The sequence below is a fragment of the Genypterus blacodes genome, unplaced genomic scaffold (assembly GCF_046128005.1).
Source record: "Genypterus blacodes isolate CSIRO-AG114 ecotype Tasmania unplaced genomic scaffold, CSIRO-AGI_Gbla_v1 ptg000020l_1, whole genome shotgun sequence".
In the NCBI taxonomy this organism is placed as follows: Eukaryota; Metazoa; Chordata; class Actinopteri; order Ophidiiformes; family Ophidiidae; genus Genypterus; species Genypterus blacodes.
The window spans coordinates 611,234-682,734 of NW_027466833.1; the positions used below are offsets into that span (position 1 = coordinate 611,234).

The 71,501-nt window shown below is 46.2% G+C and overlaps 2 protein-coding genes across 4 annotated transcripts; both read left to right on the forward strand.

Annotated features, from left to right (window-relative positions):
• Positions 1-24,221: 24,221 nt before the first annotated feature.
• Positions 24,222-44,504, forward strand: LOC142991669 (receptor-type tyrosine-protein phosphatase epsilon-like). 3 transcript variants are annotated; one of them, XM_076141764.1, is made up of 22 exons: positions 24,222-24,436; positions 25,775-25,867; positions 30,198-30,451; positions 33,382-33,453; positions 33,573-33,669; positions 34,399-34,472; positions 34,916-35,052; positions 35,224-35,314; positions 35,458-35,534; positions 35,621-35,657; positions 35,903-36,000; positions 36,449-36,568; positions 37,070-37,233; positions 38,146-38,281; positions 38,502-38,651; positions 39,003-39,096; positions 39,454-39,530; positions 39,696-39,830; positions 40,045-40,170; positions 40,394-40,545; positions 41,988-42,123; positions 42,609-44,504. In XM_076141764.1, exons 4-22 carry the CDS (start codon positions 33,387-33,389, stop codon positions 42,681-42,683), a joined length of 2,043 nt encoding a protein of 680 aa, XP_075997879.1. In that variant the 5' UTR covers positions 24,222-24,436; positions 25,775-25,867; positions 30,198-30,451; positions 33,382-33,386; the 3' UTR covers positions 42,684-44,504. The 3 variants fall into 3 exon arrangements, with proteins under 3 accessions (XP_075997879.1, XP_075997880.1, XP_075997878.1); XM_076141765.1 differs by lacking the exon at positions 25,775-25,867; XM_076141763.1 differs by lacking the exon at positions 24,222-24,436 and having other exon boundaries at positions 25,680-25,867.
• A 48-nt stretch (positions 44,505-44,552) lies between these two features.
• On the forward strand, positions 44,553-46,523 carry gnrh3 (gonadotropin-releasing hormone 3). Its single transcript, XM_076141735.1, has 3 exons — positions 44,553-45,190; positions 46,025-46,105; positions 46,406-46,523. The coding sequence occupies exons 1-3, from the start codon at positions 44,996-44,998 to the stop codon at positions 46,457-46,459; spliced, it is 330 nt and encodes a 109-aa protein (XP_075997850.1). The 5' UTR covers positions 44,553-44,995; the 3' UTR covers positions 46,460-46,523.
• The last annotated feature ends 24,978 nt before the right edge of the window (positions 46,524-71,501 follow it).

Sequence of the window (71,501 nt, forward strand, 5' to 3'; positions counted from 1 at the left end):
ATAGCTGCAGGCACCGGTCGACAGGGAAGAAGCACTTTGCTCCATGCTAATCTACCAACATCTGCCAACAAGTGTCCCATCAATACTAGAATTAACAATGTTGTTTATTTTTCTCTTTGAAATATGTCCTGCGTTCCTCCTAATGAAGTGGAAGAACTGTGGACCAGAATAATGCAATGTCTTCTGACCAGGATTTCCATTTCTTCCAGTTTATTTCATTCAATTGCTGAGGAGTTTATTTCTAGGTTCCTGAGTCACCCAAGGCTCTGTGAGTCAGAGTGAACGTGCAGTGATCCATGTGCATGTACTTTCTGGCTACTAACCAATGGCGACTTGGAGCACTCACCCCGCTCGCCGAGCATGTTCGCCTCTTTCCAAGCATGACAGAAGGTTTTGGCTGGAACTTGTTTTGTCTAAAGAGGAGGAAGATATCATTTCAAAATGCAAAAGATTGTTGGGCGGCGGAGAAACAGGACTTTGTTTGAAACTGGGATAAATCCCCACGGTGCTGCTGGCAGAAGTGTGGAGTTGGAAGGAGTTGTTTCGTCGTGTTTGGTAGAGGGCCATGGAACAAGTGTGATAATATGCTCGGAGGTGCTCCAGTGCAGAAAATAATGGAATTGGCAGCAGAACATTGCCCACATTTCTTCCTCCACTGCAAAAGTAAAATAACATCTACATCTTGACAGATTTAGCCAATAATTGGATCCTAAAACCCTTATTTCCGATACAAATGTGTTCAGGATTTGCTGGTCTAGAATTAGAATTAGACAGAAGTAGACGTTTTCTACAAAATACTCTTGATTCATTTAAAGACAAATAACGTGAGTCATTATGCCACCTGGAAATGGATTTTCTCCATCTTTGAGAAGCTCCAAAAGCTCTTATTTCAGCTCTAAAGGAACAAAAAATCACGTGACTGTCCTACAAGTCTCTGACTGGACGGACTCACCACTTTACTGAAGCAACATGAGATCGATCAAACGTCTGATCAAACAAACAAGAGCAACAACTCAAAAACTGAAACCTAAATGTTCAAGGAACCATAAAAACAATTAACTGTCCTTCAATCGCCACAACCCACAAGCTATTGATCTGTTTAATAAAACATCCTGAGTGGAAAAGCTCACTGATGAATGCCTGTAATAGGCAATAAACATTATAGATTAAGTGCTGGCTACTAATGAAATACACCCCAACTGAAGCACAGGTGGCGCCGTGATGTGTCGGACTGCACAGTCACACCCTGCGTCCTGCGTGGACTTTGACAAGCATTTTCATCATTTGGGAAATAAAAACAACCCCAGAGCCGCGGTGGCAAACACTCCTGACAGCTGATCCAGCCGTAAGCGATGTCGCCTCAGATGACGCTTGAGGAGCGAGGATGTAATTTCTCAAATTGTTGTTCCCTCCGCTCCTCTATCCTTTGCGTCTTTTCCTTCCATGTTGGGACATGACAAAAATTGAAAAGACCAAAGTCCGGCAAAGGGATGAAGAGCTCGGGGACACGTCAACAGTTGGGGAACCGGGTCACTTCGACCTAAAGATGCACTCAGATGAGAGGAAGTGGCGCTAACTGCAGTCTGGAGATAAAAAATACTTCTCTGTGCACTTCTTCATCCAAAATCCATTACATCCCTCTTAAACAGCTGCTTCCTCTGTCTGCTCTCCCCTCAGCAGACGTCTGCCTCCGAGTCACCGACAAGTGCAGCTCTTATCGCAACTTTCATCGATCCTGCACAGAGTCACAAACTTCCAACGTGGGAGTATCGGTGCCAGAGCTGTCACGGAGAGGCATAGCGAGAGACGTATAGTCGCTCTTTTGTCAGGTTTCCTTTCGCCAGAGAGGCTGAAATGGGTTTGTAGCAGCTGGTGACTTCAGAGGAATATCATTGAAGGTAGAATAACGCTGATCCTGCCACACACTGAGATTCACTCAACATGAAGGAAGCAGTCTTTGTTATAAAGCTCCTCAGCGCTCATGGCTTCCCTCAAGGGGGGATTGTAACGTTTGTTGATGTCATTGGTAATATTCTTATACCCAAACAAGTCCTGCAGGTCAGTATTCATCTTGCATTAGCAAAGATTCTGACCAGCAGGGTGTAAATAAGCTGCTGCAGCAATTCCAGTGAACTTGCTAAATGTCTTGTCAATAATAGGAATAGCCAAGCAGTGATGTGACATTTATTCACCTGCAGAACTGACAGACGGTGATTTATCTGAGCAGGCAAAGTGGTTGTTAATACACCAGCTTCCACCCATCACCGCTGTGTATAGAGAGGGAATCTGTCTCCCAGCATTGCCTGAAGTTAGCTAAACTGTTGTTTGCTGAGGGAGTTTGGGGGTTTTACATGTATTTGCTGGCCTGGCGTTCTCTCTCCGTCCAGTCACAAACAAACCTCTTAGAACCGTTTGTAGAGGCCATCAGAGTGAAGTGGGGCGGGAATGGAAGACGCTTTTGAAGAAATTGCTTGAAAAATGGTGCTGTTGTAACCGTTCAAGGGTCAAACAAGATGCAGTGTTTCCATGTCAGCATATGTGGAAGGAATGAGTGAGGGATCTGATTAGATGTTGTTTCTGTGATTTGGCTGCAGCCTTAAGGACCAAACGTAGGGGAGAAGAGTGAGCCTCATACACTCCTGAGTGTATTCAGAGTCGATACAAAGCGCCGTCCCAGCGGAGCTCCACAGGACCACAGATCTCAGCAGCTCACACTCGGCCCTTATTAAAAACCAAGGCCGGGCCGGTTGCAGCTAAATATCATAACCCTTTATCTTTTAATGCGCTGCCTGAGCATTATACCACATTTCAGCCAATTCAGCCGTCCTGTGTTTAGCAATGCAGTCATTTGCAGCGTAATTTGAAAATGTTAATTTATTTATTCATTCTTTTGGTAGCAACCTTATCACCCTGGAACACAGGACCGCTGAAGTCCCCTCCCCCACCCACACTATAAGCTATTTCATTCTTTATTCATTTCAGAAACAGAGCTCATGATGGGAATTGCCGCACTGAATTGCTAAACACAACATTCATATTCACATTCCATCTGTGTGTGAAATTAAGAGCACCTCGTCTGTCGGGGAAGGAGTCGATTCCTCCTGCGTCGTGATAATGAATGACCTTCTCTCTGTGTCCACATACAGGTATACAAGATTAAGCTATTGTGAAATTCGGAACATTTGTCAATTTACAGCGGTGATGTTGTAAACTGCAGGTATGTAAATTTCTTAGCCGTTGCTCAGTTGTAAGCACTCACATTAGTGTCCCAGCTGGAATGGCTTCCATCGTCATTTCAAAGGCTTAATTATGTTTTTTATTGGCTAGACTAAGGCTAACGAACAACACCTGTAAATGAGACTGCTGACTTTTTCTTTTTCTGTAAACTTCCCCTCCGAGTAACTTAACACACAAATAATGACTCATGCTTTCTGCCACAGTCGTAGATGGTAGTTTACACCTCGATGTTCATTTAAAATACATATCTATATATATAATCACAATGATCTCAGGTCCAGCACACGTGTAATTGCTGTAGTAGTTTTCCATATTATTAGCCAGTCATCAGAGTGATATTACTACCAGCAAGGTGATCTGAAGTACTCAACTCAATAGCTATTCAAAGGCTTCTCTTATAAAGCCAATGTAGTGACTCCCTCAGAGTTTCAAAGGGACCATTTGAGAAGCAGCCAGGCGTGACAAACACCCTGCGAACCTCTAGATGGAAGCAAATCTCAAAGTCCTTTGAATGTCGTTGATATGGCCACTCTGTTCAGCCACATGAAGACATACAACAGTGATATCTGCTCTAAACAGCAGATTTCTTTGATTTCTGCGCTCCACAAACAATGGTACTTCTTAAACCATCTCCCCCTTGCAGATCTCGTCAGGTTCACTCATATTTCATGTGTGTCTTCCATGATCAGCCTCCTTAGGTTAGGGCTGAAGCATTTTTCCTCAATTACATGGAGACTCTGACTCCTGCGTCAGGCCATGAAGTGAAATGTCTACAAACTATGAAACTGTAATTTCTTTGATATGATTTGTAATAGATTTCCTCCTCAGTGATGTTTCTCTAGGCAGCCCACGCCCCCTCCAAGGCAGCAAAGCAGCCATGAATCACAACGCTTCACAGCTCGCAGGTTTTGGTTTCGGTCTTGTGCACTTGTCCAGAATCTTTTTGTCCTTTGTCTCATCTGTCCACAATATTTCAGGGAGAGACTCAACCGTCCTCCATTTCTAAAAACAGGATTTAACGATAGGAGTGTCTCCCTCTCATCCAACCTCAATCATCTGATCTGAATGATTACATATCTTACCAGTGTGTATAAAGCCTAATGTCCTCAGCATTACAGGCTCATCGCTGTAACGCTGAAACTGAAAAGTCCCGTCAACCCAGTTCGAATTGAGAGATGCCAAATTGTCTCAAATCCTAATCCCTGTCACGACTTGCTAATGGAGAATAATCCCTCCAAATTTACCTGTAAATCAAAAGATCCGGGGAGGTTTTTCTTCATCATCTGAGACGTGTACTTACATTAATGACTGTCGCGCTGCTTGAGGATGAAAAATGTGCTCATTGTACGGGGAAATGACACAGAGCATCATAATCCATTCCAATTTGTACTTTTTGCTCAGATCTTCTCTGTCTCTGTCTGGATTTGTTTTTTATTCGCTGTTGCTTTTTCTGGGATGAAAAATCAAATCAAAAGCTCTTTGTTTGGCAAAGATGCAAAAAACTTGAGTGACTCCCATGCTAACAGAAAGGGACCCCCCCTCCACACACACACACTCACACACACACACACACACACACAGAGCCAGAGTATTTACGCAGTGGCCCAGCAAGCAGCCCTGTAGGAATCCATCTTCTTTCTACTTGGCTAAGTCCCATAATCAGGCTGATGTGACTCGGCTCTTGAATCATCTCGGCTGTTTTGCATGAAGACTGAAAGGGTCCGACACAATCCTGAATCTGAGAAGGGGTACCGTCACGCCATCAGACCCGCCGCCGCCGCTGACCCATGTTCAGTCTCTACCCAAAGGGGGGAAGTGCATGGCTCTGACAGGAAGAGCAGGGAAGTGGTTGATTGCTTTTTGTTTTGTTTTTAAAAAACACTTTACCTGTTTTTCCCCGATTCTCTGCTTCGGCCCGCAGACACACCAGGCACTCAGGATTTAAACGTAGATGTACAGTTCATTCCATCACCATCGGACTCTCAGCGGAGCAGAATTTTCATTTTTAAGAGTAATGGAAATAGTGTTGGACCAAGCATCAATCACTCGTCTCTCTGTGTCAGGCTGTCTCTCTCTCTCTCTCTCTCTCTCTCTCCCTCGCTCCCCCCCCCCTCTCTTTCTTGCTGCTTATGATGAAGACTGAGACAGTGTAATGGTGTTCTCCACTATCAAACGCCATCATTCACAGAGAGTCTATTAACCAGAGGGTCGTGGGCTCCTTTCAAACCCTTATTTGCTTTCACTCGCCGTGTTTGCTGAACTCTCATGCATAATAATAATAATGACTTCAGCTTGTGTTATTTGATTTTAATATGATGTTTGGTTTCATTCTCTTATTTCTCTCTCGAGTGCTTCTCAATTAAATACTGAATTGTAGCGTCTCATCTGATTATACAGATTTTTAGGTCAGCACAGAACTGGTTCAGTGTGTGTGTGTTATTTTAGGCCACAAAACAACACTGAGATCCTTGAGTGACTGGTTTATGATAAGTAATGTAGTAAATGTTCACTGTATGTATTTAATGTATGAATGTATGTATGAGACATGATCCATCCTTACAACCTATGCTTTCTCATGTGTGTGTGAGAGAGAGAGAGAGGGAGAGAGAGAGAGAGATTTCTGTTCCTCTCCTCCCCTAAAATCAGGTAGAGCCGCTCGCTCTCCTGGGATTGATGACTTTCATCTCATATCGCTGCTGCACGAATAAACACTGTTAGGAAACATGCCACCGGACTGAGCCGCAGTGTTAGTGATGTTCCTCTTTCACTGATGCACTCTCTCCTGTGTATTACTCATCCAAAGAATCTATAGAGGGATCTATACGCTGTGTATCCCCCTGCACACACACACACGCACACGCACACGCACACACAGACACACACAGACACACACACAGAGAGAGAGAGACAACACTGCCTTCCTTTGTGAGCTGTCGGCTTATGGGCATTAATCTTTAACCACTTGATTCTTCCCAGTATTGATATTATGGTAATAGTGGCAGTATTGTTGCTGAAGAATGCATGTTACAGGTGAAACGTGTGAATTAAAGAGGGAAATAGGCAACAGATGTTTACATTCATCTTAACAGTGTAGTATCATTAACATTGTTGTTCAAAGTAACAACTACACCTATGATTTTGTAATTGTCATCATGTCCTCTCCTCCACCCTTCTTCTTCTCTCTCTGGCTAAAGTACAGCAGCGTTTACAGAGCCTACGTGAGTCCTGAACGGCTGAGTAAATATGATCCATGAGCAATGCGGCTGAGTGTAAGCAGAGGCGGTTGCAGGTGGCGAGGCTGCAGAATCGATAGGCGTTTGCCCGCTTAAGCTGTGTGTGTGTGGGGCCCATAATGAACACGTTCAGCGCTGCGGGGGGGGGGGGCAGGCCACTGGGAGAGAAGGTCTAGATTGCCTCTGTCAGTCATCGTTTGGACGCCGCCGTCGGCCTCAACACGCTGGAGCAATCCACTAAACCTGCTGCTCCACGCTCAGGAGCTGCAACTGGTGTCAAACGTCACATTAGTATGTTTTCAGCACAGTTGTGTGATGTTTCTGTCCTAAAGAGATCCTAAACATGGACTTACTTAGAATCTACCCTGAGGCTCTGAGATTATTTGCACTTTAACTGTAGGTGTGTATGGAAGACTAAGTCCAGGGTCAAAGTATGTTGTGTTCAATGTCTGTAGAGCATAGGGAGGAGAGAAACGCAAGTAAACATAACAACAACATCGCTTCATCAACAGCCAGCACCTCAAGTAAATGCATCAGTGGTTTGGCTCTCTGAGATGATGATGATGTCATTGTTGGCGAATACTGACTGAGTGTGTGTGTGTGTGTGTGTGAGAGCAGTGTTTGTATTTGCAAAATGAGCCTCACATGTTGCCTCTCCTCTCCCACGGTGAAGGTGGAGGCGCCGCTTTTATCCAGACTCCAAAATGTTCTGCATAAAGTGATTACTGTCTCAGCAGAGATGGAATTGGAAACACATCTCGTCCCATTATTAGACTCTCCGCTCGCTACACCGGGGCAGAATTGTTTGTTCGCTGAATTGCAGAGTGTTTATTGTTTTCTTCTTCCTCAGCGTTTCACCGTGGCTGAAAAGCTCTCGAGGAAGTTACCGGGACCGCGTCTTGATCCCGCCTCTGCTCCGGCTGTTCCTTGCTGTCCCGCCTGTCAGAATGACACCTACCTCTGCTCCTCGCTGTCTCCTTTTCCTCCCACGGTGGTCTGTTTACCCAACAGCCACTTTAATAAAGCCTTGGCCGTACCTTTACACCTGCTGTGTAACTCAGAAATGCCCCTGCTGTCTTTCTTCATCATAGATCTGCAGTAGTTTGAGTAAGATGCCCTTCGGAGAGACGCATAAATCAGAACCGCAATTATACATTCAGAGCTGTTTTGAATAAATTGATGTATTTTAAGTGCAGAGCGGCCCAACAAATGAAACTCGCCTGCAGGAGAGTTATGTAAATGACGTTGTAGTAAGCAGTATTTACAGAAATCAAACTCTTTTATTGTCTTGTTGACAGACTTCATCATCATCGGCCTTAAATCTGCAAACACACAGCTCATCTGCAGGTTTTTGCTTCTTTGATTGCACGGATAGAATACGACAAAGTTCCCATATGTGAACGCTCAGAGTACACATGTACACACACACACACACTGTACTTCCATCCAGTCAGTGTGTAGGCAATCAGTGTGTGAACAGTCAGTGTGTCTGCTGTGTGACTGACACAATGACATCTATCCAGCAATCCCAGTAACAGCCCTGTGATCAATAAATCAGTGTGCAGCTGAGAGGGGAGGGAGGAACGCTTTACTTCCTCTTTCACACCGGCACATTCCAGGACACCTCAGGCCGTTATTACACAGAGAAGAGAAACGAGACTGTGCAGCTTTTAGTCCAAACCTGACAGTATTATTTTCCTCATTAGAGGACCGGAGACTTGGGCGGCGTTCCCATTTCCGTCGTTCCGTTGGAACCTTCTGACCTCCAGACCTCACACTTGTTCAGCTGACACACACTCACACACTGCTTGACGCTTGCCCTTGCGTTTTTTTATTCCCCGGCTCGGGCGCTCTGTCATGAAGCAGCAGAGGAGGAGGATGTTACTGTATCACATTTCCTTTTTAAGATAAACCGTCGCTTGCAAATGACTTAAGGAGCATTCACCCTGCAGGGACGCTGCATGGAAAGATATAATTGAAAAGTCTTTCTAGAAATCACCGTATTGTTAGATAATGCCTGCGGAATTTATTAAACCTCGTAAATGGAAGGAAGCCTTTTATTTTCACCAGCTGATACGTGACACCTGCAACACGCACAAATGCTTTTCTTCCTCTTCTGCTTTCTAAGCGTCTGAAGTCTCGTCTCGGCAGGAGGAATGCCACACTGGGGATCCTTTGCTATGCTGATGAGGGCTTAAAATGGAATAGCTCATATAATGCGGCGATCTTGGGTGACTTACCCAAATCCCTCACTCATCTTCCTTTATTGCTGTTCACTTCATCCCCTGTGGCCTACGCAACACACACACACACACGCACACACACACAGAGAGAAGCCCTGTGTGTGTGCTACCCGTTAATTTGATCTGCTTTATGTCTCGCCGGAGTGATGGAGACAACGAATTTGAGTTCTCTCTCGGTCTGAACTGAAGACGCCCCTCCCCCCCACTGATCATTATCTCTGATCAATCCCATTACGGATCGTTACATAATCAACAGGATATGATCACAGATGCTGCTGTCATTAATCCGTTAAGCTGTTGTTATTAATGCGTCCGTCCATCTATATCTCCACACAGTAAGTGTAAGCTGGACTGCTTTACCAGTGCTTGTGTGTGATGTCACATGGTGCAGATGTGTGCTTATGCAAGATTTCAGACCATATGGAATATTTTAACGAGACAGTGTTGTTGTGTGGTATGATAATTCCACCCGCACTCTGGCGTCCCCATTACTTCTGTGGATTGAGATCTGCATGGCAGGAAACATCAGCACAATGATCCCACGCTGACATGTCGGCTCACGGTTGCAGTAGATTGTCAGCGAGCCTTCAGCGTGCAAATGTCAACCCCGGCCATCGCAACACGGCCGCAATTATGCTGCATTCCACTCAAAGTCGGATGTCGCGGTGTCGCCAGTTGGAAATTCCTGCCTTCGATTGTCCGCAACGCAAAATGTAAATAAAGGGGGGCCCAGTTCAGAGCTCTGAGATCCACCAAAGTTTCCGCCAAAGTTTCCACAAAGGTTTCCACGTGTCGGAAACTTTTGTCGACTTGGAAAGCGGCGTTTACTTCCTGCCCGCTTGAGCCAATAAGCATCCACATCCTGGTCGATGCAGCTCAAACACAAGTGCCTCAGACGATCAAAGCCTCCGCAGTGAAGACGAAGGATTGGACGGAATCATTTTCTGTCATCTGTGAAAGAGGAGTTTGCCTGCTTGGAGAGAGGATAAGATACCAGATGAGAACTTTGGGAAAGTATTTTTATTTCTAGAAATTCCCTGGGCTCCTCTGCAGTGTGTGTGTGTGTGCTGTACAGTGTGTGTACTTTTTATAGTGACTTTTGGATCCTATTATAATATTTCACAAGTAAATCACACAGAGATGATGGACACACACACACACACACACACACACACACACACACACACACACACACACACAGTTAATATTTGGGCTTGATTGTTCGCTGGTGTAATTAGATTTTTTGTTTTGTGTGTGTGTGTGTTTCTTTGTTTCTCATTATAAGCAGTAATTTCATGAATTAATCATATTTTTGCAACATGTCTTGCCTGATCCAATTACACTGTTCTTCTCCGCATGACCAGCGTTCAATTTTTTATCGGGGCGTCTCGCTCTGCTCTTAAGTCCATCGCCTGCTCTTTAATGAGGACTCCGCCACCAAACTGAGGATAATTAGAACAGCGGCGTCATATTAATCAGAATGTGACGGCTTCTTACTCACTTTCACCGCAAATGATGAAGTGCAAACGCGTTTAATTAATGTAAACATTTAATTTGTAAGAGGAGGAAAGAGGCAGAGATGGAAGGGAAGGGAAGCGGCGAGGCGGTGAGCCGACCCTGAGAAACACAAGGAGACTTCCTGTTCACTCCTTTTCCCTCAGAGGAACATATTGACTTGACACAGAGGCTGTATTAATTATAGATTAGTGTTGGTCAGATATAAACTGTAGATTAGAACGCATCTGTTCTTTAGTTATCCATTATTTAAACTCAATTGTTTAGAGAGGTACAAATTATCTCATTTCCTTGAATAATGGAATGTCATCAATGGTCTTTACATATTTATTAACACACTCCTACTCCATATTCTACTCTTCTAGTATATATGATATCATTTGCATTGTGATATCTGTAGAAACATGCTGCTGTGGTATCTGTAATCTCATTCTCACACCAAACACATATGTGGCTGAAAGGAGTTTCCTCCCTATGGTCTCTGGACGAGGACATCAGGTCTTCATACATAAAGGCTGCATTGAGATGATCCCCAGGGAGGCACAGAGCCAGAGTATGGCTTCAGAAACTATACGTACACCCACCATCTTTCCTGGGAACGCGTTAGGATCCTGAGAAGGTGGCCCTGGGAGAGGAACACCCCCAGCTTCTGTTCTTAAAGGATTCTGGCTCTGCACCCTGGACCAGGATAAGTGATGGAGAGCGGATGGCTGCTTGGCATCCAGGTTGGGACTGATTACTGGGCGGTCCAGTCGATGGCGGCCGCTAATCCATCAAGTAATCTGATAATGTCGGTGGCTGCTGAGGTTAACACTTCTAAATTACAGCAAAGAACAAGAGCAAGAAGAAGTGGAATGCAGCCTGACAGGACAGAAGTCAAAATAAATGGTTTTATCTCCACGTATTGATATTTTAAAGGTTCAATATCTTTTAATTATTGCTTTATTAATGCTTATGCTGCTTAAGTTGTGTTATGCTTTCTTTCTTTCCTCTTGTTCTTCCTGCTTGTGATCGTTTAGGACACAGCCCCGATACACACACACACACACACACACACACACACACACACACACACACATACAAGAATACAAGAAGGATTAGATCTGATTTACTCGGGTGACCGATTCACAACCTTGAACATCCGCAGTGAAGCTCCAGCGTGGAACAATGTTATCTTCATCCCTGGAAACGTTCAAATATTATTACAGTCCCTTAGAAACAGAAAACCTCCGAGGAAGATTGTAAAGTAACCCCGAACTAGTTTAATTAAGTCGTCTTAACTTGCTCTGTGTATGTGTGTGTGTGTGTGTGTGTGTGTGTGTGTGTGTGTGTGTGTGAGAGCTGCACAGGTGTGTGGGGGCTTGAGGGGATTCTTCCCCGGCGCAGTGATGGAGACATTTGTGTGTAAATAAACCGGTAAAGGTCAAACCTCCTCCTCTCCAGAAGCACAATTAAAGCTCGCCGTGAACTGTTGGGGTCTTCCCAGCAAGCAGCGCTGTGCCTCTGACCTCGCCGGCCCGCCCCCGTGTTTCCCACCGGCCCCGGCGGAGACGTAAGAGCAGAGATACTGAGGAGGGAAGCAGCATCCTTCACCCGGCGGAGACTGACAGAGTGCCATGCAGACGTGTGTGTGTGTGTGTGTGTGTGTGTGTGTGTGTGGAGGGATTCTCCGGCTGACACACACTGGGAGTAATGGGAGTCGTGCTTGGAAGAAGTTGTGTTTTTGCACTCGGGCGTTATTTGATGTGAAATGTGTTTAATATTTCAGAAGCCCTCGACAGCGTAACCAGGATGTGGCTGACAAAATCTGTGGATGCCGACGACGTTGGCCATGAATAATTTAGCGAAAACAATTTAGAAAAACCTGGCTACAGCAGAGGTTATAACGCTGTGTGTTTGTGTTCCTCTGTGGGGCTCCTGTGATATGAGAGAGACGGGGGAGAGAGGGAGAGAGAAGAGGGAGAGAGAGGGGGGGAGAGAAAGAGAGGGAGAGAGAGAGAGAGAGAGAGAGAGAGAGAGGGGGGAGAGGGAGAGGGGGGAGGGAGGGAGAGAGGGGTAGAGGGTGGGGAGAGGGGGAGAGAGAGAGGGGGGCTGAGAGAGAGAGAGTGGGGGAGAGAGAGAGGGGGGAGAGAGGAAGAGAGAGAGAGTGGGGGAGAGAGAGAGTGGGGGAGAGAGAGAGAGAGAGAGAGGGGGGTAGAGAGAGAGGGGGGAGAGGGGGGTAGAGGGTGGGGAGAGGGGGAGAGAAAGAGGGAGAGAGAGAGAGTGGGGGAGAGAAAGGGGGAGAGAGGAAGAGAGAGAGAGTGGGGGAGAGAGGGGGGTAGAGGGTGGGGAGAGGGGGAGAGAAAGAGGGAGAGAGAGAGTGGGAGAGAGAGGGAGGGGGGGGAGAGGAAGAGAGAGAGAGTGGGGGAGAGAGGGGGTAGAGGGTGGGGAGAGGGGGAGAGAAAGAGGGAGAGAGAGAGTGGGGGAGAGAGAGAGGGGGGAGAGAGGAAGAGAGAGAGAGTGGGGGAGAGAGAGAGTGGGGAAGAGAGAGAGGGGGGGGAGGAAGAGAGAGAGAGTGGGGGAGAGAGGGGGGTAGAGGGTGGGGAGAGGGGGAGAGAAAGAGGGAGAGAGAGAGAGTGGGGGAGAGAGGAAGAGAGAGAGAGGGGAGAGGGAGGGAAAGGGGGGCAGAGAGAGAGATAGGGAGCGAGGGGGTGCTGTGCTCATGATGTGATTGTGTGAACATGCTAATATAATGCAGCACACGCCTCCATATGCATGTGTGTGTGTGTGTGTGTGTATGTGTTTGTGTGTGTGTGTGTGTGTGTGTGTGTGTGTGTGTGTGTGTGTGTGTGTGTGTGTATGTGTATGTGTATGTGTGCGTGCAGATAAATGGAGGGTCTAAAGGCTCAGAGGTGTGTGTGTGTGTGTGTGTGTGTGTGTGTGTGTGTGTGTGTGTTACTTTGCTGTAAAGGCAATTTCATAATGTGCCTGTAGAACACAGCAGTCAATGATTCAGTATTTTGTCTGTGGATAAATATTGATGAAGTTGAAAGCTACATGATTTATGAAGAACAACCTTTTGCTCCGTAGATCATTTATTATATTCCAGGTTTAGTTATGCAGAATGAGGAGACGGCTCCTTTAAATGTTGATAAACTCATATTGACTTTATTCAATATGAGAGTGAGGAAATCTCTGTGCTCGTTTGAGACAAGGAGACAAGGAGACAAGGAGGCATGGAGACGTTCCTTTATCCTTTATCTCTTTTTGTCATTGATTAGTTGAAGCCTGGGTGCGGAGGTAAGGCGGTGTGTGTGTCGTCAGCGTGGGTAAAAACTCAATAGAGAGATTGAGCTCAGCCGCTTGCATATTCATCCCGTCTGGCGTGGAAAGAATAATTAGGCATTGATTACCGGCATCTGAGCACCGAGGGCCAGGCATGACTTTGTGCGGAGGAAGGAGACTCACCCTGGCGTCTGCAGAGCCACAAAGATAATTGCATCCTTAACAAGAAAGAAGGAGCGCGATGTATTACACAGTCAAGGTGGTAATAATGGAATTTAATGGATGTTCGGAGACGACGACAATGTAACAGTTGGGGCAAATTGAAGACGGAAAGAAAAGGAAAAAAGGGGAATGAAATGACACGAGACGGCGGCGGTGTGAGTTTCATCTGTTTGGTGTGTGTCTGCTGCGCGAAATCCAAAGTTGTGATACCGGTCACACCGTAGGCATTTGTAATTAAAAAGCCGTTTATCACAGCTTGCAGCGATTGTGCTGAAAAGCATAGCAATGAGCCGCTGCGTTGTAATCAGACCGAGGCAGCGCTGAGAATTAAACTATGGGGGTGAAAAGATGACGGCCGCCGCTGCTTTGCTGCCATTAGCTTTATGACACGACGCGCTCGGCTCCATTGAATGATTAAAAGATTTATTAATTGTTTTGGAAACATTTAATTCCATATCGGCATCGTTTTGGGGCGAGATTCCACTTTGCTGTTACTCAGAGCAGAGTCAGGCCAGAGAGCGAGCGGCTGTCAGAGGATTCACACAGGAGAGCAGGAGAGCAAGGAGAGCAAGGAGAGCAGGGAGAGCAAGGTGAGCAGGAGAGCAGGTGATGGACTTCAACCAAATGAATATCAGAGCTCAACTCATCTATCAATATTAAATACGCCCTCTTATCCTGGACGCCCACAGACTCTGAGTCCGGCTTTCATCTGCAGATCGGAACTGAGCAGGTTTGTTTCCGGATGCGGTACTTAAGAACAACTTGTTTTCATTCAGTGTGCACGACGGGGATGCAGCAATTGAGAGCACAAACGGATGGTTGTGAGTTTTGTTGCAGATCTGCGTGCAGACTGTATTTTGCTGAGACAAGCACTGATGATGTTCTCTCCACTTTCCCCTCCTCTTCTTCTCTTCTCCTCTTCTTCTCTTGTCTCCGCACAAATAAAGCACCATTAAAGTAAATGAGTGTGTGTCAAACTGCAAGTATCCGGGCTGAGACGTTTAGGTTTAATTCTTGCATTCTGTCCTATTAAAGTTTGTGTAGAGTGTAGGAAGTGAAAGTGTAGAAACGTCTCCAAGAAACTCTAAACATTTTCCTCCCCAGTATAATGGATAAGGATAATAGAGGTCTATAATGAATAAATTTACATTATTTAACACTAAAAATCGTTTCTTTGCATCTTATGAAGGGCGTTTGTCCTGTGTGTGTGTGTGTGTGAGAGAGGGGGGCAGGCAGGATGACTCACTTGATTGCTTTCATTTGTTGACGTCCTTCCCTTTGAGCTTCATTTCCTTGCCTCCTCCCTCTGCTGTGACTCTGCAGGCTCCTTCATCACGTCTCCTCTCCCCCTGCTGACTTCACCCTCTGGATATTTCATCATCCTCCTCAGAACAATCGGACATATTTGCGTCAGAACTGCAGCTAAGTGTGCTCCTGTTGTTCCTAGGTGATATAAAGTTGTCCGTCGCCTCCATCAGCACTTTTCTCCTCCGCTGTTGTTGGCGTGTCGCGTTTCAAAGGGATTTGAATTGGATTTTTTAGCTCCATTCAATAGAAAAGGAGGCTCTGTTCCGTCTGTGTGGCCTTCTTTCACTGGTTGCTATGGTGAATCACCTCTATTGCTGATCGCCTCTGTTCACTTTTACTCTCAGCACATTTGGTTAATCAGGTTAAATCTACTTTTGCGATTGATTTCAGGCCTTAAAGATGCCTAAAGAGGTTGTTTTCACCCAGTGTGCTGCGAGAGAGGCCCATTTGTTAGACTGAAAGCCTGGAACTCTGCGTTCGTTCCCTTTTAAGATGTCAGAAAGACGTTTCCAGGTCACAAATATCCCTAACTTGACCCGCATCAAGAACATCCTGAATTATAGAAACAAATGCATCAGAGTGCACAGAAAAACATTTCTTTCATAAATAATTCATGCTGGATGAACAAACCGTCCAAATGGATCTATTTGTTTCCTTCATCTGTGTCCTCAGCCTGAGGGGAGCGGGGATCTGACACAGTTCTGCCTCTGTCATCATTAATGATAGGAGATGTGCGGGGTGTGGTCATGTGACATCACTTCAGCGACCTGAGAGGTTGGGAGGTTTCATCACACTTCAATAAGTCCGGACACACAAACCATTAATGTGCTCGACAACCAATCTGTGCAAACAAAACACAGATTCATCAAAAGCTTCTGACGGCAAGAGTTCACCTCTACACTTTAAAGAGAGGAGAGATCCTCGGCTCAGACAAGCCTCCTCTCCTCCTCTCCCTTCCTCTTCTCTCCTGTCCTCCTCTCCTCTCGTCTCGTCTCCTCTCCTCACACTCACACTCACACTCACGGCGTCTCTCCTGTAATGGGTTTAGGCCAAGCAGAGACAAGTTAGCTGATGGATGAGGTGATTATATCCCTTTTTCTCCTCACTGGAGGACAGTCCCCACTGCCTAATTGGTAAGAGACAACACGGAGGAGGAACGTCTCCCTCTTTCTGTCTTTCTTCTCCCCTCGCTCGCTCCCTTACTACTTCCCAGTTCCCAGTCATTTAGCTAATCTTGTTTTATCCCCTTGTCGACAGGCACAAGACTCGGGCGGTAAAATGGAGTGCGGTAGAGATAACTTGCATGGCAGGGCCACAGTAATTTAATGGGAACAGATGTTTCCCTCGCTGGAGTGACAGCAGATTCCTCTCCAGGTCCCTGAAGGGAGGAGCGGACGCATCACAGATGGTTGTTGTGCCTTTGGTCACCGCGGTGGAGGCCGGGGCTTCAAGGCGGCGCTCCTGCTAGCAATATGAAAGTGGTGAAAGTGGAGCCACTGGATAAAGACGACTGGAGAGGCGTCTGAAGGTTTAAAAGCCTTGAAGCAGAGGCAGCGGTGCAGGAACATGAGAGACGGGAGGGAGATCAAAGGGAGAGAAGAGGGAAATTGGAAAGGAATGCACAGACCAACACATGTAGGAAGGTAAATACGGGAAATATATGATTGTTGGTGTGTGTGTGTGTGTGTGTGTTTTGTGTGCAGCAGCAGAGTCGGCCTCCACAGAGAAACGACAACACAACAAACAGCACAGCCGCTCCCGTAGAGAGAGGTGGCTGGAATGCATTCCCCTCCGCCTCTCCTCTCCGTCTCCTCGCGGTGGAAAGATGAATCTCTCTCTGTCACATTCTCGAATTGAATTTTCCGTCTCTCTCGTGTAATGCGGGCAACGAGAAAGCATTTCATCAAGTCTTCATCGCGCTTGTAAATCTAACCGTCAGCTCGCCACAGGTTAATATCCCCGCCGCACATCTGCACCCGCGGGAAAACCTCGACGTGAAATTCTTTCATTTCTTCCATTGCGACTTTATGGAGACAAACGCTGGATAAATCATTTAAACTCATTTGTTACGCAACCATTTTAAGTCGGTTGCAGCATTACAATGACAACGTGATCCAACTGTCTGCGCCACGTTGGGTAAAAGCTTAAACTCGGGGAACAACAGTGTCACTTTCTATCGATTAAGAGAGATCAGAAAGTATCCTGCACCCAAAGTGTTGTTGTTTCAAACACACCAGCAAACATCCTGGTTGTCTAACAGCCTTTATTAGGTGGAATGACTGCACAGTGAAAGTGTAAATCCCCAGGCTCCCACTGGAAGACACTCTAATGCCAAACCAAACATCCCAATATTTGAACGTGTCCTTTCCGCAGCCCTGCGAGTTCATCTTGCAGTGATATTTGCTGGTGCTTGCACATCCATAACGGCTCCACTAAAAGCTAATCTATTCAGGTAAACAGAGATTCCGGTGCCGGCACAGAGCTTCACTCTGTTCCTCTCAGCCTCTCAGCACAAACGCATTTTCTGATACAATCTCAATCTGTTTTTTTAATTCTCTTTTCTCCAGGCATGCATTATCAGGGTTTGAGTCGCCTGTGTCTCACGTTGCTTCTCATTGGTCAATGCTGTCCCTGTGTTTATGACATGTGTCAAACCTGTCAGCTGTTTATGGGAACACAACGATTTCCACATTCTGATTTACATTTAGGATGATTTAATGTGAAGAAAAAAAAGATCCACTTTTTCCTCGACCTTGCTGCGACACAACTGTGCACACTGAGTGAAAACGGGACAAAAAAATCAACAAAATTGACAGTTTTAGACCCCCAACCTGTTTGTCCCCTTAAAATCAATGATCTCAAATTACTTATCAATATAATTAGTTTAACATTGGATTTCTAAGGCTTTTGTTCATTCACTCATCGACACACACACACCTGCATTTATAAGTTCTCCTGGCACATTAATTTAATGATAATAATCCTGCATCATATTTCAGATTGGACTCATATCTGCAGGCGTCGCACTACAGATAGATTTGCATTGAATAAAGCGTGAGCACACTGGCACCAGCGTATATATTAACACACACACACACACACACACGCACGCACGCACGCACGCACACACACACACACACACACACACACACACACACACACACACACACACACACACACACAGAGGCTTCACACATACAAGCGTAGAGCACATCCTCCCTCGGAGCCGCGGCGTGAACAGACTATGTGCAAATTAAATGCAGGATCATTCTCGGTTTGGGGAAAGAAAAGCTGTCATCTTCGTCATAGGATGTGCCAATTGGAAAGGTCACAACTGTCTATGGAGAACAAATGAGGCCCGTAATCTTTCTCCCTGCCAGCGTTCCACAGGCGCATAAAAGAGCAGGTGCTTGTATGAATCTTGATGATTCCCTCAAAGTGAAATCATCGACGCACATCCAGCTCAATTAGGCACCTAGCATGGTGTGTGTGTGTGTGAAACGATCACACTCTGTATTGACACAGAGTGGGGAAAAAAAACCACACTGTGATTATATTATGTGCACACTGAGGGAGTGTAAGATCATTGGTTAGCATTCCTTTAATGGAGTTGTGAGCTCGGCGTGGAATCGTCAAGTTTAAAGAAGTTTGTTAATCCAGTTTTAGCGACACATCACAGTAACTTTCATAAGCACTGCGGTCAGCAGCTGTAGGAACTCTGACACAGTGGGCACAGAACAAATAGATGATGACTGTGGAACTCTGCTGCCTGCCAGGCTGATCTGCTGCTGGGCCAAACCAAAGTCCATCATCCATTATGAAGAGCTCAACCTGTTAGCTCACATTTGAAATGCTAAATAAATAAATGCATTTTGGGACATGGACTTGCCTCCTCTGTTCCAGGTTTGAAAGGCCAGCGGCAGACAGGTCACAGTTAAACATGGCTGAACTCAGGCTGCTGCTCACACACTCACACACTCAAAGTCTACCTGTGCTGCTGCCAGGCTCAAGGTTGTGTGGAGCACAGGTTGAGGAGCATTACATGGGCTAATGGACAGTGCTCCACTTTAATGAAGAGGCCTGATGAAGAGGTGAATCAGTCTCCCACCAAGGGAATTACACGGCTGCTTGCAGATCCCTGGGGACTGAATAGATACGAAGCGGAGAGGCCAAGTTGGCAGATCTGATTGGTAATCAGTATTGATACTCCATTAGGACTTAGGGCGAATTCAGCAAAGCAATCGCCTGTAAATGGATGTCAGGCCCTTGGTCAGGTGGGTTCAAACACATATGTTTCCTATGGAGAGCAATAAAAAAGCTGTTAGGAGTTTCTGATTCTGATAGAAAGCCTCTTTGTCGTGTGCTGGACAGCGACGGATGTGGAGTGGATTGCCGTCCGGTCCGTACTTAATCATTTTCTTATCAGCGGTGGCTGTCAGAGCCCAGCTGAGCAATGACCCCAAAAAGAAAGAGGAGACATGAAGGACAGAGCTTCTCCTCTTGCTCGTCGGTTGTCTCCTTTTGAGCTCAGTGACAAAACAGCCTGTTGACGCCGGCGCTTTATTCCACCTCAAATCCCCTCTTGATTCCCACTCTGTGAAGGTTAATGGGGGATAAAGAATTTTGTCGTAAAGCTCAGTGGCTGCAGTTTCACTCGTGGTCCGATCTTTGAGCCAAAAGGCAGGACAGAAAAAGAAGAGGGGGATGGGGGGGGGGGGGATTTATATCACTGCCAGCGGTCACTTGTGAACAACTTGTCATCCTGGCCTATTTCAGAACGATCTACCCGCCGGTGCCAAGCTGCGGATGCTCCAAGTGCAAGGGCACACAGCTGAAGATGTGCAGCCGGGGTTTGCCGGTGATGAATCCATCAGCGTGGCCGTACTGTATGACGGCACCGCATCTGAACACGTGGGAACCCCCAGAGAAACCAAATCCTTCCCTTCGACCGGAGAAAGTGACGGCATGAAGGTCAGATGCGGGCTTCTATTCGGGACAGCAGAACTGTTTGACATGCAGCAGGAAACCTTTGCCTCCCTAAAGGTCTGAGGAGCCCTGAGGAAGTGAACATATCTGTTACATGCTGTCTGGGTTCACGTCTTCATGCTGATATTCTCACAAAGCATGAGTTCACTATGAATACAGCGCCAGGAGGGAAATTAAAGCGTGGGTCAGCTGTTTGTAATCAAAGCAAGATAAATGCTGCCCCAAAGGAATCGCTCATCAATAAATCAATACATTAATAAGTCAAGGTAATTATGTGACGTAAAACAGAAGAATGTTAACACCAAACAGCAATAACAGGAAAGGTGACAGATATTCAAGCAGGATGCAGCATTTTAGACGTTTTTGCTTTTAATTTCCAGCAGTTGTTTCCTCTCCAGCCGGCTGAGCATCAACATCCTGACAACCACAATGCAGTTTGCTTAATTAGAGTTGCAACATGATGGTTAAATCCCGTTTGACTTCAATATGGAATGAAATGGAGATATTTCAATTAGCAGATGAGATAAATTAGGAAAGTGATTAGGTCACACGGATGAAACTTTATGAATCACTAAGCAGTGTTCAGCAGCAGTCGGAGGAGATTTAGACGCTGTTTTCTAGAGCAACACTGCCCCCATTTGGCAGGTAAGGTGTATTACTTGTGCTTAAGGTTAAACAGTTACGGTTTGTGAAATAAAATAATAAAACCTCATTATACCACGTGTTTGATGTTCATCTTTTTATTCAAGTCAAGTTATATATTCTGACACATTCTATAATTTAATTAAAATACAGGATTGTGTATAGAATTATGCAATTTTATTTCTTAACCTTGTTCTTAGACCTGTAAGTAGTAAATCAAAACATCATAAGTCTTTATTTGTTCTATATTTGTATATTTAATCTTAAATTACCATGCTTACTTCACAATATAATTATTCTGAAATGCGGTGTGTGTATTCTTATTGATTACACTTTTCTGTGTTGATGTGTAAATTAAAAATATCTGCATATTGTTTAAGTAGAATGAATGTACATAGGGTTCAGTGTTATTACTACTTTATCTACTCATATACATATTAGCTTTACAATAAATCAATAAGAAGTGTGCCGCTGTGTTAAAGTGCAAACATTAATCTGAATGAGAGTGTAGAGATCCATCCTGAATCCACTCTTCTTCTCTTCCTGTTTGTCCTGTGGAGGGTTGAGGGAGTTGGATGCAACCCAGCATGCTTTAGGGGACACTGATCCCTCACCTGTATTATAATGGGATAATGAGCCATTTCAGAAGAAGCCATCAGTCACACATTGAGGCTCCTTCTTTAGCACAATAAGGTAAATGATGATCGGATCACAATGGAAGGACAGATGGGACATGCTCGAAAAAAAACAAAAACAACTTCTAAGACTCAAATCCTTTAATACTGAAGCCTGCTGGCACTGAAACGCTGAGCCAAAGCTTCAAAGTGTAGTTAAACTGTGATTTACCCCCAGTAAAGGCAACAATAAAACGCTGCTGACCGAGTTATGATTGTACTAAAATCAAAAATGTAGATCTCGAAACAAAAACGTTCCTTTAAAAGAATCTGCAACATTTTAATAGATATTAAATGTCACTTGGATAAGAGTTATGAGATAATAGTGTGTAGTGTATTAGCTCTATCCCTGGAATCACAGTCAAACCTGGCAACAAGCACGTAACCTGTGATTCACCGTTGCTGCCACAAGAGGTCAGCAGAAACAAAGGCCACCTACACTAAATGGTTTGTTTTGATGGCACTGTCAATAACGTAAGGTCTTAGTGTATTGCTTTTTTAACTACAAATGAGAAATGCTGGCATAAATTCCTGAAAAATCCTCCGTCTTGCGCAGCCGCAGCTTCCTGACTGCAGCGTACCTGTCCATGTCCCCCCACGACGCCATGACGTTGCAAGCGCCGGTTACCGCAATGCACTCTGGGACTTGTTGTATTAATGTCGTTTATACCGGTGGCCGTAAAATACTATCTCGCAGGCCGGATGCGATTGTGCCGCGGGCCGGACGTGGCCCATCGTCTTACATCATCATTGTATGAAAAAGACATTTAATGAATGACATTAATGAAATACAAACATTAATTTGAACATTTATCAAAACATATCCGTTCCTTCCCTCTGTGAAACTACGCATGCGCATTAGTGTCTCCGCTGTGCGTATGCGTGTGTGTGCGTGCGCGTGCGTGTGTGTGTTGATTAAAAAATGCGCTCCAGCTTGGCGCAGCGTCACAGCGGACTAAACCAAGTTCAGCACATTCACAAACAAACATAAACCTTGACGCCATAGATAAACAAAAACAAATTTATTATATAGAATTTAATATAATGTACTTTGTGGTAGTTTGTCAATATGAGCCTACCTGTAGAGAGAAACTAAAGCTCTTCAAATCTCAAAAGGTCCCCCCGCCCTCAGTCAGCCATGGTTTCACCCGGATCAATAAAGTTCCCCGGGAAATCTGAATGTTTGTTTTCCCTCAATGAGTTGAAGTCAACAGGTAGGAACCTCACGCTGATGATGCTGCAAAGCCGCACTTTCTCGGCCTGTGTGTTTAGCTTGTGTTTGTTATTTTGAGGACCTGTGTGTTCTCCTGAGCACCTGTGTTCTCTCTCCGCAGGCCTCTTGAGCCTCTTTAATGTTCTCTCCTTGTTTGGAGCCGGAGTGGCTGCCGCGGTGCAGGCTCCTGCTCCGCCATGACACTGATGCTTTTAACTGTTTGTTGTGATTTGTGCTTGACCAATTTTCCACAAAGACTTTTTGATGAGCCTGCGCGTTGTAAAGTGAGTCAGGTAAAGCAGCATGCACCACTTAAGCTGCTTGCATCGCCGTCGTCCCGTCTTTTAACCTTTAACCCTAAACTAAGGCCTGGGTAGAGAAGTGTAGTGTAGCTGCCTCCCAGAAATCCAACCCCTCGTCCTCGCCTGGGAGGTGGAAACAGGTCGAGTCCAGGTTTGAGTCCAGACAGGCCGGGTAGCTCTGCTAGCTGAGCCTGTCTGGACTCAGCTGGAGCCGAGCTGGCTAACGGGGCTCTGGTACCACAACACAGACACACACCTGCACTGAAACCTTTAATGAGCACTGAGACCGCAACAAAAGGTGCATGCACTTAAAATTTAGTCAAGTTAAATTTGGAATTGACTAATGACGTAATCTAGTCTACTTAGCATTTTTCACATTTTCTGCCATTTTGACTGTCACCTAAAAGTCTTAAGTCAGTTATTTCCTTCCAGCTCCTCATGTCTCCACTGGAGGACACTGTAACAACCGCACAAACTCCTGTAGTGTAATATGGTAACACGTCCATCACCTGATGGAAGAACCAGGTCCGAACCCTGGGGGGAGTAAACTGGTTTATACTGCAGCGCCCTGTGAACTCTGACCTCCATAGGCTGGAAGGACTCTATACATCAGATTAAGTTACCTTTTTTCTGCATCAGTATGATTCATATATACCAGCAGGTGGCGCTACTTTAGACTTGCTGCACATTTATGGTCCCAAAGTTAACACATTACAACACATTTACCCATTGTTTAAGAAGCTGTTTGTTTGTTGACCTACAACACCTTAGTCACTTTACTCCAGCACTCGGGTCTTTTTATATTTTTAATTTACTCTGTTCACTATAATTCTATTTTCTTAATGCTGAGTACTTTGCACAAATATCAATAGGTTGTTGCTGCCATGTCAGAAGACATTTAAATAATGATCAACCCTGTATTTCACTGTGAAGATGACTAATAGACTTGAAACTTAGGAGCCTGATATTTATAAGTCATGATTTAAACTAGTGATCCACAGGGAATGACGGCATGATGTCAGTGTGAAGCCTCAGACCCCAGAGGAGCTGCAGGAATGTGACTGTGCTTTAAAATTAACACATCCATGTTGATCCGGTTTATTTTTGATATTCATACAGACTTTTTGATGCTCACTGCGTTTATTGATCCATGTATATGCTGAATGTCACGTGGTGAGAACAGTAAACACAACCTCGCCCTTTTGCCTATGTAATTCATGCGAAGGATGCAGGAATGTTGCTGAGGCTTGTTTTCCACCTGATACACTGATCTGATCCCGGGGGGAGGGGAAGAGAGGGAGAGGTGGGGGAGGCTGTCTGCTCTCCGACGCCATCACCCGGTGGAGCGCAGGCAGGCAGGCAGGCAGCCGGGCGAGCAGGCAGGCAGGCGGGGGGACAGCAGCGCATCCTCGGAGGGTTTGCAGGGAGGCGAGCAGCAGAGGAACCCGGAGCTCCTCCGTCTGGTGTCGGGGTGGAAGAATCGACCGCCTGGCTCGTTGTTTTCCTTTTATTTCCAATGACACGACCGGCATAACAAACGACGCAGGCGTCGGAATCCGCCACTACCACCATCATCATCCTCATCATCAGCTGCTGGGTAGGTCATCGTGTAGTAGCGCGGTAAGATGCTTACAAACAAGAGCCAGAGATTTACGGGATTGACGCGTAAATCTGCCGTTTTCTCCTCATTACGCACAGATGGACGCATTAACATCCACGCTCTTAACGCAACACGGGGCTCAGTAAATATGGGTTAGTGGAGCAGAGCCGCACGACCCGCGGCCACACGTGATTGTTTTTTTACGTGTAATCGATTCCCACCTCAGTTGTGGAATGCAGACCGGAGAATTCCTCTGAAATGAAAGTAAAATTCCGAAATAATGGCGGAAAGCGGCGCATTGGGATGCGGCAGCAGCATCTTCACCGGTCTAGACAGAAAAGATCACAGGCCTGCAGGCTGCGAGGAGAGAGGGAGTGTGTGTGTGTGTGTGTGTAGCATACACTATGAGGCTTGTTTTGATAGCATAGCAGTTTATCCATCTTCTGTGCAAACATATTCAGACCTGATTTGTCTTTATTATTATTATTCCTCTTCTCTATCTAAGCAGTCAGCTGATCAAAACAGAACATCTCTCCACATGTTCTCTATATTTGGAGCATATTGTCTCTGTCCCCACCTTCTGTCCTCACTCAGCAGAATCCCCCTCTCACTCCCTCGCTTCAGACATTCTGTTGCAGCCATTTAAGGCGGAATAGGATGCAAAGTCATTTTCCTGCTCTAATGTGGCTGCAGAGTGACATTCACACACAATCAGGCGATACTTTGTCCTAATTGTTGCAACATGGGGAAAGTGTGTACGCCGTCACATATGTGTGTGTGTGTGTTCTAGATGTCCCTCATCCACCATAACCTCATTCACAACAGTGTGGCCTTCACTTCCATCCCTGATTAAATGGCCTAATAAAAGTTGAGGCTAATTTTAGATTCCCAGTCCTCATCTGTGGCATGAATATTACATAGCCCACATTGTTTCACCTTGGGAATACATTAGGAATGGCTGCATGCTAATAAAGCCTTAATTTTGCAGCAATGACTTTGGGAATAGGGAAGTTTAATGCTGAATAACAGAACATGGGGCTCATAAACATGGAGGATGTGATGTTACAGCTGGACACAGTGTGGGTCAGAGTGGAGGGGTGTGTGTGTGTGGAACTTCATGCAGTTTGAGTTAATATGAGGACACTTTATGTACTTAGTTCCTCTTAAGTGTGAATTTTGGTAAGTAGCAAGTTATCAAATCAAACCCTCTTCTCCTTTCTCTCTCTTCCTCTCCCTCTGAAGTCCATACTGTATTTTGAGTTTCATTTCTAAAAATCAGACATCAGGGGGATTTATCTGCACTTTTCTGTTAAACCTTTGTCTCCACCATCACAGCACGGTCGGCCTGAAGAATCGGTGTTAAATTGGAGATCTTTGGGATGAATCTTATCGTAGTGAAGAGGAGTTAAAGGTTCATGCAGGGAGAAGGTTTGTACGTTTCCTCATGTTCTCCTGCACCCTGGGGGGTTTGTGGATTAATGGAAGTTTAAATCAGCCGTATTAATCAGTGTGTGTGAGATAATAACCATTCACTCATTTCACCACAGGGGGTGAATAACAATTATTGAATCTTGAATGGGTGTGAATCAGTCTTTGTGCCATTGTATCCTGCTAGTATCAGACGATTACGTTATAGGATAAAATGAACGCTATAGCATAGTTGATGGTGTGTGTGTGTGTGTCTGTTCCGGTGTGGCGTTGAGTCCATGAGTCAGTGTAGAACTGTCCAAGCAGCTCTTGTCTTTTAATCTTTGAGCTTGATAGAGTGTTGGAGGTGATCGTGTTACTCGTGGAGGCGTCTGGCTGTGAGCTGGGGCGATGCTCTTCCTCACGTTCACTCTTAAACAGAGACCGATACACGTCTGACTCCCTGTGTAACTCTATTATCAGACATACTGTGCATAACGTACAGTTGGAGCTTTGAGTGTTTGCGTGCTGAGTCGAGTGTTTCGCAACGGAAGCGACTGACTTGTGGCATGAAAAGGGGAAGCGCAGGGGAAATGCTGCCGTCAGTGTCGGGTGGTGAGGGAAGACGTTGGCTGCAGTCTCACGCTCTCGTGGTGAAACCGGGCGAGACGAGGTTACAGCCAGGAAATCGGAATGGGGTCACGTCTGCATCGTACAAAAGGGACGAGTGAAGCTGTGTAACTGAAGAGTGCTGACCTCACTCTGTCTGCACATCTCACATACAGTACATGTGTTACATCGTCCTGTGTATTTATATTTAATACTGTCAGGAGTTAGTGGCCTCTTGTGAAAGGAACATACCAGAACGTCAGCCTTCTTAATCGGGACCTGTTAGGGGGTCTAGTTTGAAGTACTGTCTCTCTAAGACCCCTTACTCTGGTCTCTAGCACCAAACCTGAGCTGACCTGCTTGACTTGTACCTTGCTACACCTCAGGGAGCAAAGGTCGTCCACCAGAGGCCTCCACCGGACTCTATTCTGGGGCCATGTCCCAAGCCGTGTCCGTGATTTTGGCACAGCTAGCTTCACCACAGGCCCGCTGGCTAGAACATTGCCAGGTGGTTCCAGAACAGGCGGCCATGGCAACCCTAATGGCCCCGGTAGTAAATCACCTGCCATATATCGCCCCTGTTTGGCTCCGGCTCCATGTCTGCCCATACCTCCCACAAAGAGGACGAGGGGACGGAATTTGGGAGGTCGGCCAAACAATCATTCATCAGTCTTGTACTTTTTGGGGCGTTTCTAACACTTTCACATCTTTAACTTACCAAAGAAATTCCACTTCTACACTTCTACTCTCCTTATCTGCAACATCGCCGTGCACACTGCAGGGAAACACTGGTGGTTAAATAGTCTTGTATTTTTAACCTATTTTCATTGCTTCAGAACCGATTACCCTTTGGGGACAAACATGGTGATGAAGTGACTTTAATCTTTTAACTCTTTTCATTTGAAAGTTTTATACTTATCGTCTCTGTCATCTCTAATAACAAAGATCTTAACTCTGGCAGTAGCTTTCTCTTATTATCCTGTCAGTAGCTTTGTGTCAGACGGTTCAAATTGAAGATTTCTTCCGGATAGAAGCGATGCCTCCAAAGATCTCTCCATGAATTCTTCAGCTTGTGCTTCTGCGGTGGATGTATTGATCCTTCGCCGCGGCGTGAGTGACGGACACGCTGTGCAACCTCAGCTTGATCTCGACGTGGAGCTTCGTCCACAGAGGCCGCTCCTTCTGCGCTCGCTGACGGCCCACATTTCTTCATTACAGACAAACAAAACACACTCTTCCTCCGCCTCCAGGGCCGAAGACATCATGATTTATGTGTGAGGAAGTCTGAATAGGTGGTTGGATACATTCTTAACTCCTTGAGCTCAGGGTGTGTGAGAGCCCCTCGGCCTGAATAGCAACCGCTTGGACTGTTTACATTTTGAATCCTATCTTAAAAAATACACATAATCAAGAAAAAACAACAAATCTAAATCCAGATAGGGTAACAGAACTTTCCCCTATAATCAGAACTATCAGCTTTTCTTAGCCGTCGTGCTTCGTCGTGCTTCGCCGCCCCGCTGCTCTCGGTGTTTCAGTTTGAATCGATGACCCAGAATGCCGTGTGGCGACTGCACTCCTATAAAACTTTAATGACCTGCACATTTCCCCTCTTAGTCAATGGGTCGAGTGGCACAGAAGGAAACACTTGTGCCTGCGGTAACTGTGAGCCGCGAGCACGTCTTCTTCTTCTTCTTCTTCTATGGATCGAATGGAGAAACATGCTGTATATAAAAAGAAGACAAGATAAAGATTTCATAAACGTGTCCCACAGGACCTTTAGGTACATAAGTGAGCTACAGGATGAATAACTTATCAGGATCTATACATATTTCATACCTGTTATCATTTAGTGCGGCTTTTTATTATTAATAACATTACGTGAGCGAGGAACACAGCTTAGTTTGTGTTTGTGAAGCCGATTCCACCTCTGCTTGATGACTCATCTCATATCAGATCTCTAAATCAGATCTGAGGAGCCGTATCTTTATTGAAGCGGTGGAGATGAGCGATTATCTCTCCCCTCTCTCGCTGGCTGGGCTGGGCTGTGCTTCATCTTTGACTGACAGATTCTGTAACAGGATTTGCATCTGTGTGCCGGGTTCAGAGGTCACGTGCCGGTTGATGTTTTGGACTGTGTGACTCCGGCATGACCTCTCTGCAAATCGCCTGCACATGTGTCACGCACATCCATACAGCCTGAACTCTTTTATTGCAGTGAAAGTGGGGCAGCGCTGTGCTACCTTAAAGCCTTTACGTCCTAAGCTGCTTTAAAAAACAATGTTCTCTCATTTTATGGTGCAATAAAAAACAAAATGGTGTAATAACACTTGAGGTTTACACTGAAAAAGAGAGAGACAAACCTCTAGGTAATATGTTGACATCGGCATGTAACACACCTGGGGAGATGATTGTCCTTGTTGCAGCTGGCCAATCAGAGGGGAGCAGGCTGGGGGGAGGAGGGGGCCTTAAAGAGACAGTGCCTAAAATAGCAGGAAGGGAGAGAAGAAGTAGATCCATTTCATTTAGCAACACTCCAAGTTCAGTGCTGCTCTTCCAGGTTTTCCTTCCCCTCCCTTTTTCCTTCAGCGTCGGTCCAGACGACCCAGTGGGCCGGTCCAGCTGGGTCCAGAGACTAGCTCACCTCTTGTGTTGCTCTCTTCCTTCTTGCTCCGCCGAGTCGCAGCGGCCAAACGCTCAACAATACGGCTTTGTGTCGGGCCACCTGTGGGCAGAGGGGAGTAGGAGTGAGTGGGTGTAAAGAGGCATGCGCTCTCTCTTAGTCATCGCCGAGGCAACACAGACACTCTTTGTGTGGAGACTGAAGAAATTTATGATACACTAATTCCAACACACTTTAGGATTATTATTTATTCATTTATTTCGTCGCCGCGCTGCTACATTATGGACAAATCCAGAGGCTGTGTGCGTTGGCAGCACTAATTGGGGGAAATGGTGATTATGAGCGTCGCAGTCAAGTCACAGATATTTGCTTTTGTGGGACTTCCTCCTCTTAATACTTGGAACATTAGTTTCGCGTAGTTGAAGATTACCGATCTCGCTCAAGATTAATGATCGCTACGAAGAGAAAAACAAATAAAGACGAAAACATAGATCGGTGTTGAGGCACTGGGCAAATGGAAGTGGGGGTAGTAACTGTCCTTGCCCAGATGGACGTCCCTAAAGCCGCTGCCCCCTGGTGGTTGTAGCTCTCTATAAAGCCCTAAGTTGTTTATGCCCGCTGAATTAAGACGTACGGAACAATCCTTCACTGTGAACGTTCCAGATTTATTACTGTGGTTCTCCTAAAATCAGATATTATACGAGATGCTGACTGCCAGAATGAGCTCAGTGGAATAAGAAATATGGAGGCGGAGGGAAGGCGGTGGTGTTTCTCATCTCAGGCTCAAGCGGTTAATGGCTTGTTGTTGTTTTGGATGCAGCAGCGATTGCTTTCTGTGTACGTTGCGGGTGGAAGCGATCCGAGCGCTGCACCAACTCTCTGTGTGGTAGAGTTGTTGCCCGCCGACGCACACACCCCTACACACACACTAACCCCAGTTGATTAAATGTAGAGCAAAGTGCCTACACAGAAGCAAACCACCTTCTATTGAGTATTGACGATTTTTCTCCATAAATCAGGCTGGAATAACGACTCAGGGAGGAATCAGCCCGACTCGCTGCACATGGAAACACCAGCGGACCGTTAATCATCCCTAACTTGTGCCTTTTCTCAATCTTCCAGGTTTTATCTCCGTGTAAAGACGACATCATCCCAATCTGAGGCTCTGAAAAAGCAAAACATCGGGGCCTCCTGGAACCAAAAGCAACATCTCACCCGTCCAGCATCGGTGTCCCCAGGGAAGATGTGACCGGGACGAGGAGCCAAGACAAACCTCCAACAAGGCCAAACAAGGAAGGGGACGGGGATTACGTGATTGCTATGGACCGGCGGGTCAACTGATACCTGATCTCATTGGCCTTTGCCTGCTTGGAAGTGTAAGTCTTCTATTAATCCTTCTGACCACGGCCCAGGTCAATTTCATTACAACTCCAATCAGTGCAGGGAATCAATAGAAATCCAATCCATTAATGGGGAAGAACGCCACATGTATGGTGTCTCCTTTCCAGCTGAGGCTAATCGCGTTTCCAGATCACGCATCCAGATGTTTCTACCCTAAACTCCGCAGCAGATGCATCGATCCAACCTAAAGATACAATAACACAGGAAGAGGAGGAGGAAGAGTGTGATAATGTTTTGGAATATGTCTCATTATCTACACAGACCCCCTTCACTTCACTCTTCTTCACTTCGCGCTGCGTTTGAGGCCCGTCTGCTCTGATTTAGCAGACGGAGCGGCTTCATGCTTTCTCACAGCCTCTCTGTGCGCTCAGGATGTCTTCCCATTATCGCTGTTATCTCCAAAACCCAGAATGCAGACATCCATCTCCTCCCGTCGCGCTCCCCCATCCCCCTCCTCTTCCTCTCGCTCGTCTCATCCCGTCTCCTCCTCTCATCTCTCCTCCGCCACACTCGGGCCCGGCGTGTTTGTTGCTCCACTTCATCCTCTTCCTCAGCCTTTGACAGCTAGAAGTGGTGCCTGTTTCTTGTGACTCGCTTTCTCTTTTTTCTCCCTCTCTCCTTTTTGTTCTCCCTCTCGGAAAAAAGGAGAGATCTTTTTTGTGTACTAGATATGTCCTCTATTCTGTGCGCCAAGCGGAATCAATTTGTCTTTTGAGGCGGTATTGATCCGTGCAGAGACTTGAGTGGATGCAGTTTATCTGTTTGATGTATTTTGTTATGGCTTGAGACGCCACGATACAGAGAACATGCAAGCTCTTTGAAGCAAATGGGTATTATTCATAACAAAATGGCTAATATCAGTCTTTTGATCTCTCCTTTGATTTATCTGGAAGCCACGTTGACATTTAGAAATGCTAACTCACAAACCAGGAAGCTGAATTACACAGTTATTCTTATATAGTCTCCATGCAGTAAAGCCAAACGTGTGCTGTGTATCATTCTGTCCAGTTCCATGTAGGACTCAATAGTGAGGTTCCTGTTTGTTTACATGTTTACGAGTCCCCCTGCTGGTCAGATAGTCACACTGCACTTCATGTTCCCAGATCCGGTGCAATTTGTTCTAACATTTTCATTTCTAATGGCTCCACGAGCTCCAAGCAGCACTTCAGCCTACATATCAGCTCGACTCTGGGTTTCATAAACACCATAGCCTGCCAGGAAATGACAGACACGCCGTCGCCCGCTCAGTGACCCGTGCACGCAGCATGAATTGCAGCATGAGTCTGTGTGAGTGAATGCAATTCGCCCAGTGGGTACATGTATGTGTGTGTGTGTGTGGGAACAGGTGCCGATGCTGTCAGCTTGTTAACACTGGGGAGAGATTTGGCTCCTTCAGTGGTGCATCACATATGTAGCCTTTGGCTGTGGGACTTGTGTGTGTGTGTTTGTGCGCAGGCATGTGAACGTGAGGCGTGAACAAAGCGCCGAAACAGTGATGAATTTTCATTCAAGGAATTAATTTTTGGCTTTTGAAACGTGCACAAGCCATCATTTGACCTTTTTAATTCACAAAGATGGTTACGATAAAAAACGGACAATATTTTAGAGTAAAATCGGCTTTAAAATTGGTCTGAATGGTTGTCTATGGCTAAGAAACTACGATCAGGATCCGCCTCAAAATCCCTCACACACACACATATCGTCCTTGTTGGAGGTAAATGGCGTACATCAGCACATCCTGTCACGCTGGAGTGTTATTCGTATTGGAAATCTGACACCAAAGCCTGAACAGAGGGAATCAGATAATGATGAGCAAGGCCTTTTTTGGGGTAGAATTTTAATGGAAATCACCCTAGTCACCCTTGACTGCACCCCTCTGTGTGTGTGTGTGTGTGTGTGTGTGTGTGTGTGTGTGTGTTGTACCATATAGTGTTGCACAGAGAAATGCCCCCTAATGTTTTAACCAATAATCCTCCATATGTTTTGACATAAATCTGTCTCTGAGCACATTGTTAGAGTTTTATCACTTAGCTCCGGTTTCTAGAAAGAGTATTTATACCAAACTCTCCATTTGGCTCAAACATCACAAATGAGCTCCCTCGGTGTCCCCGCTTCTCCTACCAGGGCTAAATTGACACGTTGAGTTATTCCAACCTCTATAACGAGACAAGACTTGGAACAAAAAAGACAAATTAGGCCTCTCAGATGTTCCTTCTCTGGTTTTTTGGGGGGCAGATTTGTTCTCGTTTGCTGGCTTCATTTGATCATCTCCCCTGCTTTCATTTAGAGATCAGAGGAGGAGGGAGGAGGCGCGGGGAGCACAGGTTTGGTAGGAGATTGGCTGCGACGGCTAAAAAAAGGATAATGTGCGGAAATCGATTGAGTTTTAATGTCGCCAGGAGCCTGACACATGAGCCTCTAAGCTCGGGACTCAATTTAATCACTAATCGCTTCCAGCAGGAAAGTTTAAGAAGAACGAGTCTGGTTTTGCACTGCAACCACAATAAGTGTGTATGTCCTGCTTTGCCCTGATGCGTGGAGACGCGACCTAACAAATCCTGCGTCTAGCCTCAAATAGTCTCCATCAATCCCCAAAAATCCCACGGAGGAACTGGTTTGTGATTTTATCTTCCTGTTATTCGTTGTTTGATGTCTGGATGTGAGCTTTAGATGAGCTGCTGCTGCTTTCACAATGATGCTGCAGGTCTACACACACACACACACACACACACACACACACACACACACACACACACACACACACACACACACACACACACACACACACACACACACACAGAGTCATCACCAGCAGGAGACGTTTCATATTCCTTTGCTGCCTTCTAGTGGATTATGTGAGGAAGTGCGCTGTCTAAACTCTTCATCATTTCCCTTTCATGCACAGTGACAATGGTGTTGTTCCTGATTGGAGTCTCCACCCCCCTGAATCATTCCTCTCATGGGAACCAAACCGCAGGTGATAACAACATGAAGATTAAAACACCATGATGAGATTGTTTTGTTTTGATTGTTGATGAATTTGAGATGAGATGAATATGTAAATGTGTGTGTGTGTGTGTGTGTGTGTGTGCGCAGAGAACCCCACTCACCAGGGAGCTCACGTGCTGCCCTCCACTCTGGTCATCTCCCTGCTGCTCATCATCATCGTGCTCCTGACCATCTATTGTCTCAGGTGAAGGTCACGCACACATGCACACACACACACACACACACACACACACACACACACACACATAGACGCACACACATGCACACACACAAATGCACGCACACACACACGCACGAGTCCTACACTTTTGAGTCATGATGTAATCTATAAAACACTTAAAAAATTGTGATTTTTTCTTTATAAAATTGTGCAAATTGCTTAGTTGTTTATAAATTACTTTTACAAAATGTTTGTATTTCTTAATTGATAAATGATAAAATCTGATGAAAATACACTAAAATGTGATTCCAAAAACATTTGTTTATGTGGAAATGACCTCAAGTATTTTTTGAGGTCAAATCAAGTTATGTCACAGGGCTTAAGGCCACACCACTGACACACACACACACACTCTCTGTAGTGCGCGTGTGTGCATGGTGGCAGGTGAGGACACAGGGTGCGGGGGTTGGGGGTTGGAAACAGGCGGTGAGCAGAGCCTTATGGGTAAACAGCTGCAGCTCCCAAGTAAGGAGGCAAACAAACAGCGAGGTCGTCTTGGGCTCATTCAGCGCCCGGCCCTGACCGCGTCCTCGCCGCTCCTCATGAGACGGAGCAGCTTTCCTTCGCTCACATGGTGGATTATTGGCGTTTTGTTGTTTACCGGCCTTATGTGCTCAGCAGCTGTGTGTGATATCTGCCCTTCATCCTCTTCATCCTCTCTCTCTCTTCTTCTCTCTGCTTAATTGACTGCAGGTTCAAGAACCACAGGAAAGCTCTCGTCACCTCGGTGGATAAAAAGATTCCGAATGGCTTCTTGGATGAACAAGGTACAATAAACCCATTTCGAGAAACGAACACAAGACGCTTCCCCCCCCGCCAAATACTTTTTTATTCCATTTTCAAATGTACATTCTTTTATGTACTCGGGGAAAGTTTCACGATCTGCCGTCCGTGATCTCTGGAAAGGTTTCCGTTGACTCTTAGCTCTGCAGGCAGGAAGGGAGCCATAAAAAAACACCACTTCAAGTAAGGAGGGGGGAAAAAAACAGGAGAAATAAATGGAAAGGCCAAATTCAGAGTTACGACAGCTTCATGTAGCGGCGGGCGGCGGCATGTTTACGACTCAAGAAATCATTTCTGTCGTGTACCCACAAAAGTAGGAAGTCTTAATGGCCATCAGGCTTGTTTTCGCAGGTGCAGCGAGCGCTCGTAATGTCCTCTGCTGGGAAACGTTACAGGCTCTGACCGCAATATCCTCCTCCTCACACAGGGGAGCAGACGGTGGTCCTCCTCCCCAGGTCTCCCTCGCCATCCAAGAGGTACTTCCCCATCCTGCTGGACTCTCTGGAGGAGGAATACCGCGTACGCTCTGCGGACGACGGCAAACTCTTCAGAGAGGAGTTCAACGTAGGTGCAGCCGCAGTGTGTGTGTGTGTGTGTGTGTGTGTCGCTAAGATCTCTCACTCCTCCTGAGATGTGTAGGAGAAATGGCCGTTAAAAGTTATGTGGTTAGTTCCTTGATATGAATGTGTAATAAATGTCTTTATTGTCTTCTGAGGTTTGGTCGTCTCTTTACAGTCGCTGCCCTGTTATTACCACCTTGGGTCCTTTGAGGAGTCCAGCAGGGAGCACAACCGGGAGAAGAACAGATACCCAAACATTTTACCCTGTGAGTGCAGCAGCCGCAGACATTATTAATAAATGTATCGATCACCACGACTTAAAGGCAGGAAGGCGATGATGGCCCAAATCAAAACAACTCTCTCCCCCTCTCTCTCTCTCCCCCTCTCTCTCTCTCTCTCTCGCCCACAGATGACCACACCAGAGTGGTTCTGAGCCACGTAGACGGACATCTGTGCTCAGACTACATAAACGCCTCCTACATAGACGTGAGTGATCGTTACGGCTCCTGTTTTTTTTTTAAATGCAGCAATATCGAGCAGTTTGGCAATAATTCTGTCTTGTCCTCACTCAGGGTTTTAAAGAGAAGAGCAAATTTATTGCGGCCCAAGGTAAATTAGAAATGTATTTATATATAGACTGACCTATTTCCCTCTGCCTGGATTTACAAGGTGGATATTAATACTGATTTAGATGACAGTAATAGTAAATATTAACTTAACTGGAATTAAGGAATATAAGTGTAAAGTTCATCCTGTAATAGATTCAAATTAAATCTAAATGAGTTAAATGACTGTGATCTCATTTTTTTCGTCGTGCCTCAGTTTGCATCATACTTCTCTCGTCCCACTTTCAGGACCAAAGCCTGAGACTTTGGCCGACTTCTGGCGGATGATTTGGGAGCAGAAAACATCAACAATAGTGATGCTGACCAACCTGAAAGAGAGGAAAGAGGTTTGTTTGCTCCTTGAGACGGACCTCCACACACACACACACACACACTGCTGCCTGTGCTCCAACCCTGCAAAGCTCCGGCCCCCCCTTTGTCTTCTCATGACCCAAAGTCACGGGCGTAATTTATTTGACCCTCGGCCGAATTAGAATCCATACCAGAGTGTCACCCAGCAGATTACTTAGCATCACATTAAATTTCCCCTCAGAGGGATGATCAATGCAGCGCCGGCAGCAGGTTTGATACTGCAGAACAGAGACATCGGGGATCAATGACGGAATAATTGTTGATAAGATCCTGAGAGGCTCGATGATAATTAGTCTGAGAGTCTAGTTAATGAGTTGAAACATCACAGCGGAGAACTTATTGACTGACAGAGTGCCACCGATCTTCCCCCTGATTGCCTGTGAAAGATGGCCGCCTGTTATTATTGTTGTTGTTGTCCTGCAGGAGAAGTGTTACCAGTATTGGCCCGACCAAGGCTGCTGGATGTACGGGAACGTCCGAGTGGCCATGGAGGACTTCACTGTGCTGGTGGACTACACCATTAGGAAGTTCTGCATCCAATATGTGAGTGAACAGTCGAGTAAATGATGGAGATTAGAAAGAGCAGAATGGAAAAAATAAAAATAAACCACTTCCTTTACAGATTTACCCTAAATGTTCTGTAAAGATTGATTTTACTCTGCAGCAGATCACTGAAAATGTAGTTATAATGTAGGAATATAAGGAAAATAAGATAATAAAGATAATTGGAGCCATAAATCTTGTGAAAATAGAACAAATTCATGCTTTGCTCCGTATTTAAAATCAAATAAAGAGGGAATGAACTGGAATAGAACCTATGGATAATTTATGATGTCATTAAAAGAATACAGAAAATGGATAGTGTTACATATAAAGATAGTTCCAGTCGTGTGTGTGTGTGTGTGTGTGTGTGTGCGCGTGTGCGTGTGTCAAAGAAACACATTGGAATAGCGTCAAATGATCAGCATACCACACATTCCTATTGACAGACACACACACACCATTGTGCGTTTGCGTTATCTGTCCTGCCCGTGTGCCTCTCAGCAGGGCAGCGACGGCCCCAGAGCGCCGCGGCTCGTCACCCAGCTGCACTTCACCAGCTGGCCAGACTTCGGGGTGCCGTTCTCGCCCATCGGCATGCTGAAATTCCTCAAGAAGGTCAAGACTGTTAACCCGTCCTACGCTGGACCCATTGTGGTGCACTGCAGGTAAGAATAAGACACAGACGGACAGATGGACGGAGACATTAAGGGTTTAGATCGGGATTTAACTCTACAGAGGAGAGAAGAAGTGATTTCACGTGTAGATGAATGGAGTTATCAACGTCTTTGAGCCGGCCTGGAATGAGCGCCGCATCTGTTTGTCTGGTCAATCAGTGTAAATCCTCAGTAAAGCAAACGTGCGGGCCGTGGCAGCAACAGGTGCTGAGGGAGCCGAGCTGGCTGCTGCTCCTGAATGGGGCCCATTGAAGAGGCAGCAGCAGCAGCAGCACCCCGTCGGGGAGTCCCGGCTCGCTGCTCCCAAAGGTGCCGTCTGCGGAAATGACCCTTGTAAATCTATTAGAGGGAGATTGTGGCGAAGCGGTTGCACACATGCACGACTCTGACTGCAGCTCAGGCTCAGGGTGGAAGGAAGGAATCCTAAAGAAATCAACAGTTGAGGTTTGGTTCAGTTGGGGGAATTAGCTGTTAACTTTACTTAGTATCTCCATTTTCTGCTACTTTCTACTTTAATATTGTTCTTCCTTCACATTTATGAGGCAGTTGTAGTTCTTAGTTGCTTAATTTGATGGTTTAAGTACATGTTTTAATTCCATAATTGTTACTTTTCTGCTCCAAACTCTCCAAAACCAGAGATACAAGGTATTCAGGTGAAAACCCTCACATAATGATTTAACGCTCTTTCATTCTTTACCTCGCACTAAAGTTAAACACAGAGTTCTATTTGTCGGTATTCTTCCACTGAGCTCGTTCATTTCCTTCATGGCTGTAAATCCGAAAGCGAACGGGAGAATCAATACGACACGGACCGGTCTTTGTTCTTTTCCGTACATGTTATGTTGTAGTGGCTGCAGACAAACACCTCGTCTCCTTGCTCGTCTCCTTGTTTGTCTCCTGCAGCGCCGGCGTGGGGAGGACGGGGACGTTCATTGTCATTGACAGCATGATCGACATGATGCACATGGAGCAGAGGGTGGATGTCTTCGGCTTTGTGAGCAGAATACGAGAGCAGCGCTGTCAACTCATCCAGACAGATGTAAGCGTTGACCCCGGACGACCTGTTGTACCTCGGACTGACAGCTCAACTCAACGCCCCGGTTTGTGGCGTAAACAAGCGGGGAAGGACGCGAGAGAAGCAACATGCCGTGTGATTCTAAAATAGACGGGGAGAAATAGTTTGGCAAACTAAACCAACTTCTCTTCTGCTCCTTCTTCCTCCTCCTCCTCCTCCTCACGCTCTCTGTGTTCCTCCTCAGATGCAGTACTCCTTCATCTACCAGGCTCTGCTGGAGTACTACCTGTATGGAGACACAGAGCTAGATGTGTGCTCTCTGGAGGGCCATCTGCAGAGGCTTCACAACACCCGGGCTCCCCACGACAGGCTGGGCCTGGAGGAGGAGTTCAGGGTAGGAAGAGAGAGAGGAAGTCGTTCTTAAGCACTTCAGTCGCCTGTGAATCCTGGAACGTCACCGTGCGTGGAGAGAGATTTTCATGGAAAACTTGCCCAGGGTGCCGCTCGTGGCGTCAGAAATATCAATGCTTGTGAATCGTACAGAATTTTTTTTTTAAGGCGGCACAAGAATTTACTGGAGGTTTGCTGGTTCTCCACAGTAACAGTCCCTGCTCCTCTTCCTCATAGTTTGTCAATAATAATATATATTTACGACGGCTGTTCTGTGCTACTCTTCACCTGTTGTTGTTGAATCCTGTGTTTCACCGTTTCCCCCTTCGTCTCCCCTCGTCTTTGCTCCCAACAGAAACTGACCAACGTGCGCATAATGAAGGAGAACATGAGAACCGGGAACCTCCCTGCCAACATGAAGAAGAACCGTGTGCTGCAGATCATTCCGTGTAAGGAATTCTCCGTTACTCCCAGCACCTCCATAATACATCACAAGTAACATCAAAAAAGTAGCACCGCAGACGCCGGCCCTTGGATATCCCGCTGAACAATTCCATGTCTGTGTGATCAGCGACATTCGGACACGGCTCGCATCTCCAAAAGGGGAAAGACGGGATACAACGTCTTCCTCTAACAGTGCGAGCCGACATGTGCTTTGGCTTGTCTGGCTTTAATAAAACACTGAAAGTTTTATTAAGCTGTTTCTTTTTTTCCCCCGTCATTCTTTTCAAACTTTTATTTTATCAGGAATCAGACGTTGGAAAGTTTATTCATTTTTTTCTTCTTCCCTTGTTTTCCGCTTGCAGACGACTTCAACCGAGTAATCCTGTCAGTGAAGAGAGGACAGGAGTTCACCGACTACATCAATGCCTCCTTTATTGATGTAAGCATTGGCGCACGACCTCTTCTATAGCTCTGCCATAGAAGTCTATTTAAACCGTATCGTCTCCTTCACAAAAGACGCAAATATATAAAAATAAAAAAGAAGCTAGTGTTGTTGTTTGGCGCTCTGAAGTGTGTTGTTGTGCTGCATGACTCTTCCCTGCAGGGCTACAGGCAGAAGGACTATTTCATCGCAACCCAGGGCCCCCTGTCTCACACGGTGGAGGATTTCTGGAGGATGGTGTGGGAGTGGAGGTGCCACTCAATCGTTATGCTCACGGAGCTGAAGGAGAGGGAGCAGGTAGGTACAGTACGGAAGAACAGGCTGGAAAATGGAGTTGTTATATCCGATTCTTCCGTTTCTCGCTCTGTGTTGTTGCTATTTATTTCCCCTCTTAAATGACTTGACTTTTTTACTTTACACCTCCTGAAATTCTAAAGCAAAATATGGATTTTATGCCAAAGTAAAGGAATCTTATTCAGCTGTGTTTCCTTCTGACCTTTCCCTCCGCCAGGAAAAGTGTTTCCAGTATTGGCCATCAGAGGGCAGTGTAACATTTGGAGATTACACGGTGGAGCTGACGGGAGACACTCAGTGTGAAACGTTCACTCTGAAAGACATGCTGCTCACCTACAGACCCGTACGTGCCTCCTTCCCACGCAGCACACTCCCCTCACATAAACATCACAAATGCACATATTTATCTGCTTCTTCCTCACGCAATCTTCCAAATGAAAAACAGTTAAAGATTTATGAAATTCAATGGTACGATTGCATCATGGGAAAAATAACCGTTAAGTCTTCCTCCTCCTCCTTCTCTCCTCCTCCTCCTCCTCCTCCTCCTTCTCCTCCGACCTCGGCAGGAGAAGCAGTCGCAGCACGTCCGGCACGTCCACTTCCACGGCTGGCCTGAGATCGGAATACCGGCGGAGGGGAGAGGGATGATTGACATCATCGCTGCTGTGCAGAGGCAGCAGCAGCAGTCTGGAAACCATCCCATAATTGTGCATTGCAGGTGAGGAGCCTCAGCTGAGCGGAGCCACGCAGCTCTGATGTGATGACTGAGCCGGAAAGTAACCAACCTGCATTTTAACACACCTGAACTTCACTTTAGCAGATCTGTTTTGTCATATTTTTATTTCTATTTCCCTTCGTTATATTCCGGTTTACACTGCAGTCACCGGCTGCTTCCCAGATAAAACCAAGAGGAAAACATTCTCTGAGATTTCCTTTCCTTGAGTGTAAATGTAAAGGAGGAACAATGTCTTAAATTCCAGGGAAAATCTGAAATTTGGGGTTGAAATCTCAAATAGTTGTGATTTAATTCTCTTTATTTAAATCAAATCCAGTCCAGATTGGAGCATTTTAACTCTTTAAACGTTTTAATTCATCAGTTTTCCTCACTGTGAGCACTTTGGACATTTTCTGATTCTGATTTCCGAGTCCAGAATGATATCGGACAGAATTTCCTGCGGCCCGTTTGCTCTCCCGCAGACGTCCGTCGCAATGAATCCTACATTTCCCTTAGTGGACCTGGTGTTCTGCGCCTAAACCACTTATGTGATCCCTTATAAAGACTTAGCGGCTGAGGCTTTGATCAGAACCTCGCTGCAGGTGAAGTGATTCTAAAGCAGCACGCCCCGGTGGGATTGATCCAATCCACTGATTCACAGTCAATTAAAACCTCTCAAAGTGAAATCTCCTCTGACTCCCACTATGATTAATCTGATAAGATGAGCTAACGACAGGAAATGGTGTCATCACTCTCTGCTATTCCTTCATCACCGCTCGTCTAAGAGGGGCTTTTTAAAGCTTTTTCTTGGCCCCCGCGGGAATGGGGCTAACCCGCTGCAATCCCCAACGTCTCTCTCTACACTCCTCTTCCCAATCGCACGTCTCTCTTACTCTCCCTCCCACTCTCTCTCTCTCTCTCTCTCCATCTCTCCATCTCTCCATCTCTCTCTCCGTTCACTCGTCATTGTAAACATTGACTCAGTCAAACGCCGAGCCTCCAAACTGATTAGTGTTAGCGTTTGGATTAGCTTCTCTTTAAGTGAGGATGATTATTAGCGCCGTTACACAAAGGTCACCTTTTCCCCGCCGAACTTTTCTCTCTCTCTGTCTCTCTCTCTCTCATTTTCTTTCATTTAAATGGAAAAAAGGATGTGCTGCTCAGATTACACAAATTTCATCGCGGCGCGTGTTGGAGAGAAGTTGTTAGAATTTCAAATCCCCTCTTCTGGCTGAGCTGCATGTCTAAATTGTTCCGAGTGATTCTCATTATTTAAAGAGCTCATCGGAAACTTGCAGGCGGAGATATTGTATAAACACCGCAAGCCCCCCACACCCAAGGAAAGAATCCCACTCTGCTAGCATCCTGGTGCTTTTTTCAAAGGTCTTTGGGCAGCGCGGCGTTATGTGATGTGCTTGCTGATGGTTCCGTCCTTCATGTTGCAGTGCGGGGGCCGGGCGGACTGGGACCTTCATCGCCCTCAGTAACATTCTGGAGCGCGTGAAAGCTGAAGGCCTCCTGGACGTTTTTCAGACGGTGAAGAGTTTACGCATGCAGAGACCACACATGGTTCAGACTGTGGTACGCGCACACACACACACACACACACACAAAGCAGCACTCATACACATACACACATATACATACCTTCGCCAAGGCTGGAAAGAAATGATGTGAATAAAATGAAAACTTGTAAGATTTCTGATTTCTGTCATTTTCTGTTTTTTAGTTTTGATAAATTTGACAGAAATATTGGGAAAACTTCCTTAAAAAATGTTTAATTAAATAATTTTTATACGTTATATTTTTGGCGAAATTGTTAAAAACATGCAGGGAAAACTTATCTTGAAATGTTTAGGAATTATTTTAAATCTGCTGCTGGACCTGGATTCTCATCAGAAATCCACATTCTATGTTTTGTAAAAAGTCACTTCCCAACTTTTTTGGGTGTAAAGCTGCAAACTAACAACCAACTTTGACCTCTGTGACCTCCTTGGCTCCGTCTGTTCCACTTGTGTCTGCACGTTCTCACTTTTCCGCCTCCCTCTTGTCGTTTTTCTTTCCAGGAGCAATACGACTTCTGCTATAGGGTGGTTCAAGACTTTGTCGACATTTTCTCCGACTACGCCAACTTTAAATAGCGCCGCCGTCACGCCGCAGCGCCGCCGCCTGCCGCCGCTCTGCATTCTCCTGTCAGATTAACTTATGCAACTTTTTCCTGAATGTTATTTTCTAAACCGAAGCCCTTTTTACATTTTTGCACTCGATTACAGCTCTGAGGTTTAATGTAACATAAGTGTAACATAACTGAACACGTCTGTGGCGTGGGGGAAGGCGGGGTGGGCGGGATCATTAAGTCATTCAATGTAAAGAAAAAGAATACAAAATGTAAAATATATCAGGGTTTACTCAATAACGTGTCACTGAATATGTACAAAGCTTTATGTTTACTTGCATAAGTCTGAAGGCCGATGAGAAGCTTTGAGGCTCTACTTGTATTTCCACTCTAAGCACTGTACATAATGTATAGAATATAGTATGTGATGGTCGCTGCTTATCTATAATAACTCTATAAGTAACCATAGCTGCTCCTGTGTTGTAGAGTCCCTGCAGTTCTCCTTCATTTAGGCTTTAATGTGGACTCCTCATGCCTTTGTGTTGCTTATATTGTCTTTATGTTGCCGCTCAACATAACGAGTGACTGCGGAGAAGAAGACAAACTGTGTGTGATTTTATAATTAGGGTGAAACGACGAGGACTTGTGCTAAATGTGAATAATATTTATGATCTTTATGACTTTTCAACATAAAGTTTGAGATACATCTCCTTGCATTAGACACAGCAAATTACCTCACATCTGTCTGCGAATAACTTAACAGCTGCTGCCTGTTGCAATATCACTCAACTTTCTCTAAGTTTCTTTTCTGCCTGTGGCGATGTTGATTTAGTGGATTGGTGCCTGACGCTGCAAAATGCAATCAGGCCACACATACTAACACGTATCCAAACACATAATCTCTACAAATATGTGTCTAACGCCGCATCTTTCTGCTCACATTGCAACATTTTATAGAGAACAAGCTGACTTTTTACACGCACGTTTGCATACAGCAGTGCCATTCTGATTAGAAAGACGGTTCTAGTCGTGGGAAACTTGTCACCAGGTGACACCATTTTAATAGATATAAGCCAGAATGATGTTATGTTTACGTTTAGGTACCCAAGATAGAATTTTATGGATATTTATCATACGTCTGTCTTCATTTAAGTATTATGGGCAATGTTCTAAATAAAGCAGTGGTTCTCAAACTGTGTGGCGATGTACAAACTGTGGACGAAACAAAGCACCGACACGCCTGTATGTAGCACATGTGCAAGTTTACAGAAGGAGCACGAGACGTTACAGATGCACATGTGGAGTTTCCTGCAAAACATGAAAAACGTCATTCACCATCAAAATAAAATCAGAATAAATCAATAATTGGTTTATAATTTGCCACAGAACACAATTGTGGAGATTTTTTGATTTTCTGAATATTGAATTTTCTGAGAGATTTTTGGAGTTATTTGGCGTACCACTGGGGGTACGCGCACCACAGTTTGAGAACCTTTAACCATAGGAAAAGTGAATAATTGTTATAGATAAGTGAGAAATATGTGCAGTGAGAACCAAACTGAGGCGTGCATGCGTGTGTAAGAGGCAGCAGTTTGGTTTGGTATCTAAACACCAAGCGTTTCTCTTTCTGTTTACGTCTGTCGAGCAATAAGCTTTGAAGTCTTTCGTCTGCGGTCCAGACCATCCGATTGTATTTGTTCCTTCATTATCCTGGAATTGGGTTCATATTTGGTATCATGTTGCTTATTTGATGTACATAACTCCTCATCCTGCTCATTAACCATCAGTGAGGTTTTGCTGGTTTGCTTGACCTCATTTTCCACGTTTAATTGTGCAGTAATGGGGCTTGGGGGTGGGTTGGGTGGGATGGGTGGGGGGGTAACGACAGCGAGGCCTTTGCAGCTTATGTAACATAATGCACAACGCATCTTCAGTGATGATTCCCGCCTTTTAAATCTTTTTCCGGAGTTAAGGAGCTATTTGTTTTGCTAAAAAGCTGATTCCAATAAATGACAGATGAAGACAAACGTGTGATTCGTCCTCCACGTCCTCCTTTGTTCCGTCAGACGTCACCGCTCTTTTGATTACCGCGGCCCTGGTGGTGGTGTAAGTACGTCTTAGCACTCCATTAGTAGTATTTTGTATCCCATTAGTCAGGAAATGTGTCACACCTGCAGAGAGAGAGGATTATAATCTCTGACAACGGCCCTGTGACACCTATAAAGCCCCCCGCCTGGCTAATGCGCCGCATGCTAACAAGGCGAACGCAGAGGTGAGTCGCTGCCTAAATGAACTCCGTCTCCATTTTCATTAACTTACAATTACTTCTGCTTATTAATGGCTGTCTTGAAATGTTGTTTGCCAATGTTTGATGGAGCTTTGCGAGTGCTTTGGTTCCCAGCTCAAATGGACGCAATGACTCAGGTGCTGCTGTTAGCGTTGGCGGTTCAGGTGGCCGCCGCCCAGCATTGGTCCTACGGGTGGCTGCCGGGCGGGAAGAGGAGCGTGGGGGAGCTGGAGGCCACCATCAGGGTGAGTCGGGGGTTTGTCAATTAGGAGAAGCAGCTGAGGAAGATGATGGCGTCTTTGAATACTTGGGAAACTCTAATGAAAGAGATTTAGGCTGATTTACTCGCTGAGCAGGAGGAATTCAAACTGTCTCCATGTTTGAGTTCTTTTAGTCTTTTTGTTTTTCTTCCAACAGGAAAATGGTATTGTCAGCAAAACATACACACACACACACACACACTCCTATTATTTTTCCGAAAATTATTACTCTCAATTGTAAGCAGTGTAAAAAGTAGATTGAATAGTTTGAATCATAAACGGCCCGAACAGCTCTGAGAAGAAAACAGGAGGATTTGTTTCACGCCAATAATAAGAATTCTTAATAAATGTCATCAGTAAATAAATGAATACATTTAAAAAATCCTTCTCCTAATCAGATTTTATTACAGTTAATTTAGCTATTTAATACAAAGTAAAACTAAACTAAAACATTCATTTAATAAAAGATTTAGAAGTTTTACAAAACATTTTACAGGAATAAAGGAAAATGTGTTTCAAGTCTTCACCTCATTGATGTAAAAAAAATTAAAACATGAATAATTTCTGACTGTTTAATTGATTATAAGAAGGATTAATTTACTTGGTAACAGTTTGAATGTCAGACGCTGTGTTTGTGTTTGTGTTTGTGTTTCTCTTGATTTAATTTGTTGTCACACTCAGAACGTTTCACCAGATTGCACAACATTTGCTCGCGTCTTCCCCGGTTCAGATTACAGCTCGGCTCAGGCTCTGGTTTGTGTGTGTGTGTATGTGTGTGTGTGTGTGTGTGTGTGTGTGTGTGTGTGTGGCTGTGCTTAGATGATGGGGCCGGGCGGTGTGGTGTCTCTTCCTGAGGAGGCCGGTGCCCAAACCCAGGAGAGGCTCAGACCATACGATGTCGTAAGTGCCTAGTATACATAATTTATGACCATTGTCTACTTCAATTGTACAATATTAATGCACACTGCAGCTGTGAGCCTCCTTGGCAAAGTGACAGTGACAACATACAAACTGCTACTCTGTGTTTTTGTTTCCGTTTTTGCATGAATTGAATTTTTCCATGATTAATTAAATGTGGAGAAGGTGCAGCTAACTCTCTCTGACTCCTTTAATAAAACACTGTGCATGAAATAAAAATGTGAACGCATATCAGATGAAATATTCAACACGTTCACCAAGATTTGATTTCTGTCCCCTCAGATTTATGATGATTCCAGTGATTTCAGCAGAAAGAAACGTTTCCCTTACAAATGAAAGCCATGGATCATGTGAATGCCTCATGTTTCGCCTCCATGCTGTCACTCGTGTGTTCCGTGTTGCCTCCGTGTAAAATAGAAATAAAAATTTGTCAATCCTGCTTTTGCTCATCTTTCATCTCTGGTCATTTCAGTTGGAATGATGCCATTTAAGTGTAAATCCTTTTTGTTTTTCAAAGCCTTTTAATTGACTTTGTACTGCAGTCACGACCGACAAGCCTGGCAAACTTGTGCTACAACAATCTTAGCATGACAACAGCTGGCGATTAAGCCAATTTATTAGAAATCAATGAGTTAATTGAATTTGTTACAGCTTTGGTAATTCCATTTTCTGCCACGGCAGCCATGTGAATACTTGATGAAGAAATTATACCGGCTGATATTCCTACCTGGAGATGTGATTAAGGCCCAAAATGGGAGAAATTTGTCTCTTTTCGGCTCATTTTGGATAACTGCACTCATTCAAAAACAGACGAAGTGTAAAACTTTTTTTCCTACCTCTCCATACAGGAAATTGGTGTTCATTATAAAAATTGGAATTTCATATCAGGGAAGGAAAAGAATCAGCAGGGGGCATATGTTTTAAAGAGAACTCATTTTCTGGCAAAGCCCCACAGACAGAGAACCATACTAATCGCCTGGTGCATAAGGGGCCAGGATTCATGAACTGTGCTGACACCGGGGAGGCCCTGCATTGTTAGAGCGCGCTTGTAATGCACACCAATGAACCCAAACCCGCTGGCACAACTGGGAAAAGGTGAACATTATAAAAGCACATAGAATTAAAGAGAAATTAAACCACATTCCATTGCACTTCCAGAACAATGCTTGTTCATTTGTGATACCTCACGTCGTTGGTTTAATATTCATAGTTGCAATTTGCATAACACAATCATTTCCTTTGATGAGGAGAGACTTGGAGGGTTTTTTGAAAAGTGCCGTCTTTGACAAAGTTATTGGGAGGAAAACAATAACGCTGGGGCGGCGGAATTGATTTACTTGAGTTTATCTTATGTTTATGGACTTTCTAATAATTTTGCAACGTGCTCATAAAAAGATAATTGTGCTTTTATAACATTCCTTAAAATATGGTTTTAATTCAATTTTGTATACTTGTGTGAGAGTAATTAATGTTTACAGATAAAGCTTTAAAATCCCATAAATTCCCTTTAAATAATCCCAAAGCATTTGCGGTGAAAGGCAACTTCCCTCTCCCAGTGTCCTCATCAAGGACCTGCCTAATTGCACGTATATCAGGACAACAAAACCTGCTGGTATCTATGTTTCCAAATTTGATTTAACCTCACTCTCTCCTTCCCAGACCCCCTGGTGGATATTCACTTTGTTTACCTCAAATTAAACTTCATATTGTTTACAGCCTCTCGGTCCCTGAACATTTTATAGCATTTTAGAATTATTTCTTTATTTATTTTTGTAATGATTGTAGAGTTGGGATTCATTTGAATGTTTCCCTCATCTGCATGAAAATTATATAATTAACTTTTGATTAACCAGCTCAGTTGAGTTGGTTCCCACGTGCACACTGGTGAATAGTACCCACCGCATTTTAATGACTGTTTTCCAATTGAGTGGCGACCTTTTCATCAAAGAGCCACAACTGGGGCTAAACAACGGTAGAAAATAATCACGGCGAAGACAATAGCAGAGGCCGACAGGCTAGGATGTCATCCTTAAATATAACAACAAAGATGAAAGCAACCTTATTGCACATAGGACGGCAAGAAGCCAAGTGCTGGTGTGCTGCGCCGCTCCATTGTTAAAGCGCTGGAGGTCACGTCCATTGGCATATAGAGAGGGAAAGGACAGGAAGCGGAGAATGGCTCATTGTTACGTGTCCTTGCTCTGAGGGAATTCCATTATGAAGGGCGATACATTTTTGATACTTTGCTTTTTCATGCCATTCATTTGTTTGAAAAACAGAACATATTTGGATAATGGCTTCAGGAAAGAGGAGGTCTCAGCGCTCCTCCATCCAAGGCTGCGGCGCCGCATTAACACACCTGCCAATCAAGCACATCCAAGCACATGTGCATCCTCGCACAGCTCGCCGTCAAAATGAGCATTCCATCATATGCATAATATAGTTTTCATTTCATCACCGCTTCGCCTGGCCTTTCCGACGGGTCATAGGAAACTTTCACTGAAGCGGAGTGTGTAATAAAGTCATTTTCCAGGTGCTTGTTGTGGCTCTTATTATGAACAGAATGATAATTTCCCCTGGAGGACTCTGGCACTGCATATCAATTGAAGTTTAGTGTGGGTCTTACTATGTTCCCGCAGGCTATAGTAGAAGGCAAAGTCATCTTCAGAGAGAGTCTAAATGTCAGGGAGGTCTTCAAACACTTTTCCTCCCCGAGCCTTACTGAAGAGGGTCTTTGGAAGTACTGTCTTGGAATTGATATGGCGGAGGTGAAGGGAAGAGGGAAAGACGATTCCGAGCACTTGGAAATTTAATTTGGGAAAATATATATATGTAACTAAAGTCAGGAATTATGAGGAAATTAAATTAGGAGCGCTCGTGTTGCTCAGGTCCGAGCTCCAACGTTTGCTCACACTGCTGCTGCTGCTGCTAATCCACTTACAGCTCCGTCACTTCCACCGGCGTCCACATGGTGCCACTCTTGAGCTGTGCCATCTGGAATCCACTTCTGTCAGTCTCTCAGCAATTCCATCACTCAAGTTGCAGAAACTGTATTCCTCCGAATCTAACAAAGACTTTCATCAATCATCCGCAGCTCTGCAGAAATTAATTTCTCCGCATGCTGATTGATCGGGCCTGTGTTTATATCTGGAGCCTTTTCTAGAATATTTTCCGCTGTCGTTTTCTTTGCACAGCTTGAACCTGAGCTGCTGCGTCAAACGTGGAATTTTCACACAAACTCCCCTCTTCACATTCTCAGCTTTGCATTCGCCAGACAAAATATAGCAAATTAATCTATTTCATCCCCCCCCAGTTTTGAATTTCCAGTTTTCCGAGTGAACTTGAAGTACACGGCGTTCGGCAGCGTGTACAGTAGCACGTCGGCCTTTCCATCTCCTTCTTGGCTGGCAGGGAACCTTCCTGTTGTGATCCGACTTCTCTCCTTTGATCAAAGAACAGTGTTAAAGCACTGGGAGAAGGAGGAGGTATGAAATATGAATGAATACAGCTGTGTTTTGATGGATACGTCTCAAAGTATCCCAGTAAGAGACTGCTAAAGGCCAGGAAATCTGTTTGTGTTGTGGAAATAGGCTCTTCCTCCGCTTGTTTCCGTAGCAGCTTCATCTTGGGTAGCTTTTCACTTCATATTTTAGAGATCCTTTGTTGGGGAAGAGATCAACGCCTTATCCGTGCATTTGTAGGGAAGCGTTCTAAGAGAGCGCCGTTCATCATATATATCATTAATGACGCCATTTTCTTTGTTTGGTCTTGAAACCACCTTTTGAACAAAACGAAACGCCGGCGATGAGACGGGGGATATTTATTATTTTTCTAGGCTAGACCCCAAAGTTCTCACAGATGGAATGAGATCTTATATGAGGTGATGGAGGCTTTGTCACTAGTTATGTCTGTGATTCCATTTCCTCCTCTAAGGCCCCATAAGGGAGCCCTGACTCATTTTGAAGTTGGAAGTTGATACTGTGGCGTGTAAAAGTAACGTTCCCATCTGATTTCAAAGTTGAAAAAAAAATACAAACCCATCACACAAACCTCCATTTTTTTTTTAGAAGTTGCCTGAGCCGGTTTGGTAACGTTACACTTCTTTAATAAGGAAAGGAAATTAAAAGACTGTTCTTATGGATCCATACAGCCCGGATCATCCTCGCTCCTCATTTACAATCATTTGAACATGTTAACTGAACTCCAGCCCTTGGATCTGTTTGCGGGACGGCGTCTGGACACGTTTGGAAACTTTATTAGCCTCGCTAATGGCCGGGCTCCCCAAATGGCAGGGTCCACCTCTGCTGGGAGCCGGAGCTCAGATCCTGTCAGAGAGGGGTCGCGCTAACCAACTGTAATCTTTAGGGTCCTCCACTCCCACTGACCTACATCTAACGCCGGTTCCATCCCCTCTGCTTACCCCCCCCCAAACGCAATCCCGTCCCCCCTCCCCAATCTGGCTCAACCCCTCCGCCCGTCCCCGCCTCAGTCGTGCCACCCTCAGCTCTATATACCTCACACACACAACCACACACACACACACACATCCCGCCACCACCCTTGTGATAGCATCCGCACACCTCACGCCGCCACACAATCCTCCACCTTCACCCGGGGGCCCCCAGCCTTTCCTGCCCCCACGCCTGTTTCAGTCGTCGTCCGGCTGGCCACAGCGAGGAGCGAGCCTGATCCTGTGGTAATGGCAATTAGCGGTGTAAGGCAAGCTGTGGAGAAGACTGGATCCCCCGTCCACGTTTCAACCCCAGATCACGAGTCTCCAGTCCGACTTCAAGGCGAACCATGCAATTAGCTACAATAATGATAATGTGTTGTAGGGGAACAAAGAGCGGGTAAAGCAGACTACTGTTGTGAGGCAGAGTGGGGTGCTAATAGTAGGGGGGTTGTTTGAATGCCCCGGTGCAGATAGGAGACCAAATCAGACTGATTATCAAACGTATGATGAATTACATTTTTCCTCTAATTATCTGTGCCTTTTATCTGTAAACCAACTGAGTGAGTTTTGCATTCTAGACATCTCCGGTCAGTGGTCTTTGGGCAGCACACTGGGGTTATTCCTTTTATTTCCTCCAAGAAACATACTAGCAGTTACTCATGTGGCTAAGCCGATGGGAAGAGACGAGAGAGACGCATTAACATTTTTTTTTTGGAGTTGATTTAATTAGGTACTTTCAGAAAATATTTGGCAGCGGCACAGGAATCGGAGGGAGGGGGGGCGGGGGGGGGGGGGGGGGGGGGGGGGGGGAGAGAAAAAGGGGGGAAAGTATGCGGTTTGATGTTTGACTATCGCAGATGTGTTGACACGGAGTCAAAACATGCTGGACACAAACCACAATGCCCAGACCGCAAATAACAAGGTTTCAACTCCAAGGCTGTGAGGAGATACGTTTGCTGCTGAGGCTGAGGCTGAAGCTGAGGCTGCTGAGGCTGAGGCTGAAGCTAGGGCTGCTGAGGCTGAGGCTGAGGCTGCTGCTCCTGGGCTGGAACGCACCGGTGCAGCACCTATTCTCTCCGCTGTGAGCAGAGACCATTCCTACAGTCTCACATCCAGAGGTTTATAGAGGATATTTTGCTGGGTGTTGTGCAAAACGAACCGTGTCCCCAGAGCGGCAGCAACTTCACCTTGGCGGAGTAATGCTGTGATATTCTGTTTATTCTTCACTCACTTCATTTTACTCAGAGGAAATCCTCTGGAGATGGCTTATCTTGGAGCTGGAACAGGTGCACTCTAATTTACTCCTATTGCTTGGGGAGCCCAGGGGCCCCTGTAGAGAAGAAAGTAGCGATGTAGCACACTCCACTGTAAAGCACAAACAGCCAGAGAAAGAGCATTTAATCGAACGGGAGGAAAACTGCGAGCTTTTTCAGCGCCAGACGAATCATTTGAATGCAGAAAATCCCGCTTTTTTCTCTTTCCCGCCTTATGCGTTTTCCTGCGGAGGAGAGGGGAGCCGTCATTTCATTTAACTTTCATTTGTCGGGAGCGCTGTTTGCTTTGCTCGGCGCTGTCACGCAACACTTGGCGGAGCAGCGGGGTGACGTGGGGGACCTGTTGTGTTTCCTCTGCATAATATCAACACTTCCTCCGCCGTCACTCCTCAAACATTCCCAAGCACTTTCCCCCCCTAAATATGCTTTATGGAGACTTGCATACGTCCCATTTAGGTCCAAGTGTTCACTATGGCCTATTTGCGATGGTAATGATACACACTTTCAGCCTCTCTGAGCCTCATCTGTGCCATATTTCGCCAAAGAGCAAAGCTTTCAACTTTGAATTTACTTTCCAATTCCCTCCATCTTCTTCTTCTTCTTCTTCTCTTTTTTTAAGGAGAACTACGGGGTTTTTTGAAGAGTGAAGCTGGTGTGTTATTTGTTCGGTATATTATAAGTCTGAATTCAGTCAGTATTTTTGTTTTGTGTTGTTCGCCTCGTGGGAATTATGCAATCAAAGCAGATGCCTCAAGCAGTCTAGAAAGCGCCCCTTGTGAATAAGAGAAAATCTTGTACACAGCATTTTTTTGTATGTGTGTATGAGGGGGGGTGGGTGTGTGTGTGTGTATGTGTGTGTGTGTGTGGGGGGGGGGGGGGGCATGACAACAAAGCAAATATATGGCATTGTTCTCTGTATGCTCCACTCTGTGTGAATGCTGCACCTCCCTTTAAAAAGCCAGAGAGAAAAAAAGCGTAATATAAGCATCACACCTGTATTCATATTAGGAAGATGTCAGAGCGTTTGACTCCATTCTGCACGGCCGCGAATGATGCAACCGCGGCTCAACTGTGCAGCTCCATTACGGCGGAGGGAAAAATAAAGGTTTGCGAAGACGGCGGAGGATTTTTTTTCTCGTGTAAATAGACGCAAAACAGACAAGAGAGAGAGGGAAGAGGAGACAAAGGCACGGATGGAGAAAAGGAGTAAACACAAACCAAAAAACAAAAAGAGAGAGAGAGGGAGAGAGAGAACGACGCAAGGGCGATGACGAGAAATATCATATACACTTTTAATGAGTGTGTCTGCCCCGAGCCCTCTGTTTTTAATCACCTTTCCGTGTGACATAATTTGCGGCGAGATTGTATATGCTTGAGGGACTTTCAGTTCTTGTCAACTCAAGAGCATTTGAACCAATCAATACCTGTCTGTCCTGTGGCACACTCATAGTTGGCCATTAGGAAAGAGCTGCTTAAAGTAAGCTCAGCCAATACCATTAGCCCTAGCCTAAGGGCAGCTCCATGCCTTAGTCAGGGTAGGCACCTGCCCCCGTCACCCCCCCCCCCACCTCACCCCCTTAACCCCCCCTCCACCCCTCCCCCCACCATTAAGAACCTCCCCTGAGACATCATTTGGACACATCGGCCAAAGAGCACTTCTTTATTCCCTCTCTTTTCTTTCCCCGGCTCCACCAAAAATCAATACATCTCCCCTTTTTCTTATTTTCACAATTTTGCCTCAATATTATTCTCCCTCTCTGCCAGAAAACCCACCGCCCATCCTATCCCATCCTAAACCCACCCCACCCCCCCTCCTCTTTTTTCCTCCTCTTCCTTGTCTTTTCATCTACAATTTCCTGTGACTAATGTCTCAGCAACTCGTGTTTCGCCGGGGAAGAATTGAGAAATAATTAAATTATCTGGTGGCGATGATATCAAACGTTGGCTCCCCGGGCGGGCCGACAAGAAGAGCCCCCCCCCCCCCCCCCCCTTGTCTTTAAAAACAATGCGGTCATTCTGCATTCAGCTGCTCTCACTTTGACCCCGTTTACACTCACGCATCCTTTCGTATAACGACGTCATCTATTGCGTTGGACTTTGCAAACGCAGCACATTTCTGCGTCATTCCGCCTTAAGCCCGCCCCCTGCGTTCCTTTACTTCCTTCGTTCTTCTTTTTTTTTTGACAGTCGCATGAGGGAGACATCAACGCTCAAATATCTCCGAGGTAACGAGTGAACTTCCTCCGTGTCAGTGTTTTTCTGCTGCAGCCGTGTCATAACACCAAACCCCAGAGAACCCTGGCGAGTATAATGCCTCCTGACTGCTGCTAATTTTATCGCGAGGCAACGACGACTCCGCGCGGCACGACTTTCAGCTCGAGTGACACAACACAGCGTCTTCAGATACACTTATTACCCTCCCAACCCTCCCAACCATCTCCAGCACACACACACACACACACACACACAGAATAAAAGCCGTCGCTGCCTTAAATCTTTGGCCCCGGTGCTGTTTTACGATAATAACTCTGAGGAGCGATCGGCGGTTCCGCAGCAGTGGCGATTTCTGTGGACCCCGCGTTACGTATCGATCGGGGAGGGTGCTAATGAGCAGCAACGGAGCTGTGGCTAATGGTGTTGTGTCTGGTGTCCGTGGTAAACGCCCACGTTGAGATTATCATTCCCTAGGGGGCGTTAGAGGGGGGGTGGGAAGAGAGCGAGAAAGGTTTTGCCAGCCCCGAGCCTTCAGGGTGCGAGCGACACACTTCAGAGGTCAAGGTAAAGTATCAAATGAACAGACGAGGACCTTCTCCCCCCCTTCTCCCTCCCATCGCTTGAAGAGAGAAAGCAACGACGCTGCGGCTCTGATCAGATGTTTGATCTTGAAAAAGCGAAAGAGCAAAAAGGTTGGAATCGTAATATTACAAGTGGAGGAGTGGAAGCGGCTCGACCGGCCTGTTGCGGTGCGACTTTATCACCTCGGTTCTGCGTCTAATTCCTCTACAGTAGTTGTAAAAAGCCATTAGCAGGCGCGCGGAGAGAGACGCCACCAAACGGCCTAACTGTTATTAAGAGACCTCGAATGGGACCTGGCTTGACAGACTGATAATGGCTTATTTGACTTCAGAGATCGCCCTGGCACAAACACGCTAGCCCCCTTTACATACCCACGGCGGTCATTGTCCTTTGCTACGTGCGGCCGTTCTGCCGGTCTTGAGTGACGTCCAACAAGTTCAGCAGATTCCAGAGTGTAAGTGCACACTAGACGGCGTGCGGCATCTTTAAAGAAGTGACTGGAAAGGTTTGCGATGGCGACGGAGGGAGCTGTTGATTCCCCTCGTAAAAACTTCTGCTGCGGAATTACGCCGGCGTCAGCGCGCGTGCAGGAAGGGAAACTTCCTTAAAAACAGAGCGGACGATTAAGCGGCCCGCTCTATCGTTTCCCTTTCTCCTCTGCGGGATTATCCTGGACCGTATTCAGCTCAGGGGTGTTAGCTGAGGAGCATTAGCAGGGCCAGATTCTAATGAAGTCAACCCCGACGCCGTGCTCCTCTCTCGGAGTCGCGCCCTGTTTGGAGTCACACTTCCATGTCCTGGCAAATGCTGAGCATGTAAAACAGAACTGTCAATTATTCAACATGAACGCCAGGATGTATGGAGTGACACAGGGGGTGGACAGGGGCCGACTGAGCCTGGGGCAGATAGGGGGTACTCACTTTGATGTGAGTGTGTGGGCCTGCAGAGTTGAGCAAGGTGCACTGGGTAATCTTTGCACAGCACACACACACACACACACACACACACACTCACTCTCACATGCACGCCATCACTCCTTCGTTTTTCCTTCCCCTCCTTCCGAACGCAGAATATCTCCTCACCCTTTATGTCCTGCTTCATTTTCTCCTCTGACACACTCACACACTCTCTCTCTCTCTCTATCATCTCAGCTTCCCACACACACACACATGAACCGCGCATACACCCACACGCACGCTCGCGGACATGAAAGCAAGCACTTCTTTTGTCTGTTAACCAAACAAGAGTAGGCAGCACTTGTTGTAGATAATAAAGTTGTGAATGGTGATTTTGGTGAAATAGCGTTGCTGCGTTGTCACAAGAATGGCATCGCTCATTTACACAATGAATACTAAAAGTTCCCGTCTCTAGAGTCTCCTAGCGTAGTCATACAATAGCAAGCTTAATTACATTAAGTTCTGAGAGGAGGGAAGTTAATGGCTGACATTTTGCTACAGCAGGAGTGCTCCTTCCAATAACAATAGAAACCCAAATAAGACCTAATTAATATGCATAGCAGAGCCAATGAACTTAATTGTCAAGTTGCTTTTATCAACCTGTCAAAGGATTGACAATTAAAACAGCCTCCGTTAAAACTTTAATGAGAAGCAAGCAGGAGCGAGAGATGATGGGGGAACAAAAAGACGGCGGCTTCATCCGTCATGAAAGAAGCTACAAGACAACTAGCCATTATTATTTGCTATCAAGATAAAACTATGCAAATCATATTATGCATTTTTAAATAAGGAGTCAATGAGTAATATTTAATTTATTACCTATACTCTTAAGAATGAATATTTAACGCTGTTTTTACGTTGATGAATTCATCATTAGGTAATTTAGAGCCGCGCTGCTGCTGAGGGTCTGTTTGTTTTTATCGCTCGGAATGTTCTCCGTCAAGCGCAAACTTCCCAAGTGAACTTCCTTCGAGGCCCTCGTGAAACCTCTCCGAGCCGATCCAGGCCCCGGTCCCGGATTCGAACCGTTAGGCGGGGTTTTTTTTTTCTTTTTTTGACTGGGGGCTTCTTCCCCTCGCAGCGTTGACACCGACATGTCTTATGTTCCAGAGGGGAGTCGAAACTGCTGACTCACTCCCAGTGCGCTGGTTGTTGTTCTCCCTTACAGATGTGACCGTTAATAGGCCTGCATCCATAATCATTAGTGTGTCTCAGTGCACAGGTACCCGATGGGCCCCGTGCGTCTGCCATTTGGTCTCGGTTCACTGTGCTCGCCTGCAGATGTGAGCGAGACACACACCTGCTCAGGGGCTCTCAAACAGACCGGCGCCATCCGTCACAGCTCACGCTACACTCGCTCTGTCGGAACAAGGCCTTGGTTCCGGTCCAACGGCCCTCAGACTGTAGGTCAGCGGCCGTCTCTCGTGATGAACCCGCCCTACCATGAATCATATCCTCTGGTCCCTTTATGCCCGCTCCTCTCCGTCCAGCCCCCCTCCCCGACCCCTCATCGCCTCCGCCTTCATGGTTCGCTCTTCCCTCAAACAAGCACCGGAGTGCGCAAAGGTACCTCAGGTGAGTCAGGTAAAGGCACGGCCTCAAACACAGACACAAACTAATGATCATGTTTCCTCGCGTCGTCCAATTCCTCTGCCCATAAGCCACAAAGCACTTGAAATAAGGGGAGGGAGGAAAAAAAAAAAACTTCCGTGTGGGTCTTTCACGGGCATCAGGCCATGCTTCACACTACATTTGTTGATGTGTGCATGCATGTGCACGTCTCATGCCAGCCCGCCTCCCATCAAGTCCTAATGAGGCCAGCTGGCTCTGTGCTCGGACCAAACCAAACTGGAGAGACGGCACAGCCCTGGCTCTCCTCGCCTTGTACATCCCACCTCCCCGAGCTCGCCGCCCACCCTCCCTCTCCTCCGGATATCTTGGAGAACCACGGACGGCTGAGCACACACACGGCAGATTTTGGAAATGGTCAGAGTGTTTGTTAAAATGTACCGAGTCTCCCGGATCCCTTGGCCGGTGCCCGAATTAGAAAGTCGGCGGCCGCAGCCTCGGACCTTCCTCCCCCCTTTGGTTGCTTACTGCTAAGACTGTTTTTCTGCATTTACAACGGCAGCGGTGATGTCGAGGTCTGTTGGAGAACAGCGGAGAGGAGATATACCCCGAGGCACAGTCCAGGGAATATCGCTCCTGTCTATGGAAACAGAAACACAGCCCGTGTTACATATAGCTACAGTAACTGCAATAAAAATTCACACCAATACAAAAATCCGGCAAGATCCAAGGCAACGCGTCGCAACGTACATGAGGAATAATAATAATAACAACAATCTCACGCCGTATTTCTCGTTAAGTGCCCATTATCTCTGAATGGCTGTCTTTGAAAAAAAAATCTTATTATCAGAAAGATCATTTCTTATTAGGCTGCTGCAGTTAATTTGACTGCGGACTAATTAGAGGGAATTTCATAGCATTAACAAGCTTTATTGTTGATAAGGGCCAACGAGGTCTACAGAGAGACTCGCATTGTCCAGGCTGTTACTTGGCATACAGTTCGGTCCATGTGGGTGAGTAATTTCAGCTCCCTTGCAATGTTTCCTTGACAACTAATAATAATCATACACTGTACTTTTTCCACAGTCGTGCAACACAACAAGAACACTCTCTCGCACGCGCGTACGCACAACCGTACAAGACGCCTATCTGACGTACACGCACACGCGCCTCCACATCCAAAAATTCTTTCACGCTTCTGCACAAATACACACACACACGCACACACAATCCACAAACAACCTTGTCCCCTTTGTCCAATCAGCAGCCAGGTCTCATTCAGTTGCACTCCACAGATGGCTGACTACATGTGAGTTTTTTGCCCAGGAAGAGAGACTGGACCGGGGGGAGCACCTTAACAGGTAGCCCTGGGGTGCTTACCAGAGTTCGGGCAGCCAGGGGGAGAGAGTGGCTCTGGGAAGCCGCATCACCGCTATCCTCTCTGTCCACTGATTATGAAGCAGGTCCCAGACGGGTGCCTTTAGGAACCCCCCAGGCTACTCACAGCCTCCCTCTCCTCTGCTACAGGATCTGTCGCTGGGGGATTCGACTGAAGTGTGAACAGGGGTGTATCTGGGAGACGCACCGAGAATTCTAAATAGGTACACACTGATTTCATTTGTTGTCTCACTGTTAAGTTTTGCGCCGGGTAATAAATTTAATGAAACGGAATGACTCTGTTTATCGCCTGTATCAGATCGATTTCAGGCTATTTGGATGTGACTTGTATTCCCCCGATGACTCGCCGTGTCTCGGGTTGTTGAAATACTCAAAAACTACAAGTCGGGATGGTGGATCCTGAACTGCTTTGTATGAGCAGCAGGAGCGGAGAGTGAAAGGTCTCAACACTCGGGCTCAACTATAACCCTGTCTTGAGTTATGATGACGTCCCAAGTTTGCAAAAAGCCCTCTGGCTTCAACTATCTCTGACATGGTGCTGGTGTGTGTGTGTGTTTGTGCGTGCTCGTCTGTGTCTCTCTGTGTGTGTGTGTGTGTGTGTGTGTGTGTGTGTGTGTGTGTGAAACTCCTTGCAAAGTCCAAAAAAAGAAGGAAAAAAATCATAACTAATGAGCCCATTTAGCGCCCAGCACCTGACTTTGGCCCGTGATCTCCGGGAGACATTAGAGGCAATTTGCCATCGACTTCAGGGCTCGCGTCCCAAACGTTATCAATGAGCTTGTCAGGTAGAGACCTAACCTCCCTTTGTTTCCTCCACACACCCCCTCTCCGCTCCGGTCCCCCATCCTGCTCCCTGGGCCCCCGAAGAGGAACCAGCGGCACGATGTCACACACCTGTTTGGCTGGAGGCTGCGGCCCGGCGATGCTCGCAGCCGTGGGTGTCGCGTTGGCACCCCTCGCTCCCCCCTTGTCGCTGCCTGCTACGCCCCGTGGATGTGTCAAAATGGCAGATGATGGTTGGGGTGTGTGCAGCTGCTTGGGAAGAGGAGTGCCAAGGGCGCTCATTTCCTGCGGTGAGTTTTAATTTGCTCTACCCGCGTCTTCTGAAGAACCCTAACCCCCCCAAACAGACACACACACACACACATTCACTCATATAAACACAGATCTCTCAACACACGCGTACATGCAACAAACAAGCACATGCACACAAACACACACTTACAAATCTGTCGCCACCCATGGGGAGGGGAGCCCCACACGCCCAAATAGAGGTGAGTGTGTGTGTGGGGGGGTGGGGGGGCAGTGGGGGGGTGCCAGACTTTAGTTTGGGATACACACTTTTCTTGAAACTTGAATAAAACTCAGAACAAACAAACCAAAGGATGATCTAAACTACTGCGTGTTCCAGAGTTGTTGCAGTCGGAGTAAAAGTGTGTTTAAAAAATGTGTGGCTAGCGTTGCCGTGGCGGTGGCGGCGGCGGCAGCAGCGTGTGCAGGGTCTGCGTGCCGTCTCTTGACATCTGCTATGCAGTTGTCACCGGCAACTTAAATCCCCATTGATCACGACGGCTGAGAGTGAATTTGTGGCGGTGTGTTTCCTTCGCTATCTCCCACTTTGCGAACAAACCCATTTTCACACGGGGCAACACGCGTGTACCTGACAGTTACACCCAAACAAGCCTGGCTGTTTACTCCAGAACAAACAAGGAGACGCCAACACGGCAAATCTATTCTCAATACACACATCACCCCAGACGTAAAAGAGATTCAATTTTCGCCTACCGGGAGTGTTTCCATTTTTTTTTTTTTTTTTTTTTTTTAACGCAACATTTTTTTTTCCTTCCTCCTCTTCTTCCCCTCCTGTGTCAAGACAGCCGCCTTTGATGTTAGCATCTAATATACAGGGCTAAAAAACTATAGTTTGCTGTGAGCTGACAGATAAAACGGTGCAAGACGCCATTACCCTGCAAAGCGGAATAATGAGGAGACCTGAACACACAGAAGACAGGAGCCCAGTTGAATTACCGTGGTCTCTCATCCAAGGTGGGAGCTTTTTGACAGCTTTCCAGGCAGCACAACACATTACCATACTGACGCTGCTCTGTAGTGCCAAAGAAAAGCTTTGATGAAAACATAACTGGGAAACTGGGAAATCTTTGTGCGTTTGTACGTACGCACGGAACGAGTGTGCGTTTGCGTATTCATATGTAGGTGCCTGTGTGTGTGCGTCTGTGTGTGTGTGTAACAACAAAGACAGGACAACAATAAGAAACCAAGCAGTGTCAAGCTGCAACTTTATGTTCTCTTAATTACTAAGCGGGATTTGTGAGGACGTGTTGTGTGTTTGTTTTTTTTGTGCGCGTGTGTGTGTGATTTATATTCATGTCGATTGCGTGGTTAAATTATCAATCGACAATGTGTGTAAAGGAAATTTCCTGAGCGCAGAGGAACGCGCCAGATTTATTCTCCCGTTCCATTAATGTGGTTAGCTAGTTAGTTATCCATATTCTAACAGAGTAGGCTTGATGTTAGATCTTTGGCAAGGACACCCTGTACTGAGTTTTGGCACGGTACTGTGCCGCAGTATGCTGCTGACTCTGGGTCTTAACGACAGGCTAAACGAAGCGGGCGTTACGGCCCCCTGGATAGGTCATTACTCGTCCGTGGCCAAGAGCTAAACTGGAGCAGGGCTTTTTAAAGAGGGGAGCAGGTGTGTTTCACCATAGGGGCTGGAGCCGGCCCAAGACCAAACAGCCTTAACGGTCTTTATCTCCTTCATAATGAGGCCACGCTCTCCACACACCCCAACTCTGCCCACATGGGCTAATGCTGGAGGTGCGGAGACCCAACCCTCCCCCCGGTTAAATGGCGACACTTTCAAAATGACCCGTGCCCCGAGCCATGGAGGGACGGCGTGGCGTCGTGAATGTCTACAGACCAGAAATCACTCCGGCGCCCTTCGTCCTTTTTTTCTCTGTGTGTGCCTCTGCGTGCGTGCGTGCGTGTGTGTGTTCCTCAAGAATATCCGCGCGGCTAATTACTCAAAAGCGGGTTTCTAAAATGGAATAAAATACCTTTGAGCATACAAGTGATGTGTTAACCTTTTCTTGTTTAAAGGTAAAATGTTTAAATAACTATGCACTGGATACGGGTGTTCTCCTGTGTGTGTGTGTGTGTGTGTGAGAGTGTGTGTGAGAGTGTGTGTGAGTGGTGTGTGTGAGTGGTGTTGTCCCTCTCCTCTTTCACCTGTCTGAGTAGGTTCTCTGGTGCGTCCCCGGCGCTCCCCACAGTCTTCTCAGCCCTGTCAGCCGAGTTGAACTTGATCAACATCAAACGGCATAGCATTCAAAAGTATTAGTGTTCTCTGTTGATGGGCCCTCTCGCTATCACAAATCAGTCCCAGAGCTACTTCATTATTTATCTCTAATTCATCAGTGTTGTCTCCGCACACACACACACACACACACACACACACACACACACACACACACACACTCGGGCGCGGGCGCGGGGCAGTAATGCACACACCCAGACTGAGAGAGAGAGAGAGTGAGAGAGAGAGAGAGAGAGAGAGCAGGAGGGGACAAACACACACACACACACACACACAGACCACATTGAAGCATTAAATCTCTGCCTCTTCCTCAGCAGAGGTTCAGGCTTCCGTGATTTTCCGCGTCGTCTCAGTTTAGCTTTAAAAAACGGGAAAAGAAAATGTTTTTTTCCTCTGAGTTGTCGCGGTGGAATATCAGAGTGCAGTGATCGGGCCTCTGAGCTCGCTCCTCTCAAAACACTGATTATTGCGCCGCTCCCGTCCTCGTCCCCCCCCCCCCCCTCTACCTCCTCCTCCTCCCGACGGGGCCTTGTGTTTTCCTCCCAGCGTCCTGGGATGCGAGTCCGAAAAGTAGCCCCCATGGTGCCGTGACCTCTGACCTAGCGTGGGCGATCCCACCAGATGTGGAGTGTGTGCTGGGACAGTGGCGAGGGGCAGCTCGGTCTCACACGGGGAGGCCCTGTCTCCCCAAACTGCCACAGAGAGCATGGCCAGAGGGGTTCTGTCAGCACCGTTATCAATCATACTCCCTCCCTCTCTCTCTCTCTCTCTCTCTCCCTCTCTCTCTCTCACTCTCTCACTCTCTCTCTCTTCCTCTCTCTCTCTCTGTTTTCTCTCTTTTCACGTCGCTTCCTTTTTTCGCGCTCGCTTCTCTATTCTCTCTCTTCTTGTCTCTCACTCGCCTCCGTTCCCTCTCGTTCCCTTGCTTTTGTTTTTCCCCTCTCTCATCCTCTTTTCTCTGTCTTTCACTGACACACTGTACATGCCTTCACCCCCCTCTCCCTCTCTCTCTCTCTCTCTCTCTCCCTCTCTCTCACGTCCCCACACTTTAACCTTCCTAGTGAGAATCTTTCCTCCTCTCTTTAACTCTCTAATCCATCTCACCCCCGCCTTTTCTTCAGACTTACTCACGTACTTTTAGTCTAAAAATATTTTTGTACTCGTCCTTTAAAACTGAGTGGAAGGATGCATTTCATTGTTCCACCTCAGAAGGAATACAAACCAGGATCCATCACACCCTGGGAGCCTGATTGAAGTGAACAGGAAATGGAGAAGTGGACAAAAGGGCAAATAAAAAGGACAGAATTCACCTTTAGGAGGGGGAGAAAAAAGAACTGGAGGACACCCAAAGGAAACATGGAGAAAGATTAAGTTTGAAAATAACTTTTTTAATGAATAGTGATGGCGTGTAATGGGAGATGGAGGCAGGGGTCAGGGCTTGAGGAATAGGTGCCAGTTGTCGCTGCCATCCGGCGCGAGGTGTTCCGCGACACATGGCACTTTGAAGACCCCCGGCCCCTCCTATCGTCGCCATCCTTTACATCTGTAATCAGGGCAAATGGGTTACAGCCAACACAACAGACAACAACTAAATAAACAACATACCTGGGGTGGATCCCCTCCAATACGGACTGCCAGTCTGGCTTTGGTGCATTTTTAAAACATCACTAGGTAATTGAACTCGAACGTTCACACTGACACATTTGCATGGGCTGAAGGGGGTGGGGGGGGCGGGGGGGTAAGCAATGGAGCAGCTGGTACGCACCAGTACGACTCCGGCTCAACCAGTCCTTCTGACTTCATATGTAGCACTTAATTGGTTCCCAAGGCAAGAATGAAATATTTAGCTCGCACGTCCTTTAAAATGCGATTGATTTTGATCTGACAGCTGTGCCTGTCCCGCGCGAGGGAGTGTGTGTGTGTGTGTGTGTGTGTGTGTGTGTGTGTGTGTGTGTGTGTGAGAGAGGGAGAGGGAGAGGGTGAGTGAGAGGGTGAGAGAGGGTGAGGGCTGTCTGGGCTCGTTGCCTGAGAATAGCACGACAACACCCACTCAACCGCACACAAACAGCAGTACGTATATGGCTGAATGTAAAGGATCACTCATGGATGCCATATGCTTTCAACTAAAGCCTCCTTTTAAACCCCCTATTTAACCTCCACCATACAACACGCCGGCAGCTTTGGGTGCTCGTGTGCGGATGGAGCATCAAAGCTCACACACACACACACACACACACACACACACTATGGCTATGACGCAACCTTTGTTTAATTTCACGTTTGAGCGGAAATGATATAATACATTGAAATATTGAAAGGAAATGTATTTTTTTGATATACTAGGCGTCGACCTCATCACTCTGGGACGTCCTTCTGTAGGTGTGCATCCTCCTCATCCTCATCCTCAGCCAATGTAGCTCATCAAATTGAATTACCGTCACTAATTATGTGACGGAAAAGGAGCGAGGTGCGGCGACGCGGCGGTCACGCCATAACACGATAGAAAGGCATTAAAGAGCCAACCTGCACGGGGCTCCGTGGCCGGGACCCTCCCCCCTGTCAGACTGACTAAGCTGCAAATTACATACAAACGGATATATCCTTTATATAACAGCAGTGATTTTCTCCACTTTATCGTACCTGTCAAGCTCAGAACATCACAGGCTAATTCTTTATTAAGTGAAAGGGCATCGGGGACCAGATGATCCAATTTAAGTACATTGGGCAGAATAGAAGACTAATTAAAACCCATATTTTTACATTATTAATTTTGGAACTTCACTTTTAATGAATGTGAAATGACAGGCCTTCCATTTATACACACGTACTCTTTGGGCTGCTCGACCAGGGAATAAGAGTTGCGGCTGTACTGCAGGGGCTCCCAAGAATTTTTAAGCGTCTGTGACAGACTTAGTATGAAAGTTGGAGACAAAAGGTGCAGCCGGGTAACTTTGGCGTCCGAAACACCGTTGTTAATTGTGCGTGTCGGGTTTTATAGATATATGTGAGAGGAAAAAAATGGTTTTAGTTTGTGTGCAAACGGCGGCGAAGGCTTGAGACAAAAAGTAATCAGGACGTCTGTAGCCGGGGGTGCAACCTTGTCATTTAGCCCTCATTCTTCCTCCCAGCACCTGGAGAAAGAGCGATGGAGGGAAAGAGAGAGAGGGAGAGAGAGGGAGAGAGAGGCACCTACACGCCGTTTAATGATGTGCCCCATTTCCACTCACCTCTGCTCAAAATCACTCCGCTTTTTTAGCAACGTCACCCTTAATTGTCCATCGTGCCCTCTAATCAGACCATTAAGAACGTGACCCCGTTTTAGTGCTAACTTTAATTATCTTAGTGACTCGCAGGGAGAGAGAGGGAGAAAAAAAAGGAAAAGCAGCTCGGGCGCCTGGGCTTCCTGCGTGGCCCCCCATCAGAATAATGGTGGAATGTGAAAGGCACACACACACACTCCGACACGAACACACACACACACGCTGTAAAGGGTAAAAAAGAATGTGTTGCTATTCATCGAGGCGAGTTCAATACATTAAACCTACAAATTGAAAAGTAACTAAATGAATGCGTGGCTACTACGATGTGGACGGAACATTAAGTCGTGCGGAGAAGGAAGATGGGCCGCTCTCGTGTTTACACTTCGCCCAAACGCTCTTCGCTCCCCACAGGCCGACGCATCCTCACATCCACAAATAGGCACAAGTCAGAGGGCGGCCAGTGTGCAAAATTGAGTCAAATATACAAACAGTGATATTTAATGGCGTTTCTTTTCTAACACCGAGTGACCCCTGCGTGGAAACCCAGCTTTTTTCTCTTTTTTTTTTTCCTCCGGTTTCAGGAAACTCTTGGAAGGCAAAAGCAACATCCTGAGTTGGTGAGGAGACAGGAGAGGTGCTGACATGCCGACAGGCAGGGGATCCTGGGAAAAGCCACAGACAGGAAGAGCCTGACTGACTTTGACCCCTGAGGTCAAGGCTGGGGGCTCGGCAACTGAAAGATGTTTCCAAGCCACGCTCAGACTATCATCGGGCTTTTTTTTTTTAACAGGAAATAGCGCTGATATACTGTACGCTGTGAAATGTGGGGGATCTGTTTTATTGTCTTTTGTTTGCGTCTCTAGAACATAAAATGCATTTTGGCCCTGAGCTATATTTGACATATTTGTTTGAGGTTATGTATGTAATTGAGCAGAGAGCCAGAGCGAGCGCTGCGTCTCATCTCTATAATGTGAATCAGTGTTTCCCACTCTGTAGATCGGCTGTGACTAATAGAATTATAGATCATTGGAAATGTGCGGAATTGTGGGACAGATTTCCAGCCGGAGCGCCGTTTTCCTGCCTTGCTCCAGTTTCTGACACGTGTTTTGAATAGACTGAAGTTTCCTGCACTCCTTTTTTCGGGGCGGGGTCTTTGTGTGGGCAAATCTCCATAGGCCTTTTACTGTTAAACCAAATTGGGCGAGGAGATTTGTCCCTTCCCTCCGTCTGGCAGAAGGGCCCATAAATCAAGGCATCCATCGTTTGTCACCCCTCTTGTCTCGGCGGCTCGTGGCACGGGCCCGCCGCCGCCGCCGCTGCCGCCGCGTTACAACTCTGAGTTTTTATGGCACAAACGTATCCATCAACCCCACCGAGTGGCCGCCAGCCGCCAAAGCCGCCCGGGCGATCGATGGGTGCGATGTTCCCTCCCTCTCGGCCTGCTCCTCTCTCTCTCTCTCTCTCTCTCTCTCCCTCTCTCTCTCTCTCTCTGCGTGGGAAGGGGTAAGAGGAACCTCATTTTAGCTGGTTTTAGCCTGGGGCCACTACTGTGATTTTACCCCATGCTCCTGGCCTGACGTCATTAAAGATGCATGATGATGGATACCATGAAGTCAACCTCTCCAAGGGGGTTTTTGAGGTGGAAGAAAAAACCCCTTGCTTGTTTTTTAGATCACACTAAGAATAAATCAAGACTGTTTAAATGTAGAGGTTGCAACTGGATGCATGTGACTAATCTTTCAATGCACATCAGAGGAGAGAGCAGTCAGTTAGTTATTTAATGGTGAGGAGGCGTGTTTTGACCAGTTGGTGGTGCTCCTGCCACAGTGAATTCACAATCCTGGCACTGTGTGAATTAGATGAATCCACTCTTGGCTGCTGCCGTAGCGGCTTGGAGAGAAGAAGAAGAAGAAGAAGAAGAAGGAGACAATGATGCAAATTTAGACTTCACATCAAGCCGTTCTTCCTTTTTTCCTCTTCTTTTGCAATACAAACTTGTGTTTGCTGTTACTAATTTTAGCCTCTTTCACTCCCACTCTTCCTAATCTCATCCCGATCTTCTCCTCCTCCTACATGTACATGTTTATAAGGAGAGGGAGGATATTCATGAGGCCCGACTACACCAAAGTCTGCATTTCCAAGAATTAGGAGAAAGTAAATCCATATTCATATGCACGTGTAGTTATTTTTAAAATTGCAAATTTTTAGTGTGGCATTAAAATATATTAACATTCCTCCGTACGAAGCATAGATTCTATGATACACTGCCTTAAATGTGCTTCTTGAGGTGGATCTCACATCTCACAGGCAGTAAATGTGGAGGTGTGTGTGTGTATGTGTGTGTGTGTGCGTGTTCGTGTGTGTCTGGATGTTCATGGCCAATGAGTGTGTGTGATGTCTGCGAGGAATCTAAGTGTCTCCAAAGGGAATGACAGGGGAGACGTTTGACAGCTGTGCTGCCGGGGTTCAAAGGTCATGTCAAGTCCTGGATGAGCCCAAGGTAAAAATGCTTGGCCGGGCCCGCGCCGGTCAATGGGCATCGTCTGCCTGGCTCGCAAACAGGCCGGTGGTAATGGGACCTCAGTCATGTGTCAGCGCCTGGAAGAAAAGTCAAATACCACCAGGGCGCGTTTATAACCTCCCAAAACAAAAGGAAAAGAGAGAAGATTGAACTTTTAAACGCCCCAATTTATAGCTTAGAGGTGTCATATGCATGGGTAATCCTCTAGGTAGCCTCCATTATCAGTCAACACCTCTCTCTCTCTCTCTCTCTCTGTTTCATTCACTCACTCACTCACTCTTCCACCTCCCCCTTTCCTTCTCTCTCCCTCTCTCTCTCCCCCTCTCCCTCTCCCTCTCCCTCCCTCTCTCTGTTTCGGCTCTAGCTGCAGTTTCCAGCGCCTGCCTTAACCCGGCGCAGTCCGCACCGTCCCTGCTGGGGACTAAAAATCCAGTCCTCACTGGAAGACCCTGAAATAAGGCCTTTATCAGCCAACCCCACACAGTACCAGGGGGCCCCCCGGCTCCTCCAGCAGCCTCTGATGTGGAGGGGAGATGGACAGAGCTCTGTGGTCCTCTGGTCGAGCACCAGAACAGGATTCAGCCCATTGTACCATTCAAATTAAGCAGGCATCAAAAGGGAAGAGGAAGCTGTTGTTGATGTATTGTCTCATGTTATTTTAACCGGCTTAACTCGAGCCTCTTCATGGTGGAGTGTTGTGGCGCTGGATGCCGATGATGATAAGTGGTGGATTCTCTGTTAAGACCGCTAAGCTGCTGCTGGTGCTGCTGGCTGCACGCGGCTCTCCGGCTCCATTGGCTGCCGCTGCTTTTGGCTGCGGCTGAACCGTTTCAATAGGTTACCGTGGATTTATTCGGTCAAAACCGCTGACTTGGCGTCCGCCTGCACCAGAGGGACGCTTGTTTATTTCATAACGCTCACATTTCTTGTTTTTTTTTTTTTTTTTAAGGAGATTTGATGAAAAAAAGAGAAACTTCCGGTTTGTTCCTCCTTTTGCTCGGGGATAAAAACCGCCATGTTCCCCAAACTTTAAGGATTTCAGCTTGTTTGTGTTTGTTTTTGGGAGCAGTTTTGCGCCTTAATAACAACGATTCCTGCTGCTTCCAATTGAAAACAGGCCGAGATCTTCTCTCTTTTTTTTTTAATAATGGCACCAATAACATGTAAATAGCGGCTATAAAAATACATGCAAAGGGAAATATGTTTTCCATAGTCTCACATTGCAGGATTTTATTTACCGGCCTGGTAAATAATCGCCCTGTAAAGACGGTTCAGTCAGCTGCGAGTACTTGTGAATAGCTCTCTCCATTCTGCACCCAAAGCTGTCTATTTAATTTCTCTCTTCTGTCCTCAGAGCAGCAGCTATTAAGTGCCTTCATATGTCAAGCCAGTGACACCTCCTCCATTCTCTTCAGCTTGTTTAAGCGTGCCCCTGCATTGTTGCCCGTCGTGCTTGACGTGTTAATAGCTTAATAACGTAATCTGGCAAATAATGACACCTCATCACAAAGACCGGGGCCAAATGTTTACAAGAGAAGCTGTAATATACGATGACAGTAATCTGAATAAAAATGAATTTACTGCCATCGTCTCATTTGCAGTAAATTTTCACTTCTTCCGCCGCGCAACTGATGCTCGGCGGACACCTTCTCCTCCTCGCTCCCCTTGTAGCTGTCTCATTACCCCGCGTTTCAAGTGGCGAAAGGGAGAGAGAGAGAGAAAAGAGATGGAGGGAAAAGGGGTGAGAGTGTGATAGAAAGTGGGAAAAAAAAAGAGGGCGAGGGAGGGGGGGAGGGGGAGGAGAGAGAGAGAGAGAGCGAGAGAATGAAAAGGAGGAAAGATGTAGAGGCCAACAAGGAGGACAGCACTGATAGAGCTTGTTATTTCCAAAGCCGTTCTCTCCCTCTTGTTCTTCTTCTTCTATTGTTTTGCGGCACGCTTGCAGAACAAGAAACAAGGGGGTACAAAAAAAAAAAAAAAGAAATAAAAAAAAAAGAGGAAGTTCACACCGATTTCAAAAAGTCTCACTTCCTTTTTGACAGATGTGGTGTCAGCTTTGCTGTTTAATTAAAAGGAAATGGAGGTGATGATTGCGACACAGACGTGATCTGATATGATAATGTATTTACAATCATCAAGATGATCGTCATTAAGGATGTGTCAAGGACGAATTCATCCTGGGATTTGGGGTCCTGGGCTGTCAAGTGTATTTTTCTGAGGCAGTTGTGAGATTGTCAGGAGGACGCTGTGACGATGACAGTCACAATTAATAATTTGCACACAAAAAAAGGAGAGAAAGAGAGACAGAGAGAGAGAGAGGGAGAGAGAGATAGAGAGAGAGAGAGGGAGAGGGGGAGAGGATGTGATTGAGGTTTACAGACGCAGTTTAGTCGAGGACGTTTCTCCGTTTTCCCTTGCTTTCATAAAGGCCCAGGAAAGATTGAAGCAAGAGACAAAAATACCCTGGATACATAAGTAATATGGGGACTCTATTATTAAATGACTTTGAATTATTTTACACAAGCTGCCTCCATTTTTCATGACAGCTGCATGCGGAGGGGGGGGTTCATCAAAACAAATTGTTCGATTTTTGACAATTACGGGAACAATCGCCCGCTCCTTTTGGCTGCACCTGTTTGGAAATGAATAATCTGGAGTCATTTTAATTGCTTATGTGACAGCTAATCATCAAGGCATTAATTTATTTATTGGGCTTCATTTGAACTTCCTCCTCGGTGATAACATATCCAGCCTTACTCTCTAGAGTAACAAGATACTGATTAAACTGTAGCAACCTCCTTCAGTATTATGCAGATGCGGAGGACTGAGCCCCGGAGTGGCTGCAGTAATAAGATGCATGATCCGCGTTAAGTCGTGATGAGCCGTGCATCCCGCGTCAAAATGAAATACTCAGTTTGGGGAAAAATAACTTGTTGATCACAATACCTGCAACAGGAGACCCACGCCGGCTTTAATTGTTAATATCTCCAGTATAGAGATTTCAAATGTAGCTTGTTTTTTTGTTTTTTCTCGCTGCTTTTTAATCACCCGTGTCCCTGTTTCCATTACGTGAGGCAAAATCTAAAGTAATTGGAAAACACCTTCGGATCAAAAGACAAACTTGACAGTGTTGAGTTATGTGAAGAACGCGGAAAAGTGAGGAACATCTGCCCTAAACTCTCAGAGAAGCAGAGCATTAGCCTGAATGTTTCTAGCTTCTGGTGGCTCATCTGCAGTTGGTGGTGTGTCGGGATTGGTGCGATGGCTATGGGGAAATCAGCCACTGTTCTCTCTCTCTGGGTCCCAAGCATGGCCATTAACTGACTGCCAGCAGCTCTGGGAAGAGGAACAACAGATGCCAGCAACTGAAAAGCCTCCAGCTCTTCAGCTAAACCAATCCCAACTGAGTCGGGACGGGCCTCTGTAGATTTTTGGACATACAGCGAACAAATGTGGACATGAAAGGGGGAAGAGGAGGGCTGTTCTGGAGGTAAAGATTTGTTAACCCTCTTGAACTTGACAAGAGACGGGACCGAGGCACAGATTAGTCTCCTCAAAGCTGGCGTTTGCAAAAGGTTGCTGTGTGAATATGCGATGGCGCGCCGGTGTTTGTGTGTGATGCGTGCGAGCGAGCGAGAGAGCGGGCGAGCGAGCGGGAGTGTGTGTGCATTTGTGTTTAAACAACTTTGTCTGTTTGCACATTCTATATGCAGACACGCGGCATCACAGTGACACCGGCACATTAAACGCTATGTAATTACAGGAATGAAACCATTTAATTATGACGTAATTACATTTTACTTCTTTTCCATTA

What these genes read in the sequence shown, in the direction of transcription:
- gnrh3 (XM_076141735.1), top strand. Translation starts at nt 44,996, where the DNA reads ATGGCTGTCTTGAAATGTTGTTTGCCAATGTTTGATGGAGCTTTGCGA. An exon ending in AGCTGGAGGCCACCATCAGG is followed by an intron (nt 45,191 to 46,024) that starts GTGAGTCGGGGG and finishes GGCTGTGCTTAG; the next exon opens with ATGATGGGGCCGGGCGGTGT. An exon ending in GGCTCAGACCATACGATGTC is followed by an intron (nt 46,106 to 46,405) that starts GTAAGTGCCTAG and finishes CTGTCCCCTCAG; the next exon opens with ATTTATGATGATTCCAGTGA.
- LOC142991669 (XM_076141764.1), top strand. Translation starts at nt 33,387, where the DNA reads ATGGTGTTGTTCCTGATTGGAGTCTCCACCCCCCTGAATCATTCCTCT. An exon ending in CTGACCATCTATTGTCTCAG is followed by an intron (nt 33,670 to 34,398) that starts GTGAAGGTCACG and finishes AATTGACTGCAG; the next exon opens with GTTCAAGAACCACAGGAAAG. An exon ending in AGCTGAAGGAGAGGGAGCAG is followed by an intron (nt 39,831 to 40,044) that starts GTAGGTACAGTA and finishes TCCCTCCGCCAG; the next exon opens with GAAAAGTGTTTCCAGTATTG.